This window comes from Miscanthus floridulus, chromosome 17, assembly GCF_019320115.1.
Source record: "Miscanthus floridulus cultivar M001 chromosome 17, ASM1932011v1, whole genome shotgun sequence".
In the NCBI taxonomy this organism is placed as follows: Eukaryota; Viridiplantae; Streptophyta; class Magnoliopsida; order Poales; family Poaceae; genus Miscanthus; species Miscanthus floridulus.
Window position 1 is genome coordinate 108,180,515 of NC_089596.1, and position 52,129 is coordinate 108,232,643.

A 52,129-nucleotide genomic window follows, 5' to 3' on the forward strand; every position below is an offset into this window, starting at 1 on the left:
ACGTCATGCCTAGCGAGCGCGACGAGAGCAGCCACCCGGGCGCCGCCTGCACCTAGGCTGTGGGTGCGTGATGTCGTCATCGGCTGATGGGGCTCGGGGTGTGAGGAGTACCATGTCGTACACATGCCCTAGAGACATGAACTCTAGGCTTCCAAACTAGATCACCATGCTGAGACATAGTGGTCGTACGGGGTCTGCTATCCAGAACTTGTTGGGATGACGAAGTTGACACGCAGAGGCCCCTACCTGGCGCACCAACTGTTGGTGTTTCGGACCGGCGAGTCCTCAACCAACTAGTAAATTTGTACTACATGTTCCTAATCCTAGATGGTGATGCAAAGAGACACAAGGTTTATACTGGTTTGGGTAATGAGTACCCTACATCCAGTGTGAGAGATCGATCTTGTATTCCTTGCACCAAAATGCTCATAGTAGGGGGTTACAAGCAGGGCGAGAGAGAGAGCTAGTCCTAGGTCTCTATGCAAAGCGGCGTGGATAGCTTGAGATGTTACTTTCAGGCAGCGGGGAAGCTCGAGCGTTTGTCTGTGCATTTATGCGTGAGTTCGTTGCGTGGGCATAGGCCTAATTGTTAGTGTCCCATCCTAAAAATGGCCCAGGTCCCTCCCTTTTATAGTTGAAAGGGGGACAAGGGTGATACATTCGCTAGCTACATGACATCGTGCGAACGGAGGCAGCATGTCCGAGCCCTGTAGCCTGTTACTGTGGCGGCGTGGGCGACGGAGTGGTCTTGTCCTTGAAGTACTGAGGCGACGCGCCGGTCACATCTGATCCTGTGCGTCGTGGGGGCTCCAGTGTTATCTCGAAGTGGGCGTGGCGGTCGGCGTGCTGGTCACTATGTGTTGACTGCGTGAGAAGCCGAGGCCCAGTTGGTGCCGAGGTTGAGCCATCATGGGAGGCTCGATAGACATGAATCCCAGGGTTGCCGAGACCCTAAAGTAGATTGCCGAGTCTTGGAGGGAGTAGTTGGTCTCGTATGCTGATTCCGAGGCTATGGTGACCTGGACTTGACTCCCCATGCTGCATTGTCTCTGGGGTGGGGGTTAGGTGGCATAGTGTAGTGCAGGCGTTGATCATGGGCACAACACCAGAGCATAGTGGCCGGTAATCCCTTCCGCGCCCTGTCCAGGATGGTATGGTGTTGACGTGACTTCCTATCTCGTCAACCGCTCCACAGTGTCGAGCCATCATCCAGCTGATATCGCGGGAGTGGTTGGCGCATTAATGGGACGCGATGCGCTGTTGGGAAGACTGGTCGAGGCAGAAGCGATGGGTTATTGCTGAGCCAGCCTTGAGCGATGTGGAGAATCACTGTCTCATTTCAAAGCTTTACACGTGGGGCCTCGAGCGAGACGGAGAATTGGTTCCTCGTCGAGGCCTCCCGTGCGACACCTCATGCGAGGCGAAGATTTGGCAGGCCGTCGAGGCCTCCCATGCGAGGCGGAGAGCTAATGGGCTCGGACAATGCTGGAGGTCAACCGATGGTTCACCTTTTGGCTTTGTCTTTGATAGGGCTTAAGTGATTCTTTCGGTAAACGTTCGGGGTACCCCGTTTTATGGTACCCGACAATTTCGATTTTCAAAGGATGGACTAGTTCTAACTGGCGTTTGGAGTTGAAGAGACACTTAGAGTAATTTAGGACATTGTTTTTCCTTTGGCCGTACTATTAAGGGGGCTATGGACGGGTAGCTTGACCTAGGTGAGTCTAGTAGGTTAGGTGTAGTGCACACTTGTTAAATTTAGCACTAGGTAGCTCCTAAAAACCCCTTAGATCAATTGGAGTAAACTTCATTCACATATGATTGCGAGTTGGAAGTGAATGAAGGGTCAAATGCTGATCGGATGCTGGTTCCGGTGTGACCGGACGCTGGCGCAGTGTCCGTTCAGTTCATTTGATCAAGGTGAAGTCGTCTAGATACGACCGAACGCTGAGAGGTGAGTGACCGGACGCTGAGTGCCAGAGTTCGGTCAACTCCAGTAAGGTTCCAAAGAGGGTGAATCCTGATCAGACGTGTTCAGTCAGTGCTGACTGGATGCTAGTTATGTTTTGACTACTGACCGAACGCTGAGCAGCAAAGTGACCGGACGCTAGGTTTCTAGAGTCTGGTCAACATCAGTAAGGTTCCAAAGAGTAGTTTTTGTGACTGAACATGTCCGGTCAGTGCTGACCGGACGCTGGTCAGTGTTCGGTCACAACTTAAACTACTGAGTGCCGGGTGAACTAACCGGAGCATCCGGTCAACTTGACCGGAGTGTTTGGTCACCCCATAGAGGCACATAACGGTTTGTTTTGAATGAGGGGTTATAAATACTTCTATTCACTCAAGGGGTCACTTTTGCTCATTCCAACAGCTGAGAAACACCCTTGAGACTGCCAAGAAGAGCAAGGTCCTAGTGAGGTGATTGAGATTTGAGAATCCAAGAGAGAGGCCTCATTAGTGAAAGCAAGAGTAGCAAAGTGTGCATCCACCCTTCTCATTAGGCTTGTTGTGGTCAAGTGAGAGTTCGTGCTTGTTACTCTTGGTGATTGCCATCACCTAGACGGCTTGGTGGTGATCAAGAGCTTGGTGATCATCCGGCGGAGCTTGTGGATGACCCAACTCAAGTTGTGAGTGGTTGTGGGTGATTCGCCGTGATGGAGTGTCAAAGAATGAACCCGTAGAGAGCACTTGATCCTTGCGTAGATCAAGGGGGAGCTACACCCTTGTGCAGGTGCTCTAACAAGGACTAGTGCAGAGTGACGACTCTCTGATACCTCGGCAAAATATCACCGCGTTCCTCCTTCTCTCTTTACTTTGAGCAATTCAATTCTTGTCTTTATATTAATAGAATTGTCATGCTAGAGTAGGATTGGAACTTAGGTTGCAAGACTTTTTGTGTGGTAGAACATTAGAAACACTTTCTAGGCACTAGGGGTGAAGTGGACTGACCGTAGGGTTTAATTATTATAAAGAAATTTAGAATTAGCCCAATTCACGCCCCTCTTGGGCATCTTGATCCTTTCAGCCATGATCGACAGATGATGCCTATGCATGGCGGCAGTGGCGAATAGGGCCACGATGTGGAGCCATCCCTATTGACATCTACAGGATCAGTGGGACCTGCATGAAGGAGAAGAAAGAACCGACAACACTAGAAGCCTTCTTCTCACTCGAGTTCTTCTCCTTTTCCTCCTCTGCAACCTACGCTTTCCCTTTGCCTATAAAAGGAGAAGCAGGGTGCCCCATAAGGGGCGAATGTTGACACAAGAGCACGACATGAGCACACAGCTCAGCGGCAAGAGAGCTCTCAGCACTCGTTCACTCCTTCCACCAGAGACTTGGGATCCTCTCCCTCTCTCGCCTGTTTGTAACCCCTACTGCAAACCAAGTGCCGGTAACATGAGCAGCAGCGATCTGGATGTAGGGACGTTCTTCCCAAACTAGTATAACCCCTTGTGTCCTCCGAGCACACCATCCGAGTCAGACATGCAAATACAAATTTACTCGCCGGTGGTCCAAAAACACTGACAGTTGACACGCCAGGTAGGGGCTTTTTGTGCGTCTTGATATCCACATCAGGCCTCGGATGGCTAGTCATGGCGTCAGCTGGGTCCCGGGCGCGCATGTACGCTTCAGGAACCTAGACTTCATCGTTACAATGGAGGGAGAGTTGGCGTAGGTTCCCGCCGCCATCCAGCCTCTCCACTCCGCTGGCCTCAACACGATCATCGAGGCACTTGAGGAGTTGTAGCTGCATGCACCGGAGGCCCATGCCCCTAGGAGCGACCAACTCCTCGGCTTCGATTACGAGAGGCTAGAGCACCAGCTCGGTGCCTTCCTAGGACTCCAACCATCCCGGGAGGACCTACATCACCTCACCTTCTCGTTCACCATCATGACGCAGCTTGCTAGAGGAGAGCCGCTCTCCCTAGAATACCTCATTCGGAGCATCTCGAAAATGCTCCTATTTGGTCTACACAAAGCCACAGAGACCATTGGCCACCTTGTGGCGCAACGCACGCCCCATCCCCAATGGACGACACTTGCCAGTTCATAGGGGATGACCAAATACATCGCATAATCTTTCCATGACCTTCGCGTGGGAGAATTGGAGTCACCCTCTGACTCTGACTTCAGCAAGGGGAGCCATCACCCCTCACGAGAATGTTTCATGGCAGGTACCCACAAGGGATACATTGAAAGCATCCACAAGGGAGGGGCTACCCTAATAGATGACGCTCACCAGTTCATAGGGGATGACCGAATACATCATAGAATCTTTCCACGACCTTCTCGCAGGAGAATCAGAGTCACCCTCTGACTCTGACTCCAACAGGTGGAGCCATCACCCCTTATGAGAATGTTTTATGGTAGGTACCCCCAAGGGATACATCAAAAGCATCCACAAAGGGAGGGGCTACCCCAATAGATGATGCTCACTAGTTCATAGGGGATGATCGAATATGTCGCAAAATCTTTCCACGACCTTCTCGCGGGAGAATCAGAGTCGCCCTCCAACTCTGACTCCAGCAAGGAAAGCCATCACCCCTCGCAAGAATGTTTCATGGTAGGTACCCCTGAGGGATATATCAAAAGCATCCATGAGGGAGGGGCTACCCCAATGGATGACGCCCTCGCTAGTTCATAGGGGATGACCGAATACGTTGCAGAATCTTTCCACGACCTTCTCATGGGAGAATCAGAGTCATCCTTCGACTTTGACTCCAATAGGGAGAGCCATCACCCCTCGCGAGAATGTTTCATGGTAGGTACCCCCGAGGGATACATCAAAAGCATCCACGAGGGAGGGGCTACCCCAACAAACGACCTTGACGACGAAGTCTTCATCAATGCCTAGAACATCGAACAACTACATCGCTTTTACCCTTAATCTACGCACACTTTCTCTTATCAGTTTCGCTATTGACTCCTCGATCTTTAGTGACACCCGACTCCAGCAACGGTAAGGGGTCAGGCCTCACTTGGGGGCTAATAGGAGCATATCTATCCGGTAGACATTCTCTATGCCTAACTCTTTCTCATGTTAAGATCTAGAAGCAAGGGTTGTGAAAACAAACACTGAGTAAAACTGGTTGGACCGCAAGAAACCTACGCCTCAGTAGCTACAACGTTTTTGCTCACCAGCGTGGTCAGAGTTTTTTACCCGCACCCCAAGATTTTTAGCCTTAACTACGGAAAGAGTCGAAACGCATTAAAGAGTATATCTACCTGGCAAACATTCTCTATGCCCAACCCTTTCTCATGTTAAGATCTAGAAGCAAGGGTTGAAAAATGAACGCTGAGTAAAACTGGTATGACTGCAAGAAACATATGCCCCAGCGGCTACGATGTTTTTGCTCACCAGCGTGATCTGAGTTTTTTCACCCGCACCCTGAGCTTTACAGCCTTAACAACGAAAAGGGTTAGAACGCATTAACCTTTTTATACAAAAGGGGAGAAGAGCCAAAAATATGTTTGGCCATAACAAAATTTAAGAGCTTGTCCACTTATTACAAGTTCGCCACCTGGTTTATCTACCTAACTAATTTTTTTGGGGGTGATATCATCCTCTATCTCGGCAGGTAAGTCCTAGGCTAGACGGGCCACCTTCTTCTCGATGTCGTCCATCTCAGCGTCGGTGTAGATAGGCGCGAGAACCGTCACAGGTAAGGAGGGATACAGAGCTGAAAATGCTCCTACGGCCTATTCAGGCCTAGAAGTTCAAAGGCTGGCCCTCCGATGGGTTCACAGCCGCTCTGAGGCGCCCTTAGAGTGAGGGGTGGAAAGGGATGGGCCCACTAGCGGCTAGTACCCAGGCACATGAGTGTCGCGGGCATCGTGGCCCATGTTTGAGTATTGGTCGGTTCCTAGTTCATGGTTTTTCCTCGAAGAAAGGCAACGAGCCCTTGGGACTGGTCGAACGGACCCGAGAACTATATGGATTGGCCACTGAGAATCTAGAGTCGGTCACCAGCTGACCCATACCGGATCCCCGTGAATGGGAAGCTGGGGCCCCACTCGAACTAGCCCGTTAATAGCTCACCGAGCACCATGTTTCGTCCATCGAGGAAAAATGTGGCACGGCTTAGCCCCTCTATTTTATAGAAAAAAACGCTTGAGGAATGACGATCACCAAGACAAGCCGACCCTCGACCGAACCCCTGCTATGCATGGGGGCTAGAGGAAAGTTGGACTCGCAAGGAGAATGAACGCGCGGTTGCTGTACAGCGGTGGACCGATCGGATCCTAGGGGGACCGGAATCAAGAAAAATCTTTTTGACCTCCCAAATCCTACCGTTACATGCCTCCAAGAAGACCGATCATGACAAAAGGGAATCGTTGTCCTACCAGGACACACCACGAGCTACAAAAAGAAGGCGAAGGCCCTTAGAGTCCTCCTGTCCGGAAAAGTCTCAAAAGGAGTATTCTACTCCTCCGTAGGTTCGGGGGCTACTGTCAGGTATCGATATTAGGGATACCAAAAGCAAGGAAGTTAGCGCCCACGCTGACTTTCTTGGATGGCTCGAGACGTATTAAAATGTCTCGCCTGACCCCAAGGTCGCGGGCTCCGTCTTGCCCGACCTCGAGGCTACGGGTTTTGTCTCGCCCGACCCCTTGGGTGTGGACTCTGTCTCGTCCGACCCCAAAGACGCGGGTTCCGTCTCACCCAAGGTCACGGGCTCCGTCTCATCCGACCTCGAGGCCGCGAGCTCCGTCTCGCCTGACCCTAAGGATGCGGTTTCCATCTCGTCCGAGGTCGCGGGCTTCGTCTCACCCGACCTCTAGGACGTGGGTTCTGTCTCGTTCGATGGAGACCCATACCGCCGCCAACCACTCCAGGTCCAAGCGTATGGGCCTGGGTCAAAACTCTAATGCTAGGGAAGATGCTGTCATGCCTCGATGTAACCCGTAGCCATGACGGGCCATACATGAGGATTCACATCAAGAACAGTGTCGGGCGTGCCGGTGCTGTTCTGCCTAATCCTCGTATAGACGCTGACAAGCGCGTTAGTTCACCACGACGTCTGTCGGGACGGAGGGAAATGCCATGACCAATAGATGATGCCTGTGCATGGCGCTAGTAGGTGAACAGGGCCACGACATGTAGCCATCCCTATTGACATCTACAGGATCGGCGGAACCCACATGAAGGAGAAGAAAGACCCGGCAATACTGGAAGCCTTCTTCTCTCTCGTTCTTCTCATTTTCCTCCTCTATAACACGCACTTTCCCTTTGCCTATAAAAGGGGAAGCAGGGCGCCCCATGAGGGGGATGTTGACACAAGAGCACGACACGAGCACACGGCTGAGCGGTAAGCGAGTTCTCAGCACCCGTTCAATCCTTCCACCAGAGACTTGGGATCCTCTCTCTCTCATCTGTTCGTAACCCATACTGCAAACCAAGTGACGGTAACACGAGCAGCAGTGAACTAGACGTAACCCATATATGGTTCAGTCAATCGGTGAGGTTTACGTGGTGATTAAGAAGCTGTTCTCTGAAGACTAGAAGCTGAGAATTGGAAGCAGAAGATTGAAAGTTGAATACTAAAGGCTTTTGAGCGTATTGCTTTGGGGGAAAAGCAAGTTAAGGCAAGTATAGCATGGGACCATCCTTGTTACCTATTCACATTTAATCACTAAATTCATATTGCATGTGTCTCCCTTATTACCATTAAGGATATCCTAGATATTTGATATCTTGCACCTTGAAACCTTTGGGATATTGCATTGGGTAGTTTTTGCTAGTGCTTAATCAAAACCATGATCTTGTAACTTGACTAATGGTATATGCAATGAACATTAAAACATGACTTTTTAGTAACATGGAAACAGGGGGTTGGAGTGTTTATATGCTTCATATTCCTCTTCCTAAGGACTTATCTATAAGTGATCATCCAGGACTTATAGTACAGCTGTGAGGGCTATATGGCTCTGGCTTTAGCTCAGTATAAGGATCTTTTCTAGCTTGTTAGTGGTTACCTTTAAGGCGCAGGGTATGTTTCCTTTGCTGCTGGGAAGTGTGTACCGTGCTGCGATGCCCACGCGTGCCACTCCTAGAGATGGGCCACATACGCCTAGCGGCCCTAACTTGTTAGACGAATTCTTTGAAAGGCTTCATAGTGAACCCTACCGACCTTCCTTGGTAGTGGGTCAAGGGGCTGATCACCCCGGGCGAAAGGGTAAATCATGACTCATAGTGAACGTGTACAACCTCTGCAGAGTGTAAAACTGTTATAACAGTCGTGCTCACGGTCACGAGCGGCCTTAGACCCTTATGGAATAGAGATGATCACTAATGGATAATTATACTAATGATCAATTGTTTATGCTATACATTATTCATGATTACCTGATCATGTGTTTATGGGAATGATAAATTCTTTGCCACTCAATTGCTTAAAAAGATGACCCATTAAAGCCAATCGCAGTTAAACCAGTGTCAGCCCTTTTGAGCCTCATGAACCCCATGATATAATTGTTAAGTACGACATGTACTTACACTTGCTTTATTTTTCTATACATTGGATAAAAATCCCAGATGGGTACCAGATTGCTGGTTTGGAGGAGTTAGGCTTGTGGTCAACCAGTCAGTCGTCCCTGTGGATTTGGAGTCTTCGCCAGAAGATCGGAGTCAACTTTCCTCTGTCTTTACTCTGAGGTTATTTTCTTTTTACTAATACGTTATGTAATAAGTATTGTCTCTTGATATTACCCTTATTTGTGGCTATATGTGAGATTTGACTTCCTGGGCTCACATATAGTGTGTATCTGGTTTTGTCTTTAAAACCGGGTGCTACAATTTTGGACTTCCAGTCTCCCACACTCATGAGTGAATGGGTGTAATCGATCAATACAAACTTGAACAAACTTAGGTCAAACGACCGCTTTCCGCCAAGTGGAGCACACAAACCACCAAAACAAAACAACTTCCACTCTAGTCAGAACAGATCACACATCCTGCACCCTCTCTTATGTGCCAATTATTATAGAAAGATGAGGATTTTACTGGGGGCTCCATGTGCCCACCCTTTATATATGACCATTGAACTATCAAAATCGTTCTACATTTAGCCATCTAGCAGATTTGAAAGTGTTTTTCACTGGTATGGGCAACATGTGGCCAATGCCGGTCCTAGGATTTTAAGGGCCCTCTGACGATCTCGTCGTAACGGGCCCTCTTGACCATGTATAAAATCTTATAATATATAGACACTAATTTTACTTGCAAAACGAAAGCAAATTCAATAATATATTTTTAATTTAACATGTCTGATAATTATAGAGGAACAATGTAGATTAAGCAATATATTTGTAGATGTATGATAATTATCGAGGAACAATGTAGATTAAAAAAGCAATATATTCATTTTCTTTTCTCACCCATGACAAATGTTTCTTAGGTAGCATTCTAAAATTCTAACACCTAAATTAGAAAAAAAAAATGACTATACGGTACAAAGTACTAAAAGTCTAGAATACTATACAAATAATTAATTTAAATTAAAAATAAAAAGAAAAAAATACCTTGGGTCTAAATAATTGATCGGTGATCGCAATTCGTAAGAAATCAAGAATCAAGATGTCGTCGTTGTGGAGCCATGCCTGGTCGCCGTCCTCGTGCGACGTGTCCGTGTCTCCGGTAGTCTAGCTCTTCGCGGCGGCGCGGCTCGGCAGCTCCGCGCGTGTAAGGCGCACGTCACGAACTCACGATCAGAATGTGCTGTGTGTAACGTGAGTCCTCGCCTCCTCTCTACCCGATGGTCGTGGGGAAAGAAAACTAGGAAAGAAATACCGATGTTGTCTTTTTGGACTGTCTGACCAGTTTTATGTCTCTCTTCTCATTAGTTTGTTAATGCCTAATGGACTATAGGACATGGGGGTTATATATCTGGACTTGGACCCCTCCTCCGCTTAAGTCCTCAACCGTCACACCTCGTGCCCTACCCCTAGAGCCAGCACCGCATGTGGCAGTGAGCTCACTTGTCTCTTCTCTCTCCCATCCCTCTTCTCCGTTTCCTATCTTGCTCTTGCACACCCTATCGTCACCATCTCCTAGTGGACTTCACCAAGGAATGCTGGAATAGAAAAGACAGACACAATGATGACACGATATGCCTTGGTAGACCACAACCAAGGATAAGGAGCATGAGGACGAGGACCCTATGGTGGGCCACAGGCTGCATTGGCCTTAGCCGAGGACGACGAGCATGAAAGACCTAATGGTTTCTATTGCCATTTTTTGCCCATGCTAAAGAAAACCACCTTCAAATCTCTCAGATGGTCAAATGCGAATGATTTTGGTACTTGAGTGGTCAAAGATTTCTGTTTCTGTGTTTCTTTAGTGTAGGAACTCTATATTTTAGTGTTTAGTGTAGGAACTCTACATTTTAGTTAAAAGAGGAAATATATTGTAGGTTGGTTTTGGATTTGGTAGTTGAATTTAGACCCATTTGGCACGGCTCCACTTCACCCGTGAAACCGTTTTTTTTGGACTTCAGCTCTATGAACAGCTCTATCTGTGGAGCCGGAGCCGTTTTGGTAAATCGTTTGGCAAAACAGCTCAACATATAGAGTTCCTTAAAATATGCTCTCACACACCGCCACGTAAGATGAGGTGAAATCGGAAGAAGGCACTATTTTTGTTTGCTTCCCACCACAAGGCTCTATGAGAGCACGTTTTTAGGGGCTTCATCGATGGAGTCGTTTATTTTACTCCATTTGATAGAAAACAGCTCCAAACAGCTCGTCAAAAGGGGCCAAAGTTGTTTTTGAAGCATCTCATCTACTACCTACAACTATATACACAAATTAGAAACAAGCGCTCCTTCGTCATCCATGGCTCTACGCGGAAGACACTGCAAAGTATTATATATTTATTGAGAATAAATCCTGATAAAAGACAGAGTCTAATTCTGAGAATTGAACTCAGTGCCGGCAGAGAGCACACCTGGCTATGCTAGCCACCCGAGCACCAGCTCGGTTCTCAGTTGAGAATGAACTTTGATGATAGTTCAATGGTTGAAAAATACGTGTAATAATCCGGTCAAATATGAACAGAGCTAAGCGACTTACCGGATTTGTGAAAAGACCAAGGGCCAGTTTGGTTGCCGAATTTTTTTGGCAAAACGACACTGTAGCGTTTTCGTTGTTATTTGGTAATTAGTGTCCAATCATAGTTTAATTAAGCTTAAAAGATTCGTCTCGTGGATTTCGTCTAAACTATGTAATTAGTTTTATTTTTTATTTATATTTAATGTTTTATGCATGCGTCTAAAGATTTGATGTGACGAGAAATCTTAAAAAATTTAGCATTTTGAGAGGGAATTAAACGTAGCCCAAGTAGAGCAAAGTTCAGGTTTAGGTTGGTCATGGGCTCATGGCAAATTCCGCACTGGATTGGATCCGATCAGCTACTGTCCCGTCGTGCATCCGTGAGTCGTGACCGGACAAGGCTGGTCGCTCCAGGATCGCGTGAATCTGGAACCGGTGCACTCGTCGCCGTCCGCGGTCGGCGCGTGGCTCTCTCCCTGCCGGCTGCGCTGCACAGACGTCGTGCTCTCGTGCCACGTACTACTAGGCCCAAGCAAAACAACAAAAAATTCGTCACGCTCGCTCCGCGCCTCACCTCCGCGGCTCCGCGTCCAACGCCCATCCAATCGCGTGCGTCCATCTCCGCCAGCACCAACAACACCAGCCTAAAATCCGGGTCTCTGGCGGCCGAGACACCTACGGAGTACCTGAGAATCCCCGCACGGGTCTCGAATTAATATTTTTGGGTCCTATTTTCTCCTGCCCTCCTCTGCTCTCCTCCCCGACGAAGGCGACGAGCGAGCGCAGAAAAAAAAAAGACAAGAGAATTAAATAAAAATATATAAAAAAGGACAACGTGAAATACCCTAGGCCGCGATCTGGGCGGCGCGGCGCGGCATGTCGGCGATCGGCGGGGGTGGCCCCGCCGCCGCCGCCGACGTCATGCTGGGGCGGCGAGGGGAGATGGGGTTCGAGGAGGGCGAGCTCGAGCTGGAGGAGGGCGAGACGGCCTCCGCCGGCGGCGGCGCCCGCGAGCTGGTTGTACCCGACGCGCTCGCCTACATCGTAAGAACGTTCTCTGCTCCCTTCCTCTTCTATTTTTTTTTCCGTGTGATTATTATTATTAATTGTCGCAGCGTTGCGATTGTTTTTTGTTTTCTTTTGCTTTACGCTTATTGTGATATATAAGTACTTGGTAGCAATGCTGCAGGGATTTAGGTCGATTTTGCAGTGTATTTGAGGTCATCACTGATTGGCATGAATGCGTGATTGTTTTTTCAATCTGACATAAATGCTGTGTGAAGGGAGGGTTCGGATTTGGCTAACCTGTTAGCTTTACCTGGCAATGTATTGGAGCTGACGTGACAATGCAAGACTAGTTCGTAGTTACTTCTGCAATCCTTGAGTCATAGTACTAGTTTACAGCGATTTATGGTACCCCTTGGGTTAATTATGAAGCCGTCTTAATTTCAGGGCTAGATTTAGCAGGTCGCTGGGACAAGTTAGCTGGTGATTGGTGGTAGTATGGTTTGTACGGTTGGTTCACGTGCACTTCTTCAGTTTCATTTGCTTTTGTCGATTTTGCAGTGTATTTGAGCTTATCATGGATTGGCATGAATGCATGATTGTTTTTTTTTCAATCAAACATAAATGCTGTGTGAAGGGGGGGTTTACGATTCTGCCAGTTAATTGCTGGCCTCTGGGGGGGGATTCGGATTTGGCTAACCTGTTAGCGTTACCTGGCAATGTATCGGAGCCGGCATGAGAATGCAAGACTAGTTCGTAGTTACTTCTGGAATCCTCGAGTAGTAGTACTAGTTTACAACGATTCTGGTACCTCTTGGGTGAATTAGGAAGCCTTCTGAGTTTCAGTGCTAGATTTAGCTGGTCACTGGGACAACTTAGCTGGTGATTGGCAGTAGTATGGTTTCTACGGTTGGTTCACGTGCACATTTTCAGTTTCATTTGCTTTTGGCTGGTTTTCCGTTACCTGGCCTGCTTGGTGAAAACTCTGCTATGTTATCATGGATATGTATGAACAGGACGGAGTGATCAACTTCCTAGTTGGTGTTATTGTTAACAAGGACAAGACTTATTGTGCATACCTCATACTTTTTTTTTGGGTGGGGGATTACATTTGACCTTGTGATATCAGATTTCGTAGATCATTATCCACATTCCTAATTGGGTAATAGAAGCAATGTGCAATTAAGTTTTTAGTAGAGCAAAAAGTTTTCAGTTTCCCTGTTCTTGTCTGCTAATTCCAAAAAGAAGTTTCTTTTGTAGTTTTTATTTGGAAAGCACCATTTGGTGCGGCCTTCACAGGAGGCCAGGTGCGGGATGGGGGATCGAACCCCCGCCGTCCGGCTCCTCCCGTGGAGCCTTCACCACTGGGACACACGCCCATCCGCTAGTTTTTCGATTATTCGATGCATGCATATGGAGCTCATGCTCCAAAATATACCCCTATAATTATGTTAACTTTAATGATACCATAATCGCCTTAGTTACATAGTTCTGTATGTCTAATGGGGGATATTTGACTAAAACTTGAAGTAGTTTGCTATTTTATTTTTCTAATCGTAAACTGTATGAATTTTTATTCCATGATGTGGGGGCCAATGAACTGATAGTATTAGTTGAAAGTTGTATATGCTGAAGGAAAAATAACCATGTATTTTGGTAGGCCCTTGTACTTTACAATTTATAGGTTGGACACAAATCAATTTCTGCTGTCGAGATCAGTGACTAGAGGCAACGTATAGACACAATTTTTCTCTTATACTCTGATTTTTTCTTTGGAATTTATTTATTCATATTTTCAACTCATTTTTCGTTTTTTGACTGATGTAGGACTTTCTAGCTTTTTAGCTCAATAGGATTTGTGTGGGGGACACTACTACAACAAAAGAGTCACTAGTTCAAGCTAGTTGGGTCAGGCTAATTGAAACCCAACAAGACAAGATCCATGTAAACCAAAGAGGAACAAAGAAAGAAAACTATTGCAATAAAACAAAATAGTGATACTAAAAAGTTGTAATGGTTCTTGATTTCTAATTTCCATATGTCTATCCAAACACTACTATTATGGTGTACAAAGATTAATATTTTTTTCATTTGGAATGCAATATTATATGGTATGTTCATTCTTATTCTGGAATTTGATTCATCATTGATAACTATTGGTACATTGACATTTCTTACTTTATTGTGCTGCTTCATGTTCCTGTGTCCAAGTGAAGTGTTTTGGGTTAAAAATACCATGTAGTCAACAGTTTACAGTTCACAAGTGGATTTTGAGTCCAGCTTTCAGTTCTTAAGAGTGAGGGAGTTGATTGTACATCTAAGTTACGTGGGGAGGTAACTCATACAGGTTTGTTTGGATTCAAGGGATTTAATATATTTGGTATATGATACTTCTGGGGTTACCTCAATAACTATGTAAGTGATAATGGGTATTTTGAGGGATGAATTATTCCTTCTAGGCTTATGCTTCACTGCTTCTATTGATAGTGCATTTAACTTTGTTGCTCCATACCTGTCTATACTTCAAGAAACTGCTTTGTCCTTTTACATACATGCTTTATCTTTTTAGTATACACTCTCATAGTACAGTTTCATCCTTCTGGATGTTCAGCCTTTAAACTTTTACTTATAACTATGTTCCTTGCGCTAAAAGACTAAAGCATGTTGTATTATTTACAGGATGAAAGAATTCAAAATGTGTTGGGCCATTTACACAAGAAATTTGAAGGTGAAATAACTCATACGAATTTGGGTAAGAGGAGTAAAAATTGCCAACCTGTTCGCTCTTTAGAGTTATTGATGTTGTATTGGCTTACGTGAAAAATCGTTCACACTACATATAGGTTCGATGTATGGATGCCATGGTTCGTTCTTGCCAACTTACCCACGTTCCCCTTTGGGCTTTCCTCAATATTGGAACACTGCAGATCCAAAAAACCATGGCAGTGCCTCTAGATCACCTTATCTGCCAACAGAGGTACACTTTACAAAATTTTACATATATTGACTTACTAAGATTGCTGCCTACATGTGACAATATTACAATGTGCTTCCAGAATGCGCAAAAGAACCATTTTGTTAAGACCGAATTAGACAGCAGCAGGAAAAATGACTACTGTCGAATATCCAATGAGAATGATGGCAATACTTCTCAACAGATGTTAAACAGAGCAGTCAATGGTTCTGAGCAGAAAGCACCGAAAATACGTATCAAGGTGAATAGCAATAAAAGTTCGCCAAGAAATACTGCTGCTATATATAGTGGCCTGGGCCTAGACATTTCCCCTTCATCATCTACAGAAGGCAACCTAGATGAGACTGCTCGGGCTCTGGTGCCCGAAATTTTGCCTGATGAATCTCCACGTACCATATTTGAGGTTAAGTTTTACCCTGTCCGTGTTATTGTGGTAAAGCCTTGTACGATTGATTTTTTAAGAGTTAGTGCATTGTGTTGTTTGAACAGATAATGACCTGCCATTTTATTCCTGGAGGACACTTGCTCTCACCCCTCACTGGAAATGTTCTAGAATTGAGGCAAAAGCCTAAAGTGATGGTAAAACAAGAAGCACCTGAATTTCAAGTCAAAGTAGAATTGCACGGAGACTTGGGCCATACAACCTCTGCTACTCTGGATAACAAAGATAAGTGTACCAAGGAAATCAAGTCTGATGGAAAGAAAGACAGTACTCACAATTTCAAGAGTTCAAAATCCAGAGTTAACAAACCACCTGCTGTGAATAAGGGAACTAAGCCTATACAGGATGTTTTAGATGATACTGGTTCAAACTTCTTACCTACAATTGTAAAGATAGAACATTCAGTCGAGGACTCAGCGAAATTTACAGGAGGGATTTCAGATAAAATGAAGGGATCAAAAAATGGTCCATCAAAAGGACACATTAGTGACAAGAACAAAAACAGTAAGGAAGAGCCTTCGCTTGATCATGGATTTTCTTGTAAAAACAAATGTGATTCTGATGAGTACAATGATCAACCTTGTGCCAGTTCAAGTCAGTTGCAAAACATTCCCAACAAAACTTCGTCACTGGAGAGGGACAGAGGAAAAGTATTGCATATGGAAGATGAACCATCTCAGTACAAAAGCAAGGAAAATGGAGGCCCTTTTAGTGCAGATTCCATGGCTGTCATGGTAGGAAATGTTGATAGAAATTCTTTAGGGATGATGAAAGGGAAGAAGAAGAAAGTTTCCTCTCCGCAAGCTGCCCTGTCTGGGAAGAAGCTCAAGTTCAAGACAAAGAAACAACTGAATGACAACATCGACAGAAAATCTTATGGTGAAGATGAGGATTATGCTTTAGACCATAGAATTGATTTGGCTAATTCATATCCAACAGATAAGAGTGTGAGGCTTGAGAAAAAGACCATCTCATCTGGGGAGACTGGTAACAAGTCAGATGTTGGAAATGACGGTGACCCCAATATCTCTGCGATGTTTGATGAGAAATCAGATCCTTTGCCATTAGTATATAGGAATGGGACTACGCAATCATCCGCAACCCTTCCTTCTCCGGAACCCATTTTAATAAATGAACAATGGGTGTGCTGTGACAAGTGTGAGAATTGGCGCCTTTTACCCTATGGGATGAATCCAGATATACTTCCCAAAAAATGGCTGTGTAGCATGCAGAGTTGGCTGTAAGTTCATCCACTTTGTTCATATTTCAAGTATTGTTAAATGCTTTATTTGGTTTATAAGTGTTCTTATTTTGGTATTTGCAACTTATTGTAGGCCTGGAATGAATAGCTGCAAAATAACTGAAGACGAGACTACAACAGCCCTTCGGGCACTTTATATGGTTCCTGCACCTAAAAATAACATTAAGGATGGTGGTCATGATAATGCTATGTCAGGCATAGGCGCAGCTATTGCTCCAACTTTTCAGGGAAATATACAGTCCATCAGTTCACTGGGGAAGCTGAAAGGTTCCCTTGATGGAGCCAATGTGACAAATACTTTGGACTCAGCTGGTATGTCAAAGCCCTCAAAGAAGCTACATGCTCCTTCAAGTAGAAACTTCCCTAAACTGAAGGAAAAAAGGAAGCTAGTGGAATCATCAGATAAAGGTGCGCCACCTATAGTTTTGTTGAAGTTTACTAATACCTTTCTATTGTTTTGATTCTAATGGTTCACATTTCTGCAGGAGAAATTATTGGAAAAGATCAGTCACATAGAATGAGAAGCAGTGTAGGGGTTGATCATGATAACGTGAGGGCATCAAAGAAAATGAAGAAAGAATCCAATGGCCCTGTGATGAAGCATCAGTCCTCTGAGTTTGAAATAAGCAAATGTAGTCCTGCCAGTGAGACTCTGAAAAACATCCAGAAGCGCAGTGGTATTTCTCCTGGCATGGGAAAGTATGGTTTATCTTCATCAGGTAATCATTCTCATGGTGAAGATAAAGGTTTCTCAGATGTGGTCATTAAAACATCAGATACAGAGAACTCTGGCCCTCGAGACTCATCATCCATTAAGAAGAGAAAATTGAAACAAAGGCAGTCAAACCAGCATGATCTGGACCCAAGCTGTAGCAATACTGACACAAATGATATTACAAAACAAAATATTAGTGAAACTAATGCTGTGAAGAAAAAAACCAGGCCAGAACTGAAGTTGTCAAAGACAGATAGGACAGCTACCGATTCTAGAGGCACAGTTACTGGAGTTGATGATAGTATATCTACTGACAAAGAGTGTTTAAGTGAGCAACTTCAGGAAAATACCCATTTCCAGCATCCATCACTCTCAGAAGGCACCACAAAGAGGAAGATTGGTCATGCACAAACATCTACAGCTGCAACTTCGAGTTCATCCAAGATGTCTAACTCCCACAAGTATAAAGCTGATTTCCAGGAAACGAGGGCCTCCCCTGTAGAGTCAGTTTCTTCCTCACCCTTGAGATCTTCTGATAAGAATCCTTTAGGTCGACATCGAAGCTCTTCATGGACAGTTACAGAAAATGTGCAGTCTAAGGAGTCAGGGAAGAAAGGTTCTTCATGCTCCAACAGAAACTATGATCTTGGGTCTGATTGTGATAAAGCTAAGGCTCGTATTTCTGGTTGCTTTAACGGAGATGTGGGTCATCATGTTCAGAAGGATAGGGACTTGCTGAAAGATAAACAAGACGTGATGAATGCATGCCTTATAAACAAAGGTTCTGGACTCGGTATTAGAAATGTCCAGTTGAATCCTGAACATAAAGTCAATCCAGATGTCCTCTCATCACATGACAACCATGGTCACAAGCAACCAACAGGTCGTCAGAATGGGAAAACACCGCTCCATTTCGGTTCAAACCAAGGTGACCATGCAAACTTGACTTATGGGAATATTAAGCCTGATAAAGGGAATATACCACATAAGGACCAGAAAACAAATCCATCTGCAGTCAAAGGAAGCAAGCAGCAGCCATCCTTAAACAATGCATCAAATGGTGATGCCTCTTACAAGGCAAAGCAAATAGAAAAGGCTGTTATCGAAAATTTGGAAACTAGGAAGCAAGTAACTCTTAATGGTGATGCTTCAAATCTAACAAGCGCATCTGTTCTACTGAAGGAAGCTCGAGATTTGAAGCACTTGTCTAAACGTCTTAAGGTTCGTTTGCGCAAAACATTTCTTATATTTTTACTGTTGTTCCCATTCAAATCCTCTCTTGTTGCAGGAAAAAGGGGACGACTTTGAGAGTACAAGCATGTGCTTTGAAGCGGGTCTGAAATTTCTCCATGTTGCTTCGCTGTGTGAGGCTCCAAATGTTGATAGCTCCAAACAAGGGGATTCTGTACAAGCTATGAAACTGTATTCTGAAACAGGAAACCTCTGTGGGTAAGAACATCCTTCTGGTTTTATTTCTTTGAGATGAGATCTAGACAACAGTTGATTTATCATTCTTTTATTTATGATATTTGTGTCTATTAGACCAAGTTTCAACAGCAATTTTTATTCTTGCAAGGAAAATTTATTATATTGGTTAATGACCATTTTATAAATGATGATTCTCTATAAAGAGAGCCTAGATTAGTTGTTTGATGGTGTGGATGCATGTTAGGTGCTTCTTTCTTATTAATGAAAAGTTTCCTAGTTCCTCCTGGTTGGTCTCTAAAAGAATAGATGCTTGTTTATGTGGTTATAGACTTCAGTATGTCAGAACTTTCATCCTTTGTAAGCCTTGGTTGATGATATTTCATAATTTAAGTTACATAATAAAGACTCTAATGTGCCTTGTCATTTGGTACTTGCGTTGCATGATTAACTAATCTCTTCCTGTTGGCTTTGTTGTTTTCAACAGATTCTGCGCTCATGAATTTGAGCGACTCAAGAAAATGGCAAATGCTGCTTTGGCATATAAATGTGTGGAAGTGGCATATATGAAGGCTGCTTTCTTTAAAAGTCCTGGTGTAATTAAAGATAGGCATGCATTGCAGGCAGCATCCTTGATGGTTGCTCCAGGTTTTTGTTTTCACACATGCTTTGGCTCATGTATCTGAATTTGAATGTAGCAAGCCTATAAGGTCATTACAGCCTATTTTGTTTGAGGAATGTCCTTTAGGATGGGTTTGTCCATTATGAGAATATCCAATTGTTTTTATTGATTGATCTTATTATCCTTTTCGTCTGTAATGGGTCAGACCCATTCTCAAACCAAGCTGGATTTAGAATGATGAATTATTCAGTGAAACCTAAAAAATTGGGGATGCTGCAATTCTGAAGGATCTGATTTGTAGTATATGAAGTAGCATTGTTTCTTTCAAGATCTTGGCTTGAGAAGTAATATTTTTGCACTTCACTAATCACTAGTTTACAGCTTAGCATTGTGATGAAGTAAAAGAAGTTCTCTAATGATTCTAGCATTTCAACCTTACACAGATTTGGTAAATCTTGCATCAAATTTTCAATGCATCTCTTGCTCAGAGAGGTAGATGCCTAATCTACCTTTCAGATGCATGAAACAATGCAAGCCTTCATTTTATTTAGGGTGGCATCAATGCAATTAAGTTTATCTTGATTAAAATTCTGATTTTAAAAATTCTCCTTTTTTTTTTCTAGTGGAGTCTCCATCATCTTCTGCTTCAGACATCGATAATTTGAATAACCAGAGCACAGTTGCTAAGGCTGTTTCTGCAAGGGGTGTATACTCTCCTCAGATTTCTAGCAACCCCATATCTCGGAACAATCATCACTTGATGGGATTGCTTTCTTATGTAAGTTCCTGATGTCATTTTCAGTTCTACCACTAAGTGAACAATCATCTTGTTATTGAAATATGCTCCATACATTGTGAATATCAGAATGTGCAACAGTCTGTTCCACATCAGGCCTTTTTTTTTTTACTTTACTCACATATAGATCAACGGGCCGCCCCTTTTTAGATAGTTCACCTATGCAATTGCATACACAGTTCTGCATGTCCTGTTTGTCATCTGTGGAGGCACTTGCTGCCCTTTTCCAATATATTAGAGGTTAGGGTAATAAGACCATGGAATTTTAACCTAGTTTGGGCAGCAAACTTCCTCAAACATGGAGCATAATTGGCCTCTCTTTTGTAGTTTTTGTTTGCGCTTCTAATACTTCCCCACCTTCAGATGGCCCCCACCTATTAGTGATGCAAGTCTGGTTCAGATTTATAAAGTGTTGCCCTCAGTCACAAGAAAGTGACATCAAAATACTGCTCTAGCTATCAATTTTTGCTGTACCATGTTAGTAAAATCTTCAATCTGTTTGTTGGATATTCATTTGTTAATTCAGGTGTTCACTAGGTATTTATTCCTCAATGGATAATCTACAATCAATGGCCCTTGATTCTGTATCGCAAGCTTGTTATGATTTCACATTTTCATGAAATGGTGCACACAACAGAGCTAAATGTATCTTCATATTGTGACCTGTGAGTAAGTATTCTAGTTTCTGAATGTTCTTTTCTTTTTACAGGCAGAGGACATAAATAATGCATTCGAGGGAACCAGAAAATCTCAAACTTCATTTTCAGCTTATCTTTCTGGTATTGGAAAGAATCAGGTGGATGAAGTTGCTCTTGTAAGGGAAGTACTTGATTTCAGTTTTCATAATGTCAAGGGATTGCTGCAACTGATTCGTCATTCGTTGGAGTCTATCAACCATGAAAGTGGTAAATAATCTAACAAGTATAGGTCTCTCTGAATAGAGATTTATGATGGCAAGGTTGCTTTGGCATTTTTGCTATACATTGGTACCTCCTCCAATCTGGATGTAGAAGTAAACAAGTTTGGAGAGTAATCGGTTGTGAGCGGAAAGGATTCACATTGCCTTCTCTTGGTTGCATGGAAGTATTATCTTGTGGGTGATCAATTTTGACCAGCGCCAAACTGCCAAAATGGGTTTCTTTACCAAGTCATATTGCTACTTTTGTTGCCCGGAAGTATTTCTTGTAGATGATGGTTTTGACTAGTGTCAAACTGGCAAAGGGGATTCTTACAAAGAATTATCCTGCAAATGTTAATTGCTAAATCCAACATTCTCGGTTTCAGTGTCTTGTGAGTGATCAAATCCAAGTCCTCAATGGGAATCTAATATACATCTTCCGTAGCGGTAAGAAATATTTGCGCAGTTATATTATGTTCTTTGGAATATTGCCCTGTTTTTACACAGTCCTAATCTCTCAAGTGACTTTCTCATTTTGTGTTTGTTTCTTGACATGAAATGTCAGAAATGTTTTTCTAGAGAATATTTGTGTAGCCCTAATATCATGCACTAAGCAAATATCCTTTCCTAGATGTAGTCTCCTTTCAGATTAATTCCATTTCTAACAGATTTGCATTCCTTGAATGCAGTTCGAGGGCACAGTCTCAGTTTTCTTTCCAGGGCGCCAGTGTAAGCTTAGGTCAGCACTCTTGTCCTAAAGTCTCCACACCTTCTATTGGCCTTGCGGAGAAGGTTCTGACAGGCAAGACTCCACCATTTGCTTGTTTACAGTGTTTATCACTTTTGCTTTGTTTCAGTCGTGCACTCTGCATTAGTAAGGTTTGCAAGCACCCAGTTGGTGTTTTTGTTCTAGATATGAGTGAAGTAAATTAGGTGGTGAAGGATGAGGATAAAGTTCCTTTCCACGAAATGTGAGAATAGGGCACATGAAATTTCAATGGCATTCCATGCTGTGTTCAATTGATCAATTCACTGGTTAAAATTTGTTTTAAGCTGCCTTTAAAGGCTAGTGTAATGTAAGTCTTAATAAAATAGAAGGATACCCTGCACGTTGCAGCGGGACTTTAGAAATAAAGCTGTTAACTGTTATATGTATGCGCTGGACCTGTATGTTATTGTATTGGTTCTGGTTAATGGGCAAGCTAGTGCGAAAGGGCCTCTAGCTGAGTTGGTTAGGTGGCTCGAGTACTCCTCCCATGGGAGCGAATTTTCAGGATGGGATTAAAAAAAACTCCTCGTCTATCCCACACCAAAGCACAGGTCTAAGGTCCGGCCCAGGTCGTGGTCGTTCTCACATGGGCTATGGTGCCGTTGTGTATGGGTGGGGCAGGGGTTCAGGGGTTTTCTCGACCTGTGTGAGGTCTTCTTGTTAATGCAATGCCTAGGGGCCGTCTTACCACCTATAGGTCGAGTTTTTTTTTTAATGGGAAAGCTAGTGGAAGATTCTAATAAAATGCCTAATAGAATATTAGATCGAATTATAAGATGATGGAGCAGTAAAACGAATCTATGTGATGATGTGGATGCCTAGTATTATGATAGATTTAAAGTAATTGCACTTAGTGGGAGATGATGTGGATAACTTTTGTACTTGGTTGTGGATGATGTGGATAGTTCTAGTACTTAGTGGGGGATGACATGAATAGCTTTCATGAAGATATTGAAAGTTAGTGGGAGGACGATGTGGATAATTTGCATGTTGAGATTGAAAGCTAGTGGGGGTTGCTTTTATAAGATATATGGATATGGATAAAGAGATTAGTGTCATGACTCATGAACTGCAGAGGAAATGCATCTTACGGGTTTGGTCGATGCGCCTTTGATGGCATTCTCCCCAGTTTAGCTAGAGTGCTTTTGCTCGCTAAGGAGGAAATGCATCTTTGGGGTTTTGCTAGGGCCGAGGTCTTTCTGTCAGAATAGGTTTCGTTGAGTTTGGTCAAGGTTGGTGTATGTATAACCAAAGGCGCGAGCGAATGTAATCTAGTTTCCTCTGTGTACGTGCATGTGTGCCTGTGCTCTTATCCCTCCCACACGTCTTCGAGAAAAAGAACTCATAAACTGAAGTACTTAGTCTAAACTTTCCTTTTTCATATTTGTTTGTTGGCACATTGCGTTATATCTTGCTTACTTTCAGCGAGCTGCCCAAATCGTAGTCACCAACCATAAGATAAATGTGAGGAACAATGGCACAAACAAGAGCTCATTTTAGTTTGGCTGTTTGTAAACAAATCCTTTGTCGGCTTGTCGCTCTAATTTTCTTTGGTGGTTGATTGTTGACGCGAGACTTGTTGATTTCAGCTTTGGAGGTGCTTCAGGACTCGGCAGTGTCTAATACTTTACAAATTTGCGGAGGTTCAATGAGGATTGTCTGACTCCAAATGTTAGGTGTATATATAGGCCAACTTTTTAGTTAATTCCTTCCCTTTTTCTCGATACCTGTGTGTATATTATACGAGAAAAGGAAGAAAGCAATTTTGTCATATTTTTAGCTAATGGTTGTAATTATTGTTCAGATGTTGCAAAATTCATTCTTTGGTGGCCTGGGAGAAGCTAGTCTAGCCCTATTAACTTTACAATTGTTTAGGCGCCTTGTAACTATAAATGTTTTTAGCGTTTGATACATTTTTCCTTGTGGGGCTGGCCTAACAACAAATGATGATGGCACTATCTGCTGCCTATCTGACTGTTGTTTGGGTTCCTGCTTGAGCATTGCCATTGTAACGAGGAAGTGATGTAAAAGCTCGTGCTGCTATGCTAATGTAGAGGTTTCCTTTCCATTATTACACGTTGAGTCCGATTGCTTTGTTTACATGTTCTCTGTCTCCATTCAGACTGAAAGGCAGTGGCTCGTTCAGTTTTAAGGCATGAAGCCTTCTTTCCGTTGAGAATTTTAATATCTTTTTTTCTCTCTGCTGAGACAGGATTGTAATATAGTTCTGGGTGTACTTGCTCCAGAGAGTAGCATCTCTTATTTTTTGCAGTAAAAATGGTTTGTCCTGTTCAAGTATGTAGAAACGAGAACAAGAATGAATTGAAGTATGTGTTTTCCATTGATTGAGTTGGGTTTAAATACAGTAGTTGCAGGAATCGGCCGGCGACGCATCAGGGGACGTCTGTATAGACTATCTCTGATGGAGGATTTGCGAGTTAGAAATAACAAACAGAAAAAGATACAAAGATATCCGCTTTAGGGTATGTCCTTCATTTTTATTTTTATTTTTATTTTACAGTTTAGACAATCAGCTTTTCTAGCAGAGGTAAAACTGTTTTGAAAAACATTTAGCAAAAATGACATCATGAACAGTTTTGTAATAATTAGTATTCGGCTTGTGAGGAGGAGTCGTGATAAGCCGCGTCTAGCACGGCTAAGACTTTTTGCTCCTAGCGCCTTGCTAAATGGGCATCTATAAACCAGCTCCTCGCAAAGAGGCAGGAGGAACCAAAGTCGAAAAAAGCTGGCTTCTTTCGCTTCTAAAAAAACTCAATACAAATTATTACAAAACTGCTATGGAGATATTTTTATTGAACTTTTTCAAAAATGTCTTCAACTTCACGGGAGAAGTTGCTCAGGAGCCCGAGACCAACCAAATAGGGTCTTTTTTTTTGGCTCTAACTCCTTATAGTCCATTTGGTGCGGCTCCCGCACTAGCCCTTCCACGGGCTCTGGCATTGGAGTTGGCACAACCGCACAAAACGCAGGAAGAAGCACTTCTGGTCGTGAATGGGAGGATTGTGGCCCAGTTCTCATCTCGAAAAAAGTAGCTTCATCTTGGAGGCCACGGCATCGGAGCCACGCGGGAGCAGCCCTTTCAAATAGGTCCACGACAAGTTGTGTGGGAAACCCTTTCAAATGGGCCCTCAATATAAAAATGGTTTTGGCTCTTCTAAACTTGTTATAAGAATCCATTTTTAAGAAGGCAGTGCTAGTGTCCGGATGTTCTGATGGATGCGCGCGTCTGAACACCTGCGCAGCCTGCCCCCATCCACTATTTTTTCCCACCCCGTCGCAGCGCCCGCGTGTTCGGATGACTCGCCTCGCACGCGCGGCCCACCCTGTCCACCTCAATTCGAGGCCGTTCACCCCGCCCCGTCCGCCGCCCCCAGCTCGCCGCGTCCCATTCCCCGACGCCCGTGTCGTGCCACCATCACTCCCCGCGCCCTTTGACATACACTTGCAACATGAAACACATGTAACATATGTGTGAAACACGTGCAACATGAAACACTTGAATGAAACATACGTATGAAATAGATGAAACATACACTTGCAATATACGTGTAAACATATCTAACATCCAGATAAAACACTTGCAACTTGCAACATGAAAATACTTACTACAACATAAGATTGAAACAACAGAAACAGTTGGAACATATTGTTGCAGCATATGCAACATCCAGATCATAATGCTTGCAATATATGTCTGGAATAGATAAACATTTTGAACAAACCTCTCAAACACTTTCAACATGCCTCAGAAACACTTGCAACATATGCAATATGTGCAACATTCCTGATCTATTCTTACAACACCATATAAAACAATTGCAACATATCTTAAAAACGTCTAAAACACTTGAAACATACACTTACAATATGCGTTTTCATCGCAACATCTCCTTGCTGATGTCGCGCATCGCGACGGCTATGACGTCGAGAATGGCCACGACATGGTGCACAGCAAGCTGGAGTGGGCACGGCGATGGAGGGGCACAGCGCGGGATGGAGCGCGATGCTGGATGGGGGAGCCGCACGGCATGGGATGGGGTGCGCGGCAGGGAAGACAGCAGCAGAAAGCGCACGACACAGTTGCACGCGATGGGTAAGCACGGGAGTGGGAGATATTTTTCTAGAGAGATGGGGGAGACGCATAGAGAAAGCAGCTTGTTGAGTCGTAGCACGTAGGCAAATGGACTAACGCCGTTTTGGTGATTTTTTTTTAATTTTAACACTTTTTGGAAACTAATTTTAAATCTAGCACGGTCGGGTTTTTTTAAACTAACACTTTTGGCCGCGCCTATTGCCCTAGCGCTGTCAAATGCCTGTGCCATGCTATGTATGGTGGCGCGGCAGAGGGCTGATATGGCGGCGACCGGAATCGCTGACCGCTGACGGGGCAGGGCCTACCGCGCCACCGATCTTGGCGCGGCACTGCCGTGCCCTGATCCATGGCGCGGCAGAGCCGAATAAAACCCCCACGGCTAGTCCCGGCCCCCGCTCGGCCCTCCATTGCCGCCTCCCTTCCCTTCCATTCCTTGGCCGCCTCCCTCCCTCCTCATCCTCGTGCAAGGTAATAATGCACATTTTATTTTCGTTTGAATGGTGGATAGTATATTATGAATGGGAGCTAAGTTTAGAAGGAAAAAATTATATTTGGGAACTATGGTCTATGATTTGAAGGAAGATATTAGTTTGATTTTGTCAATGTTAAGGTTAATTATTTAGTTAGAAGTATGTTTACCATGTATATTTTTGTTGCTATAATTGTCGGTTATATTATTTTAGTTACATTGCAAATGATTATATTTTACATTAATTTGTGTTGTTTTGATTGATGTTTAATTTGAACCGTTTTATTAGATGGAAGACATGTTTCAGGAGCAGTTATGGCGAAAACGGGGTCGTCCTAGAGAATTATACCCCGACGAGTCTAGCAAAGATGCCCCCGTCCCTCCTAAACTCCCTGTCCCTAACTGTGACTGTGGTCATCCGGCCGACGTGTTTCAATCGAGACATCCGAACACAGCGGCTCGTTGCTTCTACACGTGCAGTCGTTTTAATGTAAGTAATTATTTCCGTATGTTTTTTCTTCTTCATTTGTATTACTAGGTTACTAATATTTTTGTTGGAATTTTGTTGCGTAGGTCCATGAGAGGTGCTTTTTCTTTCAGTGGATCAACGATGCAGACAAATTTGACCCTAGGTACCTCCTTTTCGACGATTAGTGGAGAGGGCGACATCCACGAGAGCACTTCGAGCGGTGGGTTCCACCTCCCCCTAACTCCCTCCAATGACGGCTAAGGATAAGCACTTAGCCGTAGTTAGACGACTCGAGGAACCTCCTCTATGCCATTGCGGAGACCGAGCCGTGATAAACCCTGACAATACATTGGAGTTTGTGTGTCCAAACAAGCATGAAGTAAGCGCAAAGTGTATGTGTTGAAATGTTGAGCTATATGTGTCATGTACTAATGTCACGTTATTTAGGTGTATTCAATGGCGAAGTGTCGTTTCAAGGAGTAGTTGTATGGTCCTAAGAACAAATGGCCCAAAGAACCTCCAAAAGCAAAGCAAAAGAAGAAAGAAATGTTAATTTACAAAGCACCGCCAGTCAAGTGTGAATGTGGTGTTAAATCCAACTACGGTCTAGTCCCTTCGGAGCTTGGAATAGGCCATTATTGCGGCCATATGATTGACTATGATGAGGTTGGTTATTTTTGTGGTAACCATGGAATCGTATTTTGTTTCTTTTGCTAAGACATATATGATATAATTTATCGTTTGAACAGAGCACTAGGAAATACAGGTGGGAATGTTATGATGGTCAAGCTAAGTTCTTGGATGAACTGAAGGGGAAGTAAGTAATTGCATGAAAGAGGGGATATGGACCTGACTACGTCAACCTTTTCGTTAAACATCACAAAGACAAGATGCGTGAGTTTGCTAGATAGTGTGGTATTTGTAACCTGGTCGATGTTGGGCTTGTCAAATGGGGATTGGAGAGACGGATGACATTAGAGGAGGAGAGGGCAAGGAAGGAGGCAAGGTGAAAGGTCCTTGTGTGGTTTTGGTAATTGAGTGACAACCTAGGTGGACTAATTGTGTTTATGTGAGATACACATGTGATTAGTCCACAGGTACATGTGTGTGAGCAACATATGCCATGAAGGTGAAAATGGCTTGAAGATGTTGCAAAGCTCACACATGTGATGATGAAGGAGCTTAAAAGCACATGAGACATGACATTGAGTCATGTGATCAAGGTGGAGAAGATCAAGACAAGACTTGGCTTGATGGATCGGTTGCAAGCGTGAAGGGCAAGTCGAAGGCTTTGGAGTGATGGACCGCGTGGCGGTGAAGCTTGAGCAAGACTTGGCGCCGATGGACGATGGCAACGGTGAAGAGCAAGTAAAGTCAAGATCGATGAACCAATATGATCACGTGATGATATGAAGTGGATCATATCATTGTTGATCGTGTTGGTGCATGTGTTGCATCAACATTGGAGGAGATAGGAATGGAATGCGCAAGGCAAAGGTATAACCTAGGGCATTTCATTTCACCGGTCATAGGTGTGTAGAGAAGTTTATGACCGGGTTTAGGATAGATGGCCGTACTATCAAGAGGGGCAAACTTGTTTGCATATCGGTCATCTAGTGTCACTCAAGTGATCTAACTTTGCATCATCGCTAGGATTGAGTGGAATGGCAAGTTGAGTGGCTAATCCTTTGAAAAATGATTGTGAAAATGCTAACACACATACACATGATGGTGTACACTTGGTGGTGTTGGCACATTTGCAAAGGAGAAGAAGTTGGTGATGAAAACGAGTGAGTCGTGCTGGTTACAGAGTGACCGGACGCGTCCGGTATGGTGACCGGACACGTTTGGTATTTGGCGGCATACTCAGCGATCGGACGCGTCCAGTCACCACACCGGACGTGTCCGGTGTGAATCAGAAAACGCGGTGTTCGGCAGTACAGTCGATCGGACACTGGCCGTGTCCGGTCCGATGTGACCGGACGCGTCCGGTCGTCAAAGGATGCTTACTGTACTCGACCAGACGCTGAGGCTCAATGTCCGGTCGGTTTCTAACTGTCGTGTCCAGTCGACCCTGGAGGCTTACTAGACTCGATCGGATGCAGCAAGTGAGCGTCCGGTCGTTTCGTGCTGAGCGTTCGGTCGTCGTGTTAGAGAGCCATTGGAGGCAACGGTCGGACACGTGGCAGTCAGACAGCTACCGGACACGTCCGGTATAGCGACCAGACACGTTCGGTATGCACGGCCGGTGTGTCCGGTGCAGCGTCCGGTGCTGCGTCCGGTCAGCCCGAAAAATGCCCAGTAAAGGTGTAACGGCTCTATTTATTCGTGGGGTTATAAATAGAAGCCATGGTCAGCTTTGGGCAGGCAGGAGAGCACACTAGAGCCTTGGTGGCTTGTGTAGTAGTGCTTGGGAGCCCTCCATCTCACGGATACTTGATAGTGATCATTCAATTGTGTGAGTGAGAGATTCTAGTGCGATTGCATCGTGAGGTTGCATCGAGTGGCACTAGGTGATCGAGTTACACGCTGATGGTGCTTGTTAGTCTTGGAGGTTGCCACCTCCTAGATGGCTTGGTGGTGGTCTCCGTCGAACCCCGCAAGAAGCTTGTGTGGTGCTCCGGAGAAGTGCTTTGTGAGAGGCATTGTGCTCGCCCCACGGGAGCCACGAAGAGCAACTTTAGTAAAGCATGTCATTGAGCTACCCTCACTTTTGGGGTAGGTTCTTGCGGTGCCCGACGTGCGGGCTTGGCGGGTGATGCCAATTAGCCGCAGAACCACCAAGTGAGCGATCGACACAACGGGGACTAGCGTGCTGGCGAACACGTGAACCTCAGGAGAAAAATCATCATGTCAACCTTGTTCTTCCCGTTGGTTTGCATCCCCATTACACAAGCTTGCAATTACTTTCATATATATTGAGCTTGTGTTGTTGCTTTAGTAATTAGTTAGCTTGTGTATCTTGCTAATTATCTTCTTGCTTGTGTAGCATAGAAGTAGCTCCCTTGCGTGGCTAATTTGGTTTGTGTAACCTTGTTAGTCACATTGCTTAGTTTGTGTAGCTAAGTATTTGCGCTCTCTAATTCAGCATTGTTTGCCTTGTTATTGAGCATTGCTAGTGTGCTTAGTTGGCTTTGTGCTTTTGCTTACTAGCATATGTAGGAGCTCCCTTGTTACTTAAAGTACTAGTGGCATAGGTTTGTGTGACCTTGCTCCTAGAATTGGTTAGGTGAGCTCTAGCTAGCCTGGCACCTTTGTTGCTTGATTAGTATCTTTGGAAGGTGCTAGAGAACATAGATAGAGGGGTGTAGTCTTGGCTAGACCGATAGTTATAATTCCACACTTGTTTTGGTTAGCCGACGCGATTAATTTTAGAAAAGACTATTCACCCCCCTCTAGTCCGCCATCTCGACCCTTCACAAGGGAGGAGACAAGAGTATAGATGTAGGTCTTGAATGAGCATGTTGTTTCATTATGTGCCAGTGAGTACTTTGAAGCATTTTTTCCGTTGCCTGATTTTAAATGTAATATAGTCACGTTGCTAACTGATTGCATTTTATACATGAAGGGATTGGATGCAGCGAGGACCATGTTGCAGAGGTGGCTCGTGCAAGGTATGAGGAAAAGAAGTTAGATGAGCATAGAAAGTGAGCTGGTCGCACTGTTGAATCACTGATTATGTTGTCTGATGAGAGGGACGAGGATGAGGATGACACTGCTAGACTCAGTGAGCTCATCGCTCTAGCAGAGGTGGCTTGTAGGTGAAGGAGGCCGAGGATGACACTGACAGACTGAGCGAGCTCATCGCTCTAGCAAAGGCGGGCTTGTAGGCGGAGGAGGCTGAGGATGACATTGACAGACTAAGTGAGCTCATCGCTCTAGCAGAGGTGGGCTTGCAGGCGGAGGAGGATGACGACGCGTTCTTCACTCAGGCCGTAGAGGCCGCAGATGAAGCGGAGGCTGCTTACTATAGGCAAAAGGCAGATCAGGGCAATGCAGGTGAGCCTAGCCATAGCAACAGGGTTGTGGTTGAGGATTGGTACTCGGACAATGAGTTGCTTACTCAGTATGTTTCTGACTGAGGGTTTTTAATTGCGCCGACTGTTTGTTTCATGCTTTATTAATGATCAATGTAGCTATGTAGTAGAAATTCCATTATGTTGTCTTATATTCCATTTGAACTACTGATGTATTGTACCCATGTGTCATGTACTCGGATTACCCATGATCGATCTTAAGTGATCACATCTGTTTGTATCATGTGTTCAAAATTTCTAAAATGAACGTAATCGAGTGAAATTATCTCAAATACAGCGCCGTAGCCCACTGGTTCAGCCACATCATAGCCCAGGTTCTTCAACGCTAGAGTCCACGACGCGTCAGTGCCATGCCATACTAAACAACGCGGCAGTGACACGGATAGACAACATCCAGCTTCAATTGAGTTGTTATTGGTGTTGTACAAAACTACAAGTGGTGCCGCGACCATGCACAAGTTGAAATGAACATGAAGCAAATAAATGGACGATAAGTTGCCACATAACATTTTCATTGGTTTATGAGTTTGCAAGTTTTCGACGACAATATTCGTTCAACATAAGTTCGACGTAATGAACTAAGTCCCTGGAATGTATGGATCCCTCGAACGCCTCTTAGAAACCTCGTCGTCCGGTGGAGAAGGGGGTCGTCGTACTCCACCTCAAGAAGGGGGTATAGCTAGTGCGGTGTGGCAGAACCACCCAAAATAGTGTACTTACAGAGGCGCTTGTCTTCCACTAGACACTAAGCACCCCAAAAGCCACTACCGCAAGCGGTATCCGTCGAACACACCCCGAGGGAGAGCCCAAAAGATCCACATTTTTCCCCAAGGATCCAATAATGAAAACAAGTTACAACACAAGTCCATCTCATACATTAGAGTTTCTGAAAAGTACACTATTACAATACCAAATACAGAGTTTGAAATGATAAACAGCGGAATATTAAAAGATAACATCTAGCGATAAGATAACGAGGATTCCGTCTGAGCCCACCAGAAGAATCCTCCACACAAGGTACTCCTCAAGCATCACCTGCAACAGGGGTAAATAAACCCTGAGTACACAATGTACTCGCAAGACTTATCTGATAGTGGGAATACTTTCCCGACTCCAAGGAATATGCTAAGCTTTATGGGTGCTGGTTTTTCTTTTAGCCAAAAGCAGTACTAATAGTGAGTCCTTATTGATATATTATTATTATCAGCCGTATTAAGTTTTTATCTAGTCAATCTATATAAGTACCTGTGCTACTTTCAAGCAAGAGTTGAGCAATCGATACTGTTCCTTCTCCTTTTCCACTTCCAGTTCTTACTACGGTGCTAAACCACAGACAAGCCGTACTGGGTAACCCGGCGATTCGTGAATCAATGTGCCCAGCTGGGTGCCCCAAAGACACACGCCCCGCTTGTACCCCGGGCATAAGCGGGACTAACCCACCACTCTACTGTCCTGGGTGTCCAGGTCCTCGTCCAAACTTGGACTCCAAGCCCCCGCCTCTGAATCCTGGACTCAGTGCGGCGCAAGGACCTCCACCACCTCCTCTTCCCATCAGTCGGTCCGAAAAGAGCCGGATCCGTGACAAGAGAGTAGCAAGTCTTCCCTGCGCCCATACCCAAGTATGTGCTCGGGACAAAAGTCTATGACTTGCCTAGAGTCATATGCAACGACCGGTCCTTAATCGACATAGATAGGGAAAAAGTGTAACCGGGCTATGCCCTGTTGGCCACAGGACACAACCCCTCACACCCACCAGTATCAAATCCACATCCCTGTCCGGTCACCATTTTTCCTTCCCATTATTTCATCATGATAATATAGTGTAATCACCTATTTGCGAGTAACGTCAGGTTACTCACGCTACCGACATCCTGAGCATAGCAGCTACTCGACCTGCACTAGTAGGACTCAGGGTGGATATATCTATGCATGTAGTTTCCATAAAATGCATGTAACGTAAATGCATATCATATAAATATATTCAGTGATCATTTAAAAATAGGGGTTATGCACCAGGGCTTGCCTTGGGCAGGTGTCGAGTCAACAAAGTCAGTACCAACAGGCTCCTAGGCTCCCTCCTGTGTGAAAAGCTCCTCCTCATACTCCTCGATTACCTCGTCGTACTCTGGATCACCGACGGGTATGAAGTCTACCTGTTCGTGATCTACATGAAATGACGATGCAATGATTACACTATGGCAACAGAAATTCTCAATGCAAAAGTACCTCTATTACATTACTAAGCGAGGTCTTCCTACTAAAGTCTAAGCTATATACCAGTACTACTAACATGTATGACCGCGTCCTACATTCTTACGATGACTACGGATATTCATACTCCTAATGCCAGTTTACAATAAAGCAAGGATAATAACTACGTCATTAAACGACTCGTTCAATGATTACCATTTTTACATCAAGTATATAAATGCCTAAGGAACCTATGGTAACGATTTCAAAGCTAAAGCTATCGTCAGTTTACCACAACAAATCTTGCAATTAAAGATCGATATACCGCTAAGCTTTCTACTTCAAGCTTATGAGCCTACCATCCTAACCACTAATGGGGAACCAACTGTACTAACAGGTAGGCGACATTTTTGTGAACCTAACAAACTTTGTTTTGCTATTTTTGGACAACCATGCAATTTACTACTAATTATTGAAGTTCAGCTCATAACCTAAATAGATAAACAATTTCTAATACAATGAAATAGAGAAAACCGAAACTTCCTTGGCCGGCCCACGACGCGCGGCCCGATCCAACTTGTCATCCCACCCGCGTGGGACAGAAAGCCAGTGCGTGGCCCACGCGGAGGTGCGGCCTAGCCGGCCAGTGGCCCGCGATGGTGACGGCCTACGCGTGGAGTCGATTATGCACGGGCACCCCTGAACTACAACGAAATCGCAGCAAATCCTAAGCCACTATTGAAACAGTCAGCGCTTTTACAACAGCACCCTCCGAATACCCCGTCTTCACCGCGGTGAAGTCCCTAACCATCCAGAGCACTCACCGGCGCGACGGTGCGGCACTGGACGCCTACGTCGGCCACCCCGGCCCTCTCCATGCTAAAATAAAGGGGCGATACCCACCTACGTGCGAACGCAAACCACCAGGCGGAGACACACGCGCCGCAACATCGCAGCAAGCTCGGACCACGTCGGTGGGCTACCTGCAAGAATGGTAATGCCATTTCGGTGAACATTAGCGCTGCCGGGACAAAACCAGGAGTGGACGAGTACCAGTGACTCACCACAGAACTAGAAGACATGAAGAAGTGATCGGAGGTGGCTCAGGCCAAGCCAGCCACGTGCGCGCGATGAGTGCAGCAGAGCACGACAATGGCACGGCCGCGCCACGAGATGCACTACAGCGGTAGGGTCTAGGATATGGCGAGCATGGTGACAATCGACGGAAGGGGAGGCTAGTGGTGCGAGGAATTTGACCGAGCTGCTTTGGTGGCGAAGAAAGCCGACGGCGCAGCACTCCGGGTCTTAATGGCCCGAGAGCTCGGCCCTTCAAAATTGGTGCATAGGACTGAGCTACAGGCTGCTATGTGGGGCAGGAAGGGTTACCGGCTGCCCAATGGAGCTGCGGGCCAGACCAATTGGAACGGGGTGCAACCACTACGGCGAATTGGAAGGAAACGCTACGGTGGCAAGGGGACAGCGGAGCCAGAGGATCTCACGGCGTGGCATGGCTCATTTGCGGTTGTCAACGCAAGGTATCGCCATGCTTGGCCCTGGGGAACCCCAGGGCGTGCTCCTGATAGCCGTCCGCATGGCCGCTGTAGCAAACGACGAGCCGTGGCATGGCACATCTGCGGACAACGCTAGGCAAGGACACGGCGGACACGACGCCAAGGCGACAGTGCAGCGGCAGTCTTCTAACGTGCAAGCGGCCAAGGAGTCAACTGAGTGGTGCCGAGCGTAGCCGCTAGCGATGCAAACGTGGGACCCCACCTGACCATGGCCACAGCGGGGTAGGGCAAGGTGCAGGCAGAGCATGGCCGGCGGTCCGGGCACCACGCGTCGGTTGGTGAGGCGAGCAGCAGCGAGGCGGAGCGCGCAGGCGGCAGCAGCGAGCAGGTGGTTAGGACGCGTGGGTCGTGCACGTGAACGGTGCAGCGAGCATAGCCGGGCGTGCAGTGGCTCTGGCCCACGCGACAGAGCGCGCTGGCAAGCTAACGGGGTGGTGACCGCGCCCAGAGCTAAGCCAGGTGACGTGCACGACTTTTAAAGCAGCTAGAAAATGAGTACGCCACGCTCCAAATGCTATTCCAATTGCTCGATGCGAAAAGGAGTACACCAAGCCATCACTCTCAGTCGCGACATTGCGCTACTCCTTAAGCCGATTGTTCTACAACTAATGCCAAAGGTGGCTTCGTCGACCACTTCAAACACTTACGCGGAGGACGTCGATTTGAAAGATTTCACGCCGAAACCCCAAACTCGCTCCCTGGGACGTACTCGCTAGCCCTACATGTCCCCGACCACAACTTTTTATCGCCATTCCCAAAACGTTTTATAACATTTTGTGTTAACAAAATTTTGATTCAGGTAATAAACGCGTTATGTGACATGAAACATAACCTTTTTCTTTCCGTTTCGTAAAAATGTTTCCAAGCCAAACATGGATTATAAAGCCTATCATACACCAATGCACATAAATCAGATGCTTACAACATGTTTCAGCAAAACGTTATAATGTAACACCAGGGTGTTACAAATCTACCCCCCTAAAACAAAATCTTGACCCAAGATTTCATGTGCCTAGTGTGAGAAAGGGTATGGAGTACATTTTTGCGCAAAACTAACTCTCCGACCCAAGGAGGAGATGGGGGTAATGCTTTGATAAGTAACTCTCTTGCTCCCAGGTGGCTTCGTCCTCTACATGGTTTTGCCATTATACCTTGTAAAATTTTATCACCCTGTTCCTGGTCACTCTCTCCTTCTCATCCAAGATTTTTATAGGATGCTCCACATAAGACAATCAGGTTGGAGCGGAAGTCCTTCTATTTCCATAGATTCTTCAGGAACTCGTAGGCATTTCTTCAGTTGCGAGACGTGAAATACCTTGTGAACTGCCGAGAGAATTTCAGGGAGTTGGAGACGATAAGCAATGGGACCACACTGCTGCAACACCTTGTATGGACCCACATACCGAGGGGCTAACTTGCCATGAACACCAAACCGATGTACCCCTCTCATAGGAGATACCTTGAGATACACATAATCTCCAGCTACAAATTCTAAAGGCCTTCTTCGCTTGTCTGCGTAAGCCTTCTGTCGACTCTGAGCTGACTTCAAGTGTTCACAAATTATATTTACTTTCTCTCGAGCCTCCTTTATGAAATCAGGCCTGAAGTACCCACAGTCTCCTACTTCAACCCAATTTAGTGGCGTCTGACACTTCTGTCCATATAAAGCTTCAAATGGTGCCATACGGATACTCTCCTGATAGCTGTTATTATAAGAAAATTCGGCCAGCTTCAAACACTGATCCCACTTCTCAGGAAAAGAGATTGTACAAGCCCGCAGCATATCCTCGAGCATCTGGTTCACCCTCTTAGTTTGACCGTCTTTCTATGGGTGGTATGCCGAGCTCCTGAGAAGGCGAGTACCCAAACACTCCTGGAGTTTCTCCCAGAAACAAGAGACAAAAACTAACCCTCTATCAGAGATGATGGTGAGAGGAACCCCATGTAGGGTCACAATCCGATCAAAGTATAACTCCGCATACTTCTTTGCATTGTATCTAGTGTCCACCGGAAGGAAGTGGGTAGACTTGGTGAGATGGTCCACGATGACCCAAATAGAATCAAAACCAGAGGAGGTGCGGGGTAAACCCACAATGAAATCTAGGGAAATATCCTCCCATTTCCAAATAGGAATGGGCAAGGGCTGCAGATATCTAGGAGTACGCATATGATCTACCTTGATTCTACCACAAGTGTCACACTCTACAACGAACTGGGTGATATCTTGCTTCATGTAAGACCACCAGTATAGTTGGCATAGATCATGGTACATCTTGTTGCTACCAGGGTGGATAGATAGCTTGGAATGATGGGCTTCTTTTAGAATCTTTCTTTTCAGCTCCTCATTAGACGGAACCACCAGTCTATTCTTGTATCTCATGACTCCCAGCTCATCAATGCTAAAATGAGGTCCACGCCCTTCTGCTAGCAACTTCTTGATGTGAGGAATCTCTTCGTGATCTCTCTTCTGTTCCTGAATAATTTGCTCCAGCAATTCTGAGGTCAAAGTAATCTGAGCTAGCACCTCAGTGTGGTGGAGTGACAAGGGTATTTCCTCAACCTGATGCAACTTACGACTCAAAGCATCAGCCACCACATTGGCTTTTCCTGGGTGATAGTGAACTTCCAAATCATAATCCTTGATCAACTCTAACCATCTCCTTTGTCTCATGTTTAACTCAGACTGAGTGAAAATATACTTAAGGCTCTTGTGGTCAGTGAAGATATGCACTTTGTTGCCCAACAAATAATGCCTCCAAATCTTCAGAGAGTGAACTACAGCAGCTAGCTCTAAATCATGGGTAGGGTAGTTCACCTCGTGCTTCTTCAGTTGGCGTAAAGCATAAGCTATCACACGCCCTTCTTGCATAAGCACACACCCCAATCCTGTCTTTGAGGCATCACAGTAAACATCAAAGGGCCTCTCAATATCGGGTTGAGCCAACACAGGGGCAGTGGTCAGAAAAGTCTTTAGGGACTAAAAAGCTTCTTCACAAGCTGGACTCCAAACAAACTTAGCTTCTTTTTGGAGCAGCTTAGTCATGGGCTGGGCTATCTTGGAGAAATTAGGGATGAAACGTCGATAGTATCCAGCTAGCCCAAGGAATTGACGGATCTGGTGCACAGACCTTGGAGACTTCCAATCTAATACATCTTGCACCTTGCTGGGATCCACATAAACGCCCTCAGGTGTCAACACATGTCCCAAAAACTGCACTCGATCAAGCCAAAACTCACACTTGCTAAATTTAGCATACAGCTAGTGCTCCCTTAGCCAAGTCAGTATTATCCGGAGGTGACGGGCGTGCTCTTCCTCATTCTTGGAATAGATTAAGATGTCATCAATGAAAACTACCACAAACTTATCTAGCTCCGGCATAAAAACTGAGTTCATCAGGTACATGAAGAAGGCCGGGGCATTGGTGAGGCCAAAAGACATCACTAGGTATTCGTATAGCCCATACCTAGTAGAGAAAGTTGTCCTTGGTATATCCTGTGGCCTGATCTTGATCTGATGATAGCCCGATCGGAGATCTATCTTTGAGAACACCATGGCACCAGCTAACTGATCAAACAAAGTATCAATGTAGGGCAAGGGATACTTGTTCTTAACTATTACCGCATTGAGGGAGCGGTAATCCACACACATCCGCAGTGTACCATCCTTCTTCTTCACGAAAATCGCTAGGCAACCCCATGGTGAAGAACTTGGGTGGATGAAACCCTTGTCCATCAACTCCTCCAGTTGCTTCTTCATTTCTGCTAGTTCTCTTGGGGCCATGTGGTATGGACGTCTAGAGATAGGAGCAGTACTAGGCTCAAGCTCAATAGAGAATTCTACCTCATGGTCCGATGGCAATCCAGGAAGATCTTTAGGGAAAACATCAGGGAACTCATATACTACTGGAATGGAGGTAAGATCAGGAACGGCTTCAGCATGGGCAGCAACAGGTAAGACCGGTTCTGAGGGTATGATGAGAGACATCCTATCCTCAGAAGACGAAAGCCATAACTCTACACTTCTTCTCTTCATATCCAATACTACCCCATACACCCGCAACCAGTTCATCCCAAGAATAACATCAATGCCTTGCCCAGGCATTATCATGAACTGTAGATGGTAAGTGTGGGTGGCTAATACCAAACTTATTGTATCCATGCGGGTGTTGATGAATATCTGAGAACCCACAGTATGGATCTTATAAGCATATGGTATAGCCACAAGTGATAAATTATGCCGCTCTACAAACCCCATGCTCATAAAGGAATGCGATGCACCAGAATCAAACAACACCAAAGCTGGATGGGATTCGATGGTAAACATACCAGCCATAACTATCTCTTGATGCACAACCTGCTGAGCATCTGTGAAGTGCACCTGACCGGATCTGCTGGGCACCTTCCTCTTGATGAAAGTCCTCTTAATCAGCCTGGAATTTGTAGACGGCTGAGACGGCTGAGCTGTCTGCTACTGAGGACACTCCCTGGCATAGTGGCCCTCCTTGCCACACTTGAAACAAGCACCAGGCTTGTTCCCGAATCCCTGACGAGGTGGGACCTATTGTCCCTGAGTCTGCTGGGGCTACACCTGCTGCTAAGGTGCCTTGTACTGAGTAGCGGAAGTCTGTGAGGTCTGCTGGGGTGACCGGAACGGAGGCCCACCGAATGGTTGATAGGACCCCCGCCTCACAATTTGCACCTTCTGAGTATGAGGGTGGCTGGAGGATCCAAATGCCACCCTCCTCCGCTTCCAATCCGCCTAAGATGCCCACTGAAAACCCTCAAGAGCAATGGCGGTGTTCATCAGAGCCCCAAAGGTCTGATAGTTTCCCAGGTACAGTTTCTCCTGAAGAACAGGAGTGAGACCACAAAAGAAGCGATCCTTCTTCTTGTCATCCGTGTCCACCTGACTACAACCATACTGAGCCAAGTGGTTGAACTGATTCACATACTCCATTACCGTCCTGCTCCCCTGACGCAACTCCATGAACTCGGTCACCTTCTGGTGGATAACGCCAGCAGGTATGAAGAACTCACGGAAGGCGGTGGAGAACTCCTGCCACGTTGCTAGATGATCCGGCAGCTCTACGGCTAGGAAAGTCTCCCACCAGGCACCTGCGGACCCCAAAAGCTGCTGGGATGCAAAGTGCACCTTCTGCTCGTTGGCCACTCTGAGCAGCCGAAACTTCTGCTCCAGCGTGCGAAGCCAGTGCTCCGCCTCCAACGGATCATCCGACAGCGTGAACATGGGCGGGTGGGTCTTGAGGAAGTCCTGATAAGAGGACTGTCCCTTAGGATGGCGAGCACCACCCCCATTCCCACCGTTGCCTCCAGGGCCTCCACGGGCGAGACCCGCGACGGCCTATGCCATAATCTCCAAGGCATGAGTAGTCTCCTGTCAAGCCGTGGCTGACTCCCGACGAGCAGTGTAACACCTCGGGTGTTTAAATATTAAAAACAGGACATGTCATCATATGCATTGCAAGGCATTGGTCATATTGCAAACTTTCATATGCATTCACTAAAACAAGTTTACATTTATGTTATGAGTGTTGAATTGAATTGTTTGAATCAAGTTTAAAATTTTGGTTTGGATTTGGAATTTTTGAGACAACCCGGATTTTTAGCATTTAAATTCTACCCTGAAAACTCATTTCTAAATCTAAGCATATTTTGGGGTTGAGCCCAAAAGCAAAAGTGTAGAGCTTGTCAAGTTATACAAAGTTTGTTTTTGGAGTTTTTAAAGTTGTTATGAAAAATTTGAAGTAATTCGAAAAGGCGAAATTCTTTAAATGTCCCATTTTTTTTATTCAAATTTGCATTTCAAAATGTAAACCGAATTAGGGGTTGGTTATAAAAGCAAAGTTGTAGAACTTTAAATTTTAAACAACTTTTATTTTTGGAGATTTTTGAGTTACCATGCAATTTTGGGAGTAATTTGAAGATTTTGGCGAATGGCAATTCTGTAAATTCGATGAACAGTAACCGTGGAAGCTAGTTCACCGTCGGTGATCTTCGATCATCTTCCAGTCGTCGCGGTGGCTGCCTTCGACGTCGCGCTGGCGTGGAGGAGCTGCTGGGTGTCGTCTCCGTGTGCCTTGACCGCGTTATAAAGGCTGAGACGCCATCGCCGTCGCTCTTTCTCTTTTCTCTGTTTTTTTCCGACATCGCCGATCATCTCCGTCGTGCCCGCGCCGTCGCCATAGTGCTTCACCGTCGCAGCCAAGCTTGCCACAGCTTCGCCTTGCCCTTGTGCCTCGATTGAGCCCAGCCTAGCTGTTGCTACCGACCGGAATTGCCTTGTTTGCCGGAACGCCGTCGCGACGTCGGTGCGAACTACCATGAACGCCGCCGTCGTCGGCAGGGAGCTCCAGCACGTCTCGGCTTCATCTAGTTAGCTGCTCAAGTCGTGGTGAGTCTCTTCATGCCTAATCCAGCTCCATCTTGATCAATTTTGCGCCGTAGTCGCCATTCCAGCGTTGCGCCGCCACGGTCAGCCATGTTCGTCGCCTGCTGCCGTGGTCAGCTTGTCTAGAGCCACTGCACGCCACGCCAAGTCCACCTATCAGTGCGGCCAAGTCTTGCAATGATCTTGCGCCACCTCACCACCATTTTTACTGCCTTGATCGGCCAGCAGCATCGCCGCCGTGTTCCTTGCGCCGTTCGGCTCACGGAGGAAGACGATGGCAATGTAGCGATGCTAAATGAAAAGTCCGTGATTATTTTAAATAGTGCCATGATTTGTTATTTTTGTGTAGAATTAAATAGAGCTCCAAAAATTATGAATTTTTTTGTGTAACCTCTCTGAGATGTAAACTATTTAGGAAAAATATGAAACCATGAAAATCAATAGTTTTTGGATGCTTAAAAATTAGTCCTTTTAATTAAGAAATGCTTGCTGTGTAATTTTTATAGGCCAAAATAAATATCCAGTGACCATGAAACTTTTATTGTATCTGTTTATTGTTAAAACTTGCCTCCACAAAAAGTTTGGGATTAATTTGATGATGTTTAATTATACTCTTATTTATATGCCTTAATTATTAGTTAATAATTGTCAAAATGATAAGCATAGATCATAAGATGTCTTGATTGATTTTTGGAGTTGATTATAGATCATGAAACACCCCACCCCTGTTGTGTCATGGCCAAGTGATTACCTTCTTGATATGTTTAGGTTCGCCCTTTAGTTAATAATTCTAAATGACTTAGTTAGGAATTTCGTTAGTAAATGCATGTTAATAAACTTGATTGCTTCTTAGATGCAACCTCTTGGGTAAAAAGTAAAAGTTATACATTTCCTTGTATATTGTTTATACATGTCTTTTCATGATAAAGCTTTAGTTGGTAAGCAGGTTTGATAAGTGAACCTTTGACTTGTTAGAAGAACGACTAAAAATGCTTTATGATAATGGTTTGTAACTATACCGCGAAGGAAAGTTGTATTCAAGTTATTAACTTTTGCATCCATCATCGAGCATCATGTTTTATATCTCGCATCATGTTAAACATGGCATTGTTACTACGTGTAGTGAACGAAGGTGAACACGTGGTAGTTAATCAAGTGGTCGAGGAGGTTAATCCGTCTGTTGAGGTCGGATCAGATATTTGTGGAACGTCGTAGGAACCGGACTTTTCCGTCAACGAAGGCAAGCCCCGGATGCATACAACCCTACCTTGTGTTTTACAAATTAATTTCGCTTTTGCTTTCCGTTACTGCATTAAGTGATTAGTAGTTAAGTAAGAGCCTAATTGGTGCATTACCACCCTTGTTATTCCATATTTACCATATTACCAGTCCTAAACTCGTATATGCCTAGTTTTGCTTAGTTATGCATAGAACGATGAAAGTCGGGTGATTACCTGCCACCTGCAAGTTTTTAATGGAACCTTGGTTACTTATGTTATCATGTGATATGAGAATGTGGAGTAATAAATCTAGACCGGGCGGACTCGGTGTGTGTGAGCCACAAGACATGGAGGTCTTGTGAGCGGGTTCTTTCCGCCTGTGTCAATTAAGGCACGTCCGTTGTTAAATTGCATGAGGTGAGAATTTGTAGTACTAACCACATACTCCGGTAAGCCTAAACTTGGCGATTCTATTACGAGAATGGCTACTCACGCACTAGGAGTGGAGAGATGGCGGGAATAGCGTGTACCCACGTGGCTATGGGCTGGATTGGTGGAGTACTGTATTCTCGGGTGGCGCGGACCCGTTCTTGTTTTAGAGGATCTGAGGGTAGGTTGGTATATGTAGGTCGGGGACCTGCATATGTCGTGTGGTCTGGAAGTCCCAGCTGGGTTTTTAATCGGTTCGAATCGTCGTTGCTCCTCGGTTATGGAGACTCAACTCACTGTTCATCATCGTAGTATTAATAACTGGAACTTGAGAATGGTTGATGAAGGTGTTGGATATGAAGTTTCATGATCTCATTACGGATTGTGTCATCTTGGTATATGATTTTATGAAGTTTAAACTGTTAAAACAAAGAATTTTGTCAAAGAGCTTTTACGCAAAATAACTTTAATTATTGCTAAAACCATACCTTGAATCCCTGAGCCTGCATTCCTGAGTTATCAGTTCTTATTTCGGTTAAGTCTTGTTGAGTACTTTTGTACTCAGGGTTCGTTGACCCTTGTTGCAGGTGAGCCTCATGAGCAGATCTGTTGTGGATCGTGCTGCATGACAGTTGTACCTTGTGATGACGATGTGAAGTAAATGTGTGGCCCTTGGGCAGGGCAGTCTCATTGTGTGTTTTGTATTATATTATAATGCCGCTCCACTATTTCGTTTTGTAATAATCATCGAACTTAGTTATGAGGTTTGAAACCACTGTTTTGTAAATTATGTTATTGTAAGACTTCCGCTGTTTTTACTCTGGTGTAGATATTTGAATAAATGTTGTAATACTGCAATGACTCTGTAACGTGATCCTGCTCGGAAATCGTGGATGATTCGGGGTTCCCCGAGGACACCCGATAGTCTTTTTAAGTTATTGGAAACGTATGCATAAATGTCAAAGGTCATCGGACAGTGACAGGTGCATGTGGGCCCTATAACTTAGGAGGTTCTGCCACAAGCAGCCAACAACTCCACCATGACCTCCGCGGCAGACAGCGGCAGAGGCGGTGGTGGCAGCGGGAAAGGATGAGGAACCAAAGGTAGAACCTCCCGAGCTCCCTCGTTGTCACGCTCAAAGGCCCGAGCACTGTCACCATGGCCCTCGTTGGCCGCTCCCGAATTGGTGCTCCCACGTCTGGACCTCAGATTCATCTGTAAGAGAGACGAACCACCCATTAGGATACCCTCCCGATTAGACTCTAGGGATTAAAGAGATGGCAGCACATTTATTAAAGTATTCATTAAGTTAGTCCTACCCATTTACTACTTTCATTATATGTGAAGGGGGGTTCCTAGTTCAAAAGATGCTATTATATGATGCATGCTTCGACCTATACGTTCACTCAAGCCGGAATATAGCGGCGTTCGTAACATTTTCGGCACATCGCACACTCACTTTCTGTATAATAAGCGATTTCTTACGCAACGTAAGTTAGTGTACCTACAGAAAACTGATTAGGTAAAACCAGTGCCGCTATCCTAGATATACCATATAGCTAGGGCTTATACTTATATAACTTAACTTAATCGCATCCTACTTTTCGCAAAACTTTTGTTGGTCAAACTTTTAGTTTTGTAAAAAAGTGAGGAACTCGTGACCATTATTGGCTCTGGTACCAACTATGGCAGAACCACCCGAAATAGCGTACTTACAGAGGCTCTCATCTTCCACCAGACACTAAGCACCCCAAAAGCCACTACCACGAGCGGTATCCGTCGGACACACCCCGAGGGAGAGCCCGAAAGATCCACATTTTCCCCTAAGGATCCAATAATGAAAATAAGTTACAACACAAGTCCATCTCATACATTAGAGTTTCTGAAAAGTACATTATTACAATACCAAATATAGAGTTCAAAATGATAAACAGCGGAATATTAAAAAATAACATCTAGCGATAAGATAACAAGGATTCCGTCTGAGCCCACCAGAAGAATCCTCCACACAAGGTACTCCTCAAGCATCACCTGCAACAGGGGTAAATAAACCCTGAGTACACAATGTACTCGCAAGACTTATCCGATAGTGGGAATACTTTCCCGACTCCAAGGAATATGCTAGGCTTTATGGGTGCTGGTTTTTCTTTTAGCCAAAAGCAGTACTAATAGTGAGTCCTTATTGATATATTATTATTATCAGCCGTATTAAGTTTTTATCTAGTCAATCTATCTAAGCACCTGTGCTACTTTCAAGCAAGAGTTGAGCAATCGATACTGTTCCTTCTCCTTTTCCACTTCCAGTTCTTACTACGGTGCTAAACCGCAGACAAGCCGTACCGGGTAACCCAGCGATTCGCGAATCAATGTGCCCAGCTGGGTGCCCCGAAGACACATGCCCTGCTTGTACCCCAGGCACAAGCGGGACTAACCCACCACTCTCCTGTCCCGGGTGTCCAGGTCCCCATCCAAACTTAGACTCCAAGCCCCCGCCTCTAAATCTCAGACTCAGTGCGGCGCAAGGACCTCCACCACCTCCCCTTCCCATCAGTCGGTCTGGAAAGAGCCGGATCCGCGACAAGAGAGCAGCAAGTCTTCCCTGCGTCCATACCCAAGTATGTGCTCGGGACAAAAGTCTGTGACTTGCCTAGAGTCATATGCAACGACCGGTCCTTAATCGACATAGACAGGGAAAAAGTGTAACTGGGCTATGCCCTGTTGGCCACAGGACACAACCCCTCACACCCACCAGTATCAAATCCACATCCCTGTCTGGTCACCATTTTTCCTTCCCATTATTTCATCATGATAATATAGTGTAATCACCTATTTGCGAGTAACGTCAGGTTACACACGCTACTGACATCCTGAGCATAGCAGCTACTCGACCTGCACTAGTAGGACTCAGGGTGGATATATCTATGCATGTAGTTTCCATAAAATGCCTGTAACGTAAATGCATATCATATAAATATATTCAGTGATCATTTAAAAATAGGGGTTATGCACCGGGGCTTGCCTTGGGTAGGTGTCGAGTCAGCAAAGTCAGTACCAATAGGCTCCTGGGCTCCCTCCTGTGTGAAAAGCTCCTCCTTGTACTCCTCGATCACCTCGTCGTACTCCGGATCACCGACGGGTACGAAGTCTACCTGTTCGTGATCTACATGAAATGATGATGCAATGATTACACTATGGCAACAGAAATTCTCAATGCAAAAGTACCTCTATTACATTACTAAGCGAGGTCTTCCTACTAAAGTCTAAGCTATATACCAGTACTACTAACATGTATGACCGTGTCCTACATTCTTACGATGACTACGGATATTCATACTCCTAATGCCAGTTTACGATAAAGCAAGGATAATAACTACGTCATTAAACAACTCGTTCAATGATTACCATTTTTACAGCAAGTATATAAATGCCTAAGGAACCTACGGTAACGATTTCAAAGCTAAAGCTATCGTCGGTTTACCACAACAAATCTTGCAATTAAAGATCGATATACCGCTAAGCTTTCTACTTCAAGCTTATGAGCCTACCATCCTAACCACTAATGGGGAACCAACTGTACTTACAGGTAGGCGACATTTTTGCGAACCTAACAAACTTTGTTTCGCTATTTTTGGACAACCATGCAATTTACTACTAATTATTGAAGTTCAGCTCATAACCTAAATAAATAAACAATTTCTAATACAATGAAATAGAGAAAATCAAAACTTCCTTGGCCGGCCCACGACGTGCGGCCTGATCCAACTCGTCATCTCACCCGCGCGGGACAGAAAGCCAGCGCGCGGCCCACGCGGAGGTGCGGCCCAGCCGGCCAGCGGCCCGCGACGGTGACGGCCTGCGCGCGGAGTCGATTATGCACGGGCACCCCTGAACTACAATGAAATCGCAGCAAATCCTAAGCCACTATTGAAACAGTCAGCGCTTTTACAACAGCACCCTCCGAATATCGCGTCTTCACCGCGATGAAGTCCCTGACCATCCAGAGCACTCACCAGCGTGACGGTGCGGCACTAGACGCCTACGTCGGCCACCCCGGCCCTCTCCATGCTAAAATAAAGGGCCGATACCCACCTACGTGCGAACACAAACCACCAGGCGGAGACACACGTGCCGCGACGTCGCAGCAAGCTCGGACCACGTCGGTGGGCTACCTGCAAGAACGGTAATGCCATTCCGGTGAACATTAGCGCTGCCGGGACAAAACCAGGAGTGGAGGAGTACCAGCGACTCACCATAGAACTGGAAGACGTGAAGAAGCAATCGGAGGTGGCTCAGGCCAAGCCAGCCACGTGCGCGCGATGAGTGCAGCAGAGCACGACAATGGCACGGCCACGCCACAGGATGCACTACAGCGGTAGGGTCTAGGATATGGCGAGCATGGTGACAATCGATGGAAGGGGAGGCTAGTGGTGTGAGGAATTTGACCGAGCTGCTTTGGTGGTGAAGAAAGCCAACGGCACAACACTCCGGGTCTTAATGGCCCGAGAGCTCGGCCCTTCAAAATTGGCGCATAGGACTGAGCTATAGGCTGCTATGAGGGGCGGGAAGGGTTACCGGCTGCCCAATGGAGCTGCGGGCCAGACCAATTGGAACGGGGTGCAACCACTACGGCGAATTGGAAGGAAATGCTACGGCGGCAAGGGGACAGTGGAGCCAGAGGAGCTCACGGTGCAGCATGGCTTGTCTGCGGTCGTCAACGCAAGGTACCGCCATGCTTGGCCCTGGGGAACCCCAGGGCGTGCTCCTAATAGCCGTCCGCACGGCCGCTGTAGCAAACGACGAGCCGTGGCATGGCACGTCCTTGGACAACGCCAGGCAAGGACACGGCGGACACGACGCCGAGGTGATAGTGTAGCGGCAGTCTTCTAACACGCAAGCGGCCAAGGAGTCAACTGAGCGGTGCCGAGCGTAGCCGCTAGCGACGCGAATGCGGGACCCCGCCCGACCACGGCCACAACGGGGTAGGGCAAGGTGCAGGCAGAGCACGGCCGGTGGTCCAGGCGCCATGCGTCAGTTGGCGAGGCGAGCAGCAGTGAGGCAGAGCGCGTAGGCGGTAGCAGCGAGCAGGTGGTCAGGACGCGCGGGTCGTGCGCGTGAACGGCGCAGCGAGCGCAACGAGCGTAGCCGGGCACGCAGTGGCTCTGGCCCACGTGGCAGAGTGCGCTGGCAAGCTAATGGGGTGGTGACCACGCCTAGAGCTGAGCCAGGTGACGTGCACGACTTTTAAAGCAGCTAGAAAATGAGTACGCCGTGCTCCAAACGCTATTCCAATTGCTTGATGCGAAAAGGAGTACACCGAGCCATCACTCTCAGTCGCAACATTGCGCTACTCCTTAAGCCGATTGTTCTACAACTAATGCCAAAGGTGGCTTCGTCGACCACTTCAAACACTTACGCGGAGGACGTCGATTTGAAAGATTTTGCGCCAAAACCCCAAACCCGCTCCCCGAGACGTACTCGCTAGCCCTCCATGTCCCCGACCACAACTTTTTATCGCCATTCCCAAAACGTTTTATAACATTTTGTGTTAACAAAATTTTGATTCAGGTAATAAACGCGTTATGTGACATGAAACATAACCTTTTTCTTTCCGTTTCATAAAAATGTTTCCAAGCCAAACATGGATTATAAAGCCTATCATACACCAATGCCATAAATCAGATGCTTACGAAATGTTTCAGCAAAACGTTATAATGTAACACCAGGGTGTTACATGCAGCGTGGGAGGGGCCATCCTGTTACAAATTAATAAAAAAGGGTTAGAGTATTCAAATTAACAATATTCAGATTAACATTATGTAGCATTGCAAAATTTGAACTACTTGTTATGCAGTACGAACACAATATGAAATCACCTGCTGCCCTCGTCTTCTATGCCGACTAGCCTTGTGACCAGATTATTTTCAAACGGAGCAAAGATTCCTGCCACGGGTCTCGTTGAAGTCTCCCCTACCGTACATGTCTTCGCCGTACCCTCTCATAGCGTCCATGTCCCCCTTGAGTCGCTTCTTCTTCCTTCTACCCTTCCCTACCTTCATTAGATCCGGATGTGGCACGTAGTCATAACTATTATAAGGTGGCCACTGTGTCAGGTCAAGGTATGGCTCGAAACTCATCTCCCAAATATTAACGGTATTCGAACGGAGATACAAGGGTAACATATATGGTAGATCCTCATAGTTGTATCCATGAACCCTATAGGTTGTGATCATATGAGAGCAAGGGGCATGCATGATCTAAGGGACGTTGCAACTGCACTCTACCTTTTTAAGATCAACTCGGTAGTTTCGACCACCATAACATTCGCCGCCCAAGCTTGTGCCACCCTTGCCCCGTACACTAAAGATATGGTGGCGGGGTCCATACGGCTCAGCGGTGTGCTGCTTGGCCAATTCCTCGGCCTTCTTCAAATGTTCAGCTCTGGCCTTTCCAAAACGCCCCTGATCAGCTATATTCCTCTGCGCAAGTTTCCACCTCTTCACAAAATATTCGTTGCACTTATGAAACAAGAACTCAACAATTCTAGACACAGGCAATGATCGAACTCCGGTGAATACACAGTTGAAGGACTCTGAGGAGTTAGTGGTCATGATGCCATACCTGAAACCCCCATCGTCATATGCTAACGCCCACTAAGCCTTTTGTTCCATCTACGCCTCTAACCAGGCCTTTCCCACTGTATTTACCCTCTTGTCTAATTCTCTCTTTGTCTCCTTGAACTGGTGCTCTGTACGTACACAACATAGAGTCTTTACCTTGTAACATACCTCCTGCTTCCGCTAACGCCGACAGAAATTAGCGGCAAAGTGTCTCATGCACCATCTATGTACTAGAGGCAGAAACCCAATTATATGCTTAGCTGCAGCATTAAGAAGCCTCGCATGACGGTCCGAGATCAAACATATAGTACGAGTTGGGCCAAGCACTTGCACACATAGAAGCCGCATGAACCATGACCACGATTCATTGTTCTCTCCCTCTGCCAAAGCAAAAGCCATGGGTACTATCTGGTCCTCAGGATCAACAGCAGCAGCCATCATCAAGGTGCCCCTATACTTTCCTGTCAGGAAAGTGCCATCAACAAGTATGACTGGTCGACAAAACTAGAATGCATGTTCCATTTACGCGAATGACCAGAACACACGATGGAGGACATGCCTCAATAGGTCCCAAAAAAACATTCCTCCAGTGTCCACAAATCATTTCAAGCCAGGGTTGTAGTAATGCATTGCACATAAGATGCAGGGCACCTTGTTGTATGCTTCCTCCTAAGTACCCCATCGAATTGCCAGAGCAATTTGCTTAGCACGCCAAGCCTTTCTGTATGTCACATTGTACCTAACGAATCCAAATATGGATTATTGTAAAGAAGACACTGAGATGTCGTTATTATCATCAATGAGCCCTAATATACGATGGGCAAGATAACGTGTAGTGAGCTGATGATGATTTTCCTTCCCCCTATTATCTAGGCAAGTGTGGGGTTCGACACCTTTAGTTATCCTCCACTTGCCATCACTCTGTCTCTTTCGTGCATTTAACCTCCATATACAACTGTTTTTGCATATCACGTGGTACCTCAACTCCTAGTCCAAATGAGTGACGGTGTATGGCCTATGGTGGTACACAACATAGTCCTAAAGGAAGAGTTTCATCTATGACATTGTGTTGAATATTATCTCCTTCCTAAGGGTTTCTTTCTCATGGTTATACAATGAATTCCTACACAACTGAAGACCGGTGTCACAAACTGCCATATCTGTCATGCTGACATCTCTATAGTTCAGAATGCCCATGAAAGGTACGTTCTTGGACCTTAGTTGCTCAAGCTTAGTCACTGTGTAAGGTGGTGGTGAAACATACTGCTGCGCTTCACTAATTCTGGCCTATGAATCATATGGGGTATCATCTGCAGCTAAATCTGTGACTAGTCTACCCTGAGTCTAGACACCATGCAAAACCTCAATTGGTACTGGTAATGGCATAGTATGAACCAGTACTAGCATGGCATCGGCCGGTGTTGGTGTAGCATCTATACCTACTTGGTCATCATTAGAATCGTCTGAATCACTGCTAACTACATCACCGATCCTGTCCTCCTCCTCCTGCTCCTCCTCTTCCTGTTCGAAATCATTCACATCGAAGTCATTGCTTATACAACCTACTGCAGTTGAATGAAACTGCTCCTGCATCAAATGACCATCCAAATCCATGCTACCCTGAGTTGTTTCCCCTTCGACCCCCAATTCTTGCTCATTGCCTCCAACACCATCAATGGACAGACCGTCCTGAACGCCTTGCATCCTGTACCCATTCTCCACCACCACCTCAGCCATGGGCACATTGGAACCTTAGAGAACCCTAGTGTAGCAGGACCAGTGAGCAGTGTCGTGCAAGGCATGAGGACATAGTGTGCCCTAGTCTTTCTAGTATCAAACCTCCCCTTTAGTGTGAAATCACCGTCAAAACTTTACATTCAAACGGACACAAAGGTCGTTGAAGCCAGGAGATTCATCAAACCATTCCAATTCTTCTTCCATATCCTCAAACATACCATCTTTTCTTCTAACACTTCCCCCATATAAAACTCTAACGCAACAATCCATCTGCAAAAGCATTTCAAAAAACTTCATCAAGTCATCGAAATCGCCGTACGTAATGTCTATAGTAATATTAATACATATTCTAACTATAACTGTACTAACTAATCTATTATTAACATCTATACAAGGCTAACTACAACAACTAATTAGACTAAATCCAATGTATAACTAGACTCAATAATTGTACTAACTAAACTACCTAACTTTACTACCTATACTAACTTACTATATTACCTATACTAACTAAACTAAGTAACTTTACTAACTCTACTAACTATACTTTAATAATTTTACTACCTATTAGGGGAGTACCTCGCTGCAACACGCTAGATCGGGCCAGGAGGCGCGGGCGCAGTCCTCGGCGGGCAGCCGCCGTGCGTGGCTGCAGGGGGTGGCGCACCGGCGTGGGGGCTCGGCGGCCGGCAGCCATGCCATGCTCGGCGACGGGCTGGCTGGCGCGGGCGGACGCCAGGCGGCCTTGCTGTGCTGCTCAGGCAACGGCGGCTGCTTGGCCACTAGCGGACGCGGACAACGATTGTCGGTTTTATTTGGCTCTGCCGCGCCATGGATCAGGGCGTGGCAGTGCCGCGCCAAGATCGTGGCGCTGCAGGCTCTGTCCCGTCAGCGGTCAGCGATTCCG

At 45.5% G+C, this 52,129-nt stretch overlaps 1 protein-coding gene across 1 annotated transcript; it reads left to right on the top strand.

The window, feature by feature from the left end:
- Window positions 1–11,669: 11,669 nt before the first annotated feature.
- Window positions 11,670–23,959, top strand: LOC136514994 (cysteine-tryptophan domain-containing zinc finger protein 5-like). Its single transcript, XM_066508698.1, has 13 exons — window positions 11,670–12,096; window positions 14,737–14,809; window positions 14,901–15,034; window positions 15,114–15,434; window positions 15,521–16,713; window positions 16,808–17,142; window positions 17,220–18,670; window positions 18,738–18,898; window positions 19,362–19,522; window positions 20,120–20,274; window positions 21,002–21,637; window positions 21,880–21,992; window positions 23,549–23,959. The coding sequence occupies exons 1-11, from the start codon at window positions 11,929–11,931 to the stop codon at window positions 21,203–21,205; spliced, it is 4,356 nt and encodes a 1,451-aa protein (XP_066364795.1). The 5' UTR covers window positions 11,670–11,928; the 3' UTR covers window positions 21,206–21,637; window positions 21,880–21,992; window positions 23,549–23,959.
- The last annotated feature ends 28,170 nt before the right edge of the window (window positions 23,960–52,129 follow it).

What these genes read in the sequence shown, in the direction of transcription:
- LOC136514994 (XM_066508698.1), top strand. Translation starts at nt 11,929, where the DNA reads ATGTCGGCGATCGGCGGGGGTGGCCCCGCCGCCGCCGCCGACGTCATG. An exon ending in AATAACTCATACGAATTTGG is followed by an intron (nt 14,810 to 14,900) that starts GTAAGAGGAGTA and finishes CACTACATATAG; the next exon opens with GTTCGATGTATGGATGCCAT. An exon ending in CACCTTATCTGCCAACAGAG is followed by an intron (nt 15,035 to 15,113) that starts GTACACTTTACA and finishes ATGTGCTTCCAG; the next exon opens with AATGCGCAAAAGAACCATTT.